Source organism: Primulina tabacum, chromosome 1 (genome assembly GCF_025594145.1).
Source record: "Primulina tabacum isolate GXHZ01 chromosome 1, ASM2559414v2, whole genome shotgun sequence".
NCBI classification, from domain to species: Eukaryota; Viridiplantae; Streptophyta; class Magnoliopsida; order Lamiales; family Gesneriaceae; genus Primulina; species Primulina tabacum.
Window position 1 is genome coordinate 17,313,071 of NC_134550.1, and position 72,089 is coordinate 17,385,159.

The 72,089-nt window shown below is 36.8% G+C and overlaps 1 protein-coding gene and 2 long non-coding RNA genes across 3 annotated transcripts; 2 read left to right on the forward strand and 1 right to left on the reverse strand.

Annotated features, from left to right (window-relative positions):
- Window positions 1-7,661: 7,661 nt before the first annotated feature.
- LOC142518324 (uncharacterized) lies at window positions 7,662-8,355 on the forward strand. Its single transcript, XR_012813524.1, has 4 exons — window positions 7,662-7,846; window positions 7,967-8,083; window positions 8,173-8,217; window positions 8,288-8,355. It is a non-coding gene; the product is annotated as an uncharacterized LOC142518324 (long non-coding RNA).
- A 2,544-nt stretch (window positions 8,356-10,899) lies between these two features.
- On the forward strand, window positions 10,900-11,568 carry LOC142518329 (uncharacterized). Its single transcript, XR_012813525.1, has 3 exons — window positions 10,900-11,144; window positions 11,234-11,302; window positions 11,401-11,568. It is a non-coding gene; the product is annotated as an uncharacterized LOC142518329 (long non-coding RNA).
- A 3,696-nt stretch (window positions 11,569-15,264) lies between these two features.
- LOC142518335 (laccase-7-like) lies at window positions 15,265-19,967 on the reverse strand. Its single transcript, XM_075621098.1, has 5 exons — window positions 19,742-19,967; window positions 18,899-19,050; window positions 16,925-17,169; window positions 16,693-16,821; window positions 15,265-16,594 (listed from the first exon to the last, which is right to left on the reverse strand). Exons 1-5 carry the CDS (start codon window positions 19,838-19,840, stop codon window positions 15,507-15,509), a joined length of 1,713 nt encoding a protein of 570 aa, XP_075477213.1. The 5' UTR covers window positions 19,841-19,967; the 3' UTR covers window positions 15,265-15,506.
- Between the last annotated feature and the right edge of the window lie 52,122 nt (window positions 19,968-72,089).

Sequence of the window (72,089 nt, forward strand, 5' to 3'; positions counted from 1 at the left end):
GGGTTCTATAATTGTGGGTGTCTCTGGAACCTCTTCGAGTTCTATCATCTCCCATTTTCTATCCAATAGAAATTCATTTTCCAAAAAGGTTGCATTCCTAGAAACAAACACATTTTTTTTTTGGAGATGATAGAAATAATATCCAACTGAATTCCTTGGATATCCCACAAAGTAACACAAAATGGATCGACTATCCAATTTATCTCCCACTGCCTGCTTCACATAAGCAGGGCATCCTAATATTCTAAGATAAGAATATTTGGGAGGCTTACTCATCCATATCTCATATGGTGTCTTATCAACTGCCTTTGAATAGGACATTGTTCAACAACAGTGCCGCTGTCTCAAGCGCATATCCCCAAAAGGATGGCGGCAACTCCGTGAACCCCATCATAGACCGAACCATGTCCATCAAAGTCCGGTTACGACGCTCCAAAACACCATTCAACTGTGGTGTAGCAGGCGGAGTCCACTGCGAGAGAATCCCATTCTCCCTAAGATACTCTTGGAACTCGGCACTCAAGTACTCACCACCTCGATCAGATCGAAGTGTATTGATGCTTCGTCCCAACTGTTTCTCTACTTCACTAATGAATTGTTTGAACCTTTCAAAGGCTTCAGATTTGTATTTCATCAAATACACATACTCATATCTCGAAAAGTCATCGGTAAAGGTGATGAAGTAGGCATGTCCATGCTTAGTGGTAATGCTAAGCGGACCGCACACATCGGTATGGATCAAATCCAATAACCTTTTGGCTCGCTCCACGTGGCCCTTAAAGGGAATTTTGGTCATTTTTCCTTTTAGGCAGGATTCACAAGCCGTGAGAGCATTAATATCAGACATATCAAATATGCCCACTCCCATTAGCTTGTTCATCCTTCTTACTGAAATATGTCCTAATCGAGCATGCCACAATTGTGCCGAATTTAGAGTATCTTACTTTCGCTTGTTTGATGTTGTTATTGCTTGGACATTGTTTAGTGGAATATCTTTCGATTTTAAGGTGTAGAGATCGTTTTCAAGTTCTCCAGTACCAATTAAACATTCATTCTTGTAAATATTGCAAACACATTTGCTAAATAAACAAGAAAATCCATCTTTATCAAGCATAGAAATGGAAATAATGTTTTTTTATCAAATCTGGTACAAACAAAACATCTCTCAAAATCAACTTAAAATCATTGTTCAACAATAAGTTAACATCTCCTACGGCCTTGGTAGCAACTCTTGCTCCATTGCCCATCCTCAAGAAGGTCTCACCTTCCCTAAGCCTTCTACTTCTTCCCATCACCTGCAAATCATTACAGAGATGTTAGTCACAGCCGGTATCTAATACCCAAGAAGTAGAGTTAATTGAAATGTTTACTTCAATATAGAACATACCGTTTCCAGAACTCTTCTGGGCAAGATATTCCCTGCAGTTACGCCTCTAATGTTTCAACCCGAACCCGAAGCAACCCGAAAACCTCCAACCCGAACACGAACCCGTATAACCCGACTCAACCCGCCTAACCCGAATTTTATTTATTTATTTTAAATTTTTTTAAAAAAATTAATGAAAAAAATTCAAAAAAATAAAAAATAATATTATTATTTTAATTTAAACACATAATAAAAAAAATTTCGATTTAAATTTGAAAGTTTAATCGTAGAAAATTAATAGTATATTTACTAAATCAAATAAAAAATTGTTAAAAAAATAAAAATATGCAAAATAAATATTAGATGATGAAAATTTATCATATAAATATACAATAAATTTTGTTCAAGCATACAATATATAAAAATATAGGGAATATTTTCAAAAAAAAAATTCGCGTCGGAACCCGCCTAACATGGCACTAACCCGAATCAACCCAATCCGAACACAACCCGAACCTGATTTTTTTCGTGTTGGGTCGTGTCGGTTTGACGGGTCGTGTCGCATTTTGACAACCCTAATCAGATCCATGCCAACGAGCTTGTCCACAAGCCCAATCAACTTTAGGTCATGCTCATGGACCGAGGCCCCATCTGGCATGCGCAAAGTGATCAGCTCCTTGATGGTAGCATGCCTAAGAAGTCGAGTCTGCTCACCAAATAGCTCCTTGAGATGCAAATGAATGTCAGCAGTACTCTTTGCATCCTCAAAACGCCTCTGCAACTCATCATTCATAGAAGCCTGCATATAACACCTGGCTTTCAAGTCATGGTCACACCATTCCTTGTAAGTCTGCAATTCCTTAGGAGTGCAGTCAGTCGGAGCCTCAACAGGGGGCGACTCAGTCAGTGTATATGCTATCCTTTCCGAATTCAAGACGATTTTTAAGTTTCTTAGCCAGTTAAGGTAGTTAGGTCCGGTTAATACGTGTTTGTCGAGTATTGCAGATAGCGGATTGCGAATCGAAGACATTGTCAAAAATTGTACTGAAAAGTAAAACAGATAAATGTTAATGACTATTTTAAAATATTTAGTAAGATATAAAGTATGGACTTTTACTTTATAAATGTTTACTCACACTGTTTTGACATCTTTCACAACCCTCTAGTGAAAACGGGAAACTCCTTTCCTCAGTAGGTACGCAAGGTCCAATTAGCGAATTATGATCCCGAATAATATCAGCCAATTACAATTCCTAAACGGTAGTTTCCAATTGCATCTTCATGCAAACCTCTACGTAAATTTTTGTCTCACGTTTGATTAGGACCTAATAATATGACGTCGTTCATCTTTACGTGTCAAGTCTTACCCATCGATGTTGAACCTTAATGGACGGTCGACAAGAGTTCCCTCAATAATATGAGCCGAAATCATGGGAGTTCCACGTAATTCACATCACCATGTCAATGGATGTCACAACTTTCCGGCATCCAGGGCTCCCCTAATAATATGAGCCGAGCCCCGAGCACGGGTAGCGTTCATCATGCACCCATAGTCGATGGAAGACATGGAAATTATAAACAACTTTATAATTTCCCTTTTCGGGCTTGATATTAATTTTTGAATCATATTCAAAATGATGGTTTTTAATTTTGAAATGTCTCATCATTAATTTTATTTAAAAAAACTCGCCATGTTTGATCATATGTTTGCCGGATTCATGCAACTTTGTTATTATCATAATAATAACGCACATACTCATTATTTATAACATATCATGCATATATTATAAACAGTAAACAAAACAAAGATGATCAATCGCCCCAATACTAATGGCCCGTGTGAGCTAAACACGGGCCTAGGTCTAATCCTAGGAAAATGAATGGGATGCAAATGCAACTATTACATAAGCTTCCAATATTTACATGTATTCGATCTTCATAATCATCAAGGCCACCATCTTCCAATCTTGATCTTCCACTATACTAATATTTACAACTAAATATCCATGGAAAGTAGGAATACATCTCATGGGGTGGGAATGGGCCATAAACCCAGCCCACTTTAAATTTGATAATTATTACAATCATTCAACACAAAATATCCTAGCATACACCTAGCGAATTGGGCTTGGGATTTTGATCGTCCTTCATGCATAATATCACATACCATACACCATCAATTAATTATCACAATAATTAATTTATCCAATATTATATATCTTGATCCAATCACTAACCGCCACGATTATAAACTAAATTAACAAAGTATACAAACTCCTTTGTCTACTTTCTAATTAATTTATTTATAACCGAATTTCTTGTAAATCACAATTTACTATAAATAATTAAAGTCCAACTTCAATTATTTATTTCATGAGAAAAAAATGTAAAACTTTTGTAGATTTAAACTTAAGGGCCAAAAAAAGCATTTTTAACCAAAAAAAATTTTGGCCCATTTAAATTCACAAATTGTATTAGCCATCTAATGGCCCAACAACTTCAAGGCCCATGACACTTTGATATTCTAAAACACTTTTGGAAACCCTAGTCATCATCGCCGTCGTCAGATTCCGGCCAACAAGCAAATTTTTTTTTAATTTTAAGGGGGCTGTTCGGGGAGAAATGGGCCGTAACATGCTGCCCAAAAACACCCCAAAAATCGGCATGAGACAACCAAAACAACAAATCGGCCTTCGATTTGTTGTTTTGGTTGTCACATGCGGTTAGAAAATGACATCAATATAATATCATGTATATGCTACACAAAATAGTATCCATAGCTCTTAATACCACTTGAAAGTGGATCGATTAAGGTGCACGAATGAGCAACGGAAGTTTCAAAATTTGTTTTAAGGGCAAAAAATCGAGTACCCAAATTCTATAATGTGTAGCAAATACGAAAACACCAAGATGTCATACATAGGGTGTTTAGAATTTTTTACCTATCAATCACAAGGATTGATGTTATGGCTCCAACTAAGGTGTAAACACCTTAGCTCTTGAATGGATGACAATCTTCAAGCTCTCCTTTCTTCAAAATTAGGCCCACCACTTGCAAGCTAGAACCCCTCTTATTTTACACTAGAAAAATAAGAGGATTTTTCTTTGAGAAGTATCTTCTTTCCTCAACGATTGAAGTAGAAAAATTTTGGAGAAAAGTAGAGTAAAATTTCGGCCAAGCCTTGTGTGGAGTGAAGGGAGGATGACTTGTCTTGATTGTGCAAAAAGCAAAAGAAAAAAGTTGCATGTGCATGCCATGCCATTAACTCAAAACTTGCATCCAACCCTTCACCTTCAGAATATGCAATTCTATTTGGGCTTGTAACAATTACAAGGCCCATGGACTTTTATTTAAATGTCTCAAACACATCTGAGTCCATTTAAACTTTACTTGATATTACTCAAGTCCACTAGTTTAATAATTATTTCTAATTGGGCTCTACAAGGCTCAATGTTATTTAATTATTCCAACACTTGAATTAATGTAATTATTTGGACTCTACTAGGTCCACTAGTGTTTAATTAATTCAATACTTGAATTAATTTAATTTAGTCCATAATAATGTTTATGAAAATCACAATTTTCAAATACATTATTTGTTTAGCCAACTTTTAATTTAGGAACACTTCCTAAAATTAAAAGTTACATTCTCCTTATAGAAGTCACACTTCTATTTTATTTTCGCTTATAAACTCCTTTATAAGTCGTTCAACACATTGAATTATTTTTTTTCTCAACGAGATCTAGAAAAGCTAGCACTTGTGTGGTCCTCAATGGTTCATTGATACAACTAGCCGTGAGTTCACATCTCCATGTGATTCGGGACTAAACATGCCCTTATTTGAGCATACCCCAATTGCTTCATTCTTAGTTATTAACTCCTTGATAACAAGAACGTTAGAACTCAAGTATGATAGTACCCAACCATTCATGTTAAACGCCTAGCAGCATCGCTTACATGATTCCCTAGATATCAAATAATAGTGCCTGCAAGAACCATTCTATTATGGTTAGCGTACAGTACGGTCCCTTCAACTCATATATCCCGACTGATTCGACAACCATTGGTATATCGAGAGTTGTCAATGAATCCATACTATGTGTCATGTCGTAGTTGCATCGATGGTGTAATCTATGAAACCCCTTTCATAATTACCACCATACTCTGATCAGAGATTTCATACTACATATACATGTGTTCACATAGGATATCCAGACCCGAAGGTAAGCGGTGAATCCCAGACTACAATGCATCGACTCCTATATGTTTCGACAGAACACTCAACCTTGCCACCTGATGACCCTATGAGAGTCGGTAAACAAGTCAAAGTGCAATGCTAGCATATAGAGTCTCAATGCTGTCCCGGGTCATAAGGACTAATGGTGAACAACCGTAAACTAGGACGTTTCCACTCGATAAGTGAGAATCACTTGGAAAGTCCTTTATGGAGGGTTGTTCAGTGCACTCTACCAGGAGCACCTATCTGCATGCTCAGACATCATAATGTCCCCTGTCAATGAAACATGGTACTCACATCGCAGATACTAGTCTCGAACTCGAGCGGCCTATATCCTTCTTAGCGGCGGCTGAATCGACTAGGAACTGTTTAGAATATACAGTATTACAAATATGAGTTTCATGATACTCATCATATGATCATCTCATATTCTTTCTACTATTTGTATATTCAAGGACTTTATCTATGCAACTAGCATGGGTATACAGATAAAGATGTGCCAAAACAATAATTTCAAATATTATTAAAATAAAGATTGTTTATACATAGAGTTTCATTGTGAACATTTGGCCAACACTTGGCTCGACGGGCACCTAATCTAACATTAATTTGTAGTGAACACCGTCAGATTTTGAATTTTACTCATTACGGTCTTCCACCACACCAAATTGAACGTATGCATAGTGAGTCTTTTGCATTTTGGTTTGCCAAACATGTAAGTTTTTTTGTAATTGTCATCAATGTTATATATTATGATTTTTATACATAATTTATCAATTTTTGCTTGTGCGATAGATTGAAAATACAAATCCTTCACAAGATGATCCAGTATCAAATGATTTGAAATCACTTGCCAGAGGCCCAAATTTCATAGGGATACGATATGAAAAATTCATTCCCAATGGATTTAGGTTTCACACAAAGAAGTGGAACGCAAGAGAAAAACTCAGAATTGTGGTATAATTGTTTGGGCTACCACTTCAAGTTATTCGAGTATAAGAGATCAGAATCCAGTATCAAGTTAACTTGATTATTACGGGATTTTGCAAAATGTGGTTGAGTTAGATTATGAGGGAGGTCGAAGAGTTGTTTTATTTGAATGTGATTGGGTCTCCAAAGGCAAACGACTAAAACTATATGATGATGGTTTTATGTTGGCCAATTTTACAAATGTGAAGTGTCACAACGAGCCTTATATATTAGCATCCCAATCCATGCAAGTGTTTTATGTGGAAGGTCCAGTTGATTGTAATTGGCATGTAATTATCACCACCGATGCACGAGCAAAGTATAAAATGCAACCTATGGCAGATGTTGATACATATCTTCAAAGTTGTATTTGTAATCCTAAAGACGAGAATGAACATGAAGAAGTCGTTTGGGTTTGGGATGATGTTGTAGGAGTTGAAATTGATGTTGATGCATGATGAGATTTAGTTAATGATGAGATTTTTTCTAGCATATATAATTTTTTATGTTTATTTAATATGATATAAAGTGAAATTAGTAGAGTGGATTTGCTGGAAACTAGAATAATAATAAGGCAAATACACAATCTCTAATTATGATTGCCAATCACGCAGCTCGAAGTTCAAAAAGAGGTAGCATGTAACTTTATACATCAAGGATCTGTTTGCTGTTTTTGTATTACTCTTATTGGACCTTTTGATTTTGTCTGAATTTTATGTACTTTGTTCAATTTGGTCTTGCAAAACATTGTAGCATGACAGCTAGCGGAAAAGGTTAGCATTTTCTTGTTTATAATTAAAAACTCAACTTACTTATATTTTGGTGGTATCAAAACTTGTGCAGAATTTCAAAACATACAATGTATGTTGAATTTCAAAACATACAAGGCATGTTGAAAAACGAAATGGATGGAGTTTCAAAGCACCAACAAAATGATTTACAAGGTATTAAATATAAAAAGATATGAAACTGATAGTATTTTATTTGAAACGATTAAGTTTGGATATGTATAATGCTTGTTGCATGTTTTATTTATTCTATATAAAATCATTTGTAATTTTTAAACTTTTCTTTTGATAGGAATGACTCGTAAGAGTAAATTTTTCGGAAAATCTTATTTTCAACTTCGAGATGAGGAAGATACACAACCACATATTATATTTGCCAATCATGTAACTCGAATCAATACTTGTGCAGGATGTCAAAACATAGAAGGTATGCTAAATAACCAAATGGATAAAGTTTCAAAACAGCAACACAATGATGTACAAGGTATTTGATATAAAAATGTATGAAACTTAAGAATTTTTATTTCAAAAGATTAAATTTTGATATAATTCGGTATAATGCTTATTAATGCTTTATTTATCTTATATAATTTGCTTTTGATAGGAATGACTCTTAAAAATAATAATGTGGGAAATACTCATTTTCAACTTCAAGATGAGACAAATACTCAACCACTGATTTTGATTGACAATCACACAACTCGAAATTCAAAAGAAAGAGGTAGCATTTTATTATACATAAAAAATATGTCTTGTCATGTGTATAACTCTTATTTGACCTTTTTCTTTTACATGTATATTTTATTCAAGTCTATCATACATGAGAACTTGAGAACGTGGTAACTAGTGGAAAAGGTCAGAAATTTTTCTTATTATAGTTATAAATTCAATTTTCATATATTTTGTTGAAACAATGCTTGTGCAGATTGTCAAAGCATACAAGGTGCATGCAAGAAACAAAATAGATGAAGCTTCAAATCAAAATGACATTGAATTACTAATATCCTTAAAATTAAGATATAGAAAGACATGAAATTATAGTTTTTTAATTCCGATGATTACATTTAGATATAACTTGTTATAATACTTACTTCAACTTTTATTTATCCATATAAAAACATACAGGTTTGACTTCTAGGATCACATTCAACAATAACCCACATGTTGAAAATGATTTTATGGAGGAAGAATATGATCAAGGTAACATATACGAAAAATGTAATAACTCGTTTCACTTTATTTATTCAATCATTTATTTATCCTTTTGGCATCTAGATGTAGATAGCGAAAGTGAATCTCTTGACGCTGAGAAGAAAACTAGAGGCCCTACATTTATGAAAGAAATTTGGGGTAGACCTAGCACGCTGCCACGTATTAAGATTCAATGTGATGATATGGGACTTCCTATTGGAAGAAGAAATAAATTTACTGATTTTTTGGGCACTTTGGCAATAAATGGTAAATTTTGTTCGATTGACGTAGAAGATTGGCATAAAATGCCCCTGCATAGTAAGAAAAAATGCTAGATGTTATAAAGGTAATTGAAATGTTATTGAATAATTTTATTATTAAATAAATTTTTACTATGGGGGTAAATTGTCTAAATACCTTTGTAGAAAAAGTACGACCTTCCTCCTGGAACAGAAAGTTGGACGCTACATTCAATAGCAAAAAAATGGAGAAATTGGAAGTCAGAACTAAAAAAGAAGTATTATGATCCCGAGTTGTCAATGCAAGTTCTTCTGCTAGAAAGAGATAAAAGAGCTTTTGTAGAAAAATATGTGAAACTAGCTAGTTGCTCAGTGGAACTCAGAAAAATCAAAGGTATAAAATATTTTATATGTTTAGAAAAATGTTCATGTAGACTTTTGTCTTGTGTACTAAGTTGAATTTAATGTATCAGGAGAGAAGTGAAAAAAATAAGATTGCTCGGAACCAAAAGATAATGAATTAGACAACTAGAAAAAGATCTTTCGTTCAAGTGCAACAAAAATTGGTAATTTATCTTATTAATCTTATAATTCTACATGCATTAGAATCTACAAACTTTTAATCAATACATATTAGAAAAAAGAAAAAAGGCGACCTCCATCACAAGTTGAATTATTTCATGTCTGTTTCACTCATGCTAATGGAAGTCCCCCCAGGCAACAATGTGGCAGAAAAATTGGTAAGTTGTTTTTATAAATTTCAACTAGATTACTTTCAAAGATATTTGTTTTCATAATCACTATGAATAAATTATGGATTTTGATTTTTTGGTGAAGGATGCAATGAAAGAACTAGAAAATCAACTTCCTGAAGATGAGGATAATCAAATTGGTAAAAATGACGTATTTTCTCAAATCATTGAACCAGATAGACTAGGACGAGTGCGTATGCTTAGTGATGGTGTTAACCCATGTGATTTATGTGGAGAAGTTCCAAGCCGTAGTACATGCAATCGAATAGTGATGGAGCAGAAGACAAAGTTAGAAAAAATGGATGAGCAAATTAGAAAACAAGGCCAACACATTGCAATGATAGAATCAAAGATTTGCAATCAACCAAACCAAAAACTTGGTTCAAATTACAACAATATACAACAGACATCATCCTCTAGTATTCCATTATCTCCCAGGGTAAAGTCCTTTTTCTAGTTTTATTACTTTATTATTATATTGAGTTAGTACTTTATTGTTCAGCATTGGCTTTTTGGTTTAAGAATATACGTTAGATGCGTAAATGGTTTTTCTTTTGTTTATTTTGAAATTATTTATTATTTGATGTTGCATAATGAGTTGGAGTTTGTTTTTTTGTAATCTATGTTTTATGTGAGCTTATAATTATCTCGAGTTAGCCATTTATTGATTTAGATAGTATATTTTGGTTGAGAATATATATTACATGTATAATCGATGTTTTATTATTTATTGTTTGACATGATATAATGATTTAATATTTAACATTATAATGCTACACCAAAAACTCAAAGTTATGTATACATATTTTGCATCTCTCTAGTTATAATGTGTTTGCTTAGACCTGATGGAAGATTAGTCCAATCTTTACGCTTAACCTCCAGACTGTCATTCCTTTCCAAATTTATCTTTTGCTGTGATTGTTGAAGTAATTCTATTTTCTGATTACTTTAAGGAGATCTGAACATCTTATTCTATTAATTTCCCCCTTATTTTTCTACCGTTGAAATTATATTTTCTTGGACCTTTACTTGCATATCTTGCAACTTGTTCTTGTTATAATATTTGTCCGATCAATATTGAATGATCATGCTCATTTCAATCTTGATTGATGTTGGGCTGTGTTTTACTTTTTCAAAGACTTGCACATGTTGACTATTTTTTCTAAATGAAATTTTCTATCTGATGTTTGAACTGTTAAGTAAAATCTCTTGCTTTTTGCTGTCATGAGTTAACTAATTTGAATGATGTTTTTTGTGCTTTTTTGTTTTCTAGCTAGCTTGACATACTCATTAGCATAATGGTTGTTGATGATTGTACTTTATAATTATTTTTATCAAAACCTTCTCTTTTGAACTTTCACGTAGATCGGATGTTGTCTCAATAAAAAGTCTATTTGATCCGACGAAAATTGTGACAAAAGGAGTGGTTCGTAGCATGGATCCAAATACCGAAGTAGGAAGACAGACGTTGGGACCAAATTGGTGTGAAATATAAGTTCTAGTTGTCCTAGAACGGGAAGAGAGTTTGATTAGGCTATATGATCTTTTACAAAAGGTTGGGAATACACTTGGAGGAATGATAGCTTGGCCTTGTCATTTGGTATGATATTCAAATTTTCAATTAACTAGTATTATTGTTATGTCCATCATGTTAATATCTTTTTAAATTAATATCAATTATATTTGCAGTTGACAGTTAATGAGGAAGATTTCTACTAGGTGCATTTGTATAAATAATAATTTTTTAATTTATCATTTGTTATGATATTCACTAGTTTGAATTAAATTTTAATCTATTTATTTTGTGCTTCTTTAATTTTATTTCATTCATACAAATATATGAATTTTTATTGTAGGTGACAAGAATATTGGATTTTGATTAAGATGAGATTGCTGAAGAATGAAGATGCGTTACAAGTTTGCTTATGTTTTGCTTTACAAGACTTAATTGTTTGATAATTCTTAAACTAAATACATTTGGTACATTTGTTGGGGTATAGATATTTTTTCGAGGTAACAAATTTGTCAGTCTTATACACTAATGATTGTAAAATTAATGACAATTATTGATTAGCAATTTAATTTCTATTTTAAAATTTTGTATTTGTATTTATGTTAATTTGTTATATCCGTGAATATTATATCATGAAAATATTGAAAATAGATGACATTTTTATGTCACAATAGAACATTAAATCATGTATATAAAAAAAGTTATTGTAAAACTCATATGGAGACATTTCAAAAAGTCATTATAAACAACTAATAATGATAATTATCAAAGTCCTTATATACTAGTATAAAAGACATTTGTAAGTGCCATTACATATTACATAATGAGACATTTTAAATTAACCTTATAATCTATAATTAGTGACATTTTTTATTGTCACTATAATTAATATACACAGCACTTTTAGTTGTCATTATAAATTATTTTAAATGACATATAAATTTTTCATTATTACTATAATAACAAGACATGTATAAATGTCTTTAAAACATGAGTTTTCCTAACATTTAAAATTGTCATTATATAAATAATTAGTAACACGTATGAAGTTGTCATTAATATCTTATAATGATATTAAAAAATGTCAGGAAGTTTAAGACGACATTGGTATAGAGGGCATATTTTGGAGGTGTCACTAAAACTTAAATGCACTAAATATTGAATATGATGACATTTATGAATGTTACCATAAGTATTTATTCTTGTAGTGACAGGACTAGAGCTCCCCAAAGAGAAGCACTTGGTCTAACTTGCTTCTTGTCCAACAGCTCTTGGAGTTGTTCTTTTAGCTTCTTTAGTTCGACTGTGGCCATTTGGTAGGGTGTATTTGAGATTAGGGCAATACCGGGTATCAAATGAATCTCGAACTCAACTTCGCGATCCTGGATCATCCTATGTAACTCTTCCAAGAAAACGTCCGAAAATTTTTGTATCACTGGAATATCTTCTATCTTGAGCTCGACTTTTTTTTTTCACTTATTATTGCTGGATAGACCTTCTCTCCAAACTTTATGGTTTTCCAATTCGGGAAACAGAAAGTAGAGATTTCTGTTCCTTGACATTCTTCATGGTGAAATTTACTATTGGATGATTCTTGGCTAACCAATTCATTCCAAGAATAACATATTAATCCAACATCATAATTTGAATCAAGTCGGCATTGAATGTAAGTATATTGATACTGATTTTATTCTATCTTGAAGTTATCAAGATTACTATCTTAAAACTTAAAACTCGCATAAAATCTTGGAAGATAAAACAATATAAATATATAACCTACTGACTAAAATCCGAAAAAAAATAACTTAGTTATTATAAGATAAAATTAAATTCAACATTGTACAAAAGAATCTAATATCAATTTATTAATTTTTTTTTGCTAAATCTTACTTTCATCAATATCTTGAGCTTAGATTGCTCTAACACAAACGAGTTTCATCGAATGTCTTTCTCTTTGAACTATTCTTAGTACCACAAGAAGTGTAAAAACTTATTATGTTACACTTTTCTCGATTCCCACCCATATCTCATAACTTATTTTATTTACATACGGTCATAAATTATTTATTATCTCAAAAGATATAAATTTCTCAACCTGAAGGAAGATATTGTTTCTCAAATTCATTCCAAACAAACATTCTAAGGTCTTACATATTTAAAATTAGCATTTAACATTTTTAAAAACTCAAATTTAATGTTCACACAATTAACTATTGACACAAAAATCAACTTTTATACTGGAATACACAAAAACTTAGTATATAATTCTTATACCATATAATTGTTTTCTTCTTATGTAATACAATTCCATAAAATTCTACAAGTATACAATATATGCGCTGGACAAAAAATTTTGAGAAATTTTCCAAAATGAAATCAACGGATAACTCAAACAGCTTTTATTGATTTGGAAAAGAAAATATATACTATCAATATTTGAACAATTCTAAAAGAAATGGTTTGAACATCCTTATTATAATCGATAATCAAGACAAACAGAATGGTTTAGAACAATCCAAAATGATAATGCTAAGTTGAATATACTGAAAGTAGCATCAATCAAGCAGTTTCAAGTACTTCAGTGAAATACAAGGGTCAAACGAGATTTTTCGAGAAATTTCCAAAAACAAAAAGTTTAGAGGTTTTCATATGGATGGAAAGTTATGAGTTCTACAAGATTTTCAAAAATTTGGAGCGCAACATAGGCGAAGAGGCGCCTAGTAGGTGGAGCCAATGCCACATATTTCTTGCACTAAGGTACCTCCTGGTGGTCCTGAGACGCCCGTTCCTCGAATTTCTGGCACTGAGGCACCTATAGCTCGAATTTCTAGAGGTTGCACCTGATCTACGCATTTTCACAAAATGACGAAAGCCTAGGCGCCCAGTGCTCAAATTATAGGCGTTGTAGAGCCTGTTTTGTGCAAATTTTCCCAAATTTCCCCAACAGGATTATGAACCTGGCAAGCTCTGATACCACTTAATTATCATGTCACGAAACTGAGGTCAGTCAATATCAGCGTTGTAAACAACAAGTTTCATAGTAATCAAATATCATAAACCATTCTATTTCATTAAAATAGATTATTGTCTTTACAATGCGATTAAAAACAAAATATGGAAGCGAGTTATAAATTTAACAAAATCGAATTATTAATTATTATTGATTTTGAACTAGTTCTTTATCACCAGCCCCAAAACATAGTTTGCTCATCCTCATCTAATTGCTCCTCATTCTTATTTGGGGAAGGAGAGTAAGAGTAAACACTCAGCAAGTAGGTGCCGATCGTACATAATAAATAACAAAGATACATATACATATACAAAATCAAAGTGTTCAATTATATGCATGTTGAATCTAATATGAATAAAATAAAAAAAATAGCATTGAAAATATCTCATTTTTCCATGGTCTACGTACTTATCAGTCCTCTATATGTTACTCCTCTAAGGGGCGATGTCAAATAAATGGTTATTATATCTCACCGCATCAGGGCCATATCAAATCAAACATCGAAATCAACTTTGTCATTTCCAACTCGAATCACTACAGCGCATTTCAAATAATTCAAACATACTTTCGAATATCATATCTAATTTTGGATAACAAATGGATTCAAAGATATCATATTAAATAGAAACAAATAGGTCAAGCCGATTTTCTCAAAAACATACGTGATTGATTTTATAAAAACTTCAAGTCACTTAAAAAAAAATAAGTTTGCACTCTTAATACAAAAACTCACTTACCTGATTGTTCTTTATATGAAACATGAAAGAATATAGCTCGAAAGTGACTAAAACTTTGCTCGAATTCGGATAATGCTTGGACAGAATTTCGACTCGTTATTCTAGGCAGCACTTGCTCGAAAAAGTTATAGAATTTCATCTCCTTGGCAACTGGTGAAGTTCAAAAAATTATGAAATGTTTGATGTATTATTGTGTGAACTTTGTCTACCTTAAGGCTTCTATTTATAGAACTACTAAGTTGAGCTGAAAGGTCATCCATTTATTCCATTTAAATGTCATTTTTTTGCTCTTATAGAGTTGTTACTGGTCCATGTGTATTCAGCTGAATACGTCCCTCGGAATTCTTGTGCTTAATTACGCCATCACTTGGAATTCTTGTACTTAATTGTACCATCATTTTTCAGGTCTTCACAATTTCGTTCAAATAATTATTCAGTTTTGTTCTATCAAAACATCCAATAAACCAAATAAAAAATCGCAAAATTTTACTCCCACGAATGATAAAATTACAGCTGAGTTGTTTGTGAGACTTCATAATAATACACTCCGAATAATTATTCAAATACAGGACCCAAAATAGTTTCCCAACAAAATACAGTGCGTATATTTTTATTATAAATAAATATAGTACTAGCGATTAAATGGCGACTCATGATATAACAACAGCAACAATGTGAATCATATTTTGGAATGAAATTAAATTAGCATTTGGGGAGATCAGGAGGTGGCGGAGGCAGCCTACTCGAAGGGGTCGGCCCGTTTTCGACCACAAAAGCCATGGCTAAACCCCACGACACGTGCGCATCCAGATGGCAATGCATCAACCAAACCCCTGGATTATTGGCTCGGAACCTAATCACTGCCCACCCTCCAACCGGAACCGGTATATTGTTAAGCTCTTGGGGGTTGACAAGATTGAACTTTTTGCTATCGCTTGCAGGGTCAAAGTTGCCGAATCCTTGAGCCAACACAAAGAAGTTAAGCCCATGGAGGTGCATTGGGTGATTCTCTGACCCGACCAAGACAGTGTTTTGCAGCACAATCTCTACTGTTGCATTGAACTTCAGTTTCTTGAGTTTGGTGGATTTTGAAGTCATTATGAGCGCTGGATTGAGGCTGTTATTCATGTTGGTGTAGTCGAATGGCAATGGCGGATTGTCGGGAAAATCTGTGGTGTATATCCCCCCAACATTTCCGTAGAAGGCCTCGAGCATTGATAATTTGGAAGGGAACTCTAAGGATACGTTATTCATGCTTGAAGCAACTCTTTGACCCAACGGGCCCAAGCAGGACGCACCACGGGGGGGCTCGCAAGGGACCAGGCCCAATCCAACTGTTACGAACATGCGTTCGTCCACCTTGTCAGGGACCCCACTCCAAAAGGGCCCCGTGACAAGCCCAGTTTGGTTGGAGAAAAATCTATGGGCTGTGGGTGTATCGTTGTATACAGGAAGAATTGGCATAATAGGCTTAGATTGTTTGGACCCTTTGTACTCAATGATACCCCTTGTGACCGTGTCGGAGAACCTCACGTTAGTGGCACTCACGTAAGGACTTGCGGCCATATAGTATCGTCCGGGAGTCTGATCTGCGATTAGCAGCACGTCCGCCGTCTGACCTTGTGCTAGCACGACCACGTCAGTCACGTAAGGGTTCGTGTATGACGCATCAATGGCCACGACCTCCATCTTATGGTTGGCTATCTTGAAGAACAGTATGGTATTGAGTGCGGCATTGATGATACGTAGAAGATATCTTTTCCCTTTCTCCACCTTTAACTTGAACATGCCTAAAAAATATTTAACATTACAATAAATTAAATCTACAATGAAAATACTAAAACAAAAACGCAAATACTACGCTAGCAATTTCGTGTGTGACACTTACGGTCCGCGGAGCACAGGTAAAAATCACCGGGACGGCCATTTATCATATATGCATCGGATATATTCGGCCCGCCCCCGTTGGCTAATGTTTCATCTTCCACGTCTAGAATATTTGCATTCCACCATTCTCCTACAATTAGTATTAAGTAAATATTTGCCTTTAACTTCGGAAAACAAAAGCATATATAAACAACCAAAATTTGGCACAAAAGGCATATTCATTCTAAGCTTACCAAGAATTATTGGGACTTCCCTATGTGGCTTAGGGAATGGATATGATCGACCGGCTCTAGGCTTGATGATTAGGGCTCCATGAACCGTGGCTCGAAGCCATTTAATGTGTGCGTGCCACCATAGAGTACCCTCTTGGCCGGTAATGGTGAACCGTTGGGTGTACCTGTGGCCGGGCTGGATCGGGCACTGGGTTGTATATTCAGGTCCATCCGCCCAACCGCTCAATAACTGGAAAACCCCATGCCTACAACACATTAAATGGATACCAATTACTAATTCAATACATATTTCCTCCTTCAAGTCATGATAACCATAAAAATTTTTATGATGATGAAATCATAAACAGCTATTGTTCGGTGTACAATAAGTAAACTCAAGGGTAAAATAGTAATATGTAAACTACGTTAGTCTAATAAATCCCATTGAATTATAAGACTTTATTACTTCTATCAATAGATAGTCTTCATTTGTATGAGGTAGTTGTTTAGTTATTATTATATTATTTAAATATAGTTATTCTAGAAATAATGGGGTCGTTAGAGTAGTTGACCAAAAATCGCATGCCAATTGGTTCAAACTTCTTGACCAGACTTTTTGAACAAATTGTTATACATTATTACATATTATCTTTGTCGGACTTTAACATTGTCAATCATATAGTTCCATACTTTTTTGGGATGTAAATTCTTAATTAATTGCATTCATTTTTTAGGTTTGTTTTGAATTGAAAAATTCTTTTCAATCATGGATTTGAAAGTTTGGAATTTTGAATTATTCTAATGGATACGAATTTGAAATGCCTTGGTTTTCTAACAAAATGCCATAAAATCGATCGAAAGATGAGGAATCCAAAATACATAGGTTTGAAAAGTTAGCAAGACAATTTGAGTGGATTTTGCATTAAGAATCTGAAATTTTAAATCTAAAGTGGGAGATGATTGTCCAAATTGATATAAGACATCTAACATTTTTTTACATCTATGAACTACTGAAGTATGAAGTTTACAAGATACTTAGTGAGAGGCTCGTAAAAGCAGTCCAACACATAACGATGAGTAGACTCTCATACCATATTAAGATCATATACTTGAGTCTAACTCCACACAAAATCTATCTCAGGAACTTAATCATGTCACTGTGGCACTTATCTAGCACATTGTTTCATTTTCTTCCACCCAAATATTATGCCGGAAAATTCGGGGTAATAACTTTTGTTCAAGCTTCATTTTTAAAAAGTAATTAATTAACTTTCCACAAGTATATTTGAGTGTTATTTTTTTATTAAAAAAAATTTACAAATTGGCCAAGGGTTATTCAAACTACGAGTCTATCTCAAGTAGGTGTCAGAGTTGGTGGAGTGGATGAGAGTTTGATCAATGTTCATGACTTTCCCAGTGTGATTACTTAGCTATCGTAATTTATAGGCTATTACGTAAGCTCAAAAATTTAATCAGTGCACACCGAATGATGGTGACTACGAATTCTCACGTCATTGGAAAAAAAACGTAATAAAAACAAGGGCATGAGTTTTTTAAATTTATAGCTTACTTTCCACACATTTTAAAAACTTGGCCTCTATTTGATTAAAAGTAACATGATCACACGTTTAGAATCATGACTATTATATCACACGGATGATATTTTAAAAAAAAAACATAAAAATAAAACATAAAAAGTCGAATGGAGGTTTGTTTTTTTAAAAAAAAAAGATATGCTATAAATTCAAATCTTTCCAAGGCACAATAGCTATAAATTATTCATATTTACAAAATATTTTAATTCCAATTTTTTTTATGGAATTCGACGCTATTTTTGCTTATAAGAAAGGTGTATTTCGAGTAACGCGAAAATCGCAAATTTAATCCTTCACGTTCATAACTAAATAATCCTTAAACATATATATTTTATCATTTCATATTTAATAATTCATATACTTACTAATGATTATTTAATTAATTAATTTCATAACGCACCAATGAATGGTAAGATTATAGGGTGATTTATTGAAGACGTGGACCACTAGAGTGTCACCCTCTTTCACCCGAACAGTAGGCCCCGGAAGACTTCCATTTACCGCAGTAATTACATTACTTTGGCAGAGTTTATCGATGGTTAAATTTTGTACCTACAAACAATAATAAATTTTGTGAAAATTTAGCACCAAAATTTGGTAAACCTGACTTTTTTTATTTTTAAGGTAAAGTCAAATCAAGATTCAGTCCTATTCCAGATGGGTCATACTAGGCTTTAAAGTCTTAGTTAGAATTATCCAATTAAACAAGATGGGAGGTCAAAAATATATTCTTCTTCTACTCTTGAGTTTCAAATATCGCCATCATACTTACCATAGAAACTTGAAATTCAAATAATAGCACTTGGTTGAGGTTGTTGGGTGACTCTTGATGTTTTTCACGGTTTAAAATATTGGTATTTTATTGTTTTCATTTACTATAATTTTTAGTAAATCGTCAAGCACTTGATCTTATAACCGATATCAGAGTCAAATCATTCTTAATCCACTCTCATGATTTGCAAATAATGTAATTATTGAAATAAATATTGTTTAAGGACAATAATTGTCTTTATAGGAAAACAGTTAACACATGACCGTTGAACTTTTGTATGATTTAAAACTTGAATTCATACATTTATGATTAGACGTAATTTTTGGTAAAATGAGATACACCAACTTAAGTTATCTCTTTTAACTTAAGAAACATGTTAATTAGCAGCAAATAAAAATATTTTCTTTTTTAAACAAGAAATCATCAATATTGCAGCTGTATTATATGTAAAAGTAAGTCAAGAAACTTTACGTGGAAAGAATGCTCGACCAAAGCTGCCGAAGCAAATGAAGAGGACGAAGCTGCCAGTGAAGCCAAAGCGCAAGCAAGCACGAACACAAGATTCGCCATCGATATAATTTACATATAAATTTCAACACAAATTTCTGCAAATAAAGTTCCCGCGGTTGCTGAGAAAGAATAATCTGAATAACTTATATATATATAAGATGGGAGAACATACGAATTGCAGAGTCAAAGTAAATTTCCTGAAAAAGTAAAAGTTCTAGAATTAAATTTTCTGTGGTTTTATATGACTTTTTTTTTTGGAAAGCGTGTATACAAATGTATTCCATAGTAAACATTCTATGTGGTTTCTATGTGCTAACATATTTTAATTATTTGAAGAAAAAATTGAAAGAGAAAAAAACCATGTAAATTTTGGGATAAAATAATGAAAAGTTGGAGAAAAAACGAGAAGAAAATAGAGTAAGATATAAAGATTTTATTAATAAGTTCATGTTAACAAATAATGTTAAAAAAAATTGAAAATAAATTTTGGTGTCACGTGGATATACCAAAATGATGATTATGAGACAGTCACATATTATATAATAATAAAGATATATATTATATAGACGCCATGTTAGAGTTTTAGTTTGTTGAGAAAATGTCAAAAGTGTTAGGAACCTACTAGTGTGGATAACAAAAATACGAGTGACGAAAATTTGTAGCTAAATTTCAACAAATAATAAAGTATATATCTATCTTGGAGTCAAAACAGTTGAACAATTACTTTTCTATTTCTTCAAGATCAAGAACCATTACATCTCTCAATGTTAAAGAAATGAAATGATTTATAATGATTTGGTTAACATTGAATTTATGCCCACCTCTCCACTTGTCTTCACAAAGTATTTGTGATATTGAATGTGAAGTTGTAGATTTTTTTAGGATTTGTGAATCTTATTATTTGATTTACAATGTTTGATTTTTATGTCTTTGTTTTTTTTGGCTTTTATTGCTTAAGTTTTTTGTATTTGCATTATTCATCAATGAAATTATTGTTCTCTCTAAAATTACTCACATAGATTTCTTTTAAGTAGTAATGATAATTTCTGATATAGGTATTGATGAGTTATAGCCCAATTTATATAATTTTATTAAACTAGGCTCATAACCCTCTATAAATAGCTCAAACATTTCATTTACAGAAGTATGGTCTCATTTTCACTACTAAACCTTTCTTTGTCTTTGCACCCTTTTGGGTAGTTTCTAACTTGAGCATCCAATGGTTTACAACAAACATTTCCGGACATCTTTAACATTTTGTTCGTGACTGTTGGAACATTTAACGTTTTAGTTATGTACTCGCTTTAAGGAATTATTTCAATATTACTAAAATTTAGGACATCAAAAAATCTCATTCACTACAAGAAAAATGCTTTTCCGCAGCACGTCATCAACAGCGTGCATTAAAAGCATGCTACGAATATTACTTTTAACGGCGTCCACAATATGTGAGCTGTTAATATTGTTGCACTTCACAGAAATAACGACGTGCATTAAAAGTACGCTGCGGAGAGTAATATCCGCAGCGTGTATTTATGTGTGCTGTTAATATTATATGCTATCTGCAACGTGCATTTATGTGTGTTGTTAATAACATATGTATTAACGGCGCGCATGAAAAGCACGCTGCGAAAAGTAATATTATATACTATCCGCAGCGTGCATTTATGTGCGCTGTTAATACCCTATGCATTCACGGCATGCATTAAAAGCACGCTGCGGATAGAAATATTATATACTATCCGCAGCATGCTTTTATGTGCGCTGTTAATACCCTATGCAATTATATTACCAAACACTATACGAGAGAGAGTGAAACTCCAAATCTCTTAACCCTTTCACTCCTCCCGTCGGTGTTGTGCGTCCCGACTCCAACCACCATTGTGTGTTGTCCGGCCACTGGAGATTGGAGCGCAGTAGCCAGCAACCTTTTTCCCCTAACCTTGCGCCTCCTTCCCTTCCTGAGATTGGAAGAACTAGCACGAGTGGGAGCACTATTTCAGTCTTTTTCCTTGCGCGAGTTTTCCTCCGTTTTCGGTGAGTGTTTCTCTCGATTTCTTTGTTATTTAGTGGTTTGTTGTTGAGAAGTTGAAGCCCTAATTTTTTTCCCTGTTATCCCTGCAATTTCCAGCCACTTTTAGCTCTGTCCAGTCACGATTCCGGCGAGTTTTCCTGCGAGATACAACCTTTGCACCATCTTGAGACCACCACTGCCCGTTCAACTTCGATTCTTGGTTCATTTTAGCTTGAATTCCACTCTATATTTCAGGTATACAAGCTGTCCAGATTCGAGTTTTTTTCCAATCCGATTTAATTTGTTTTCTAATCCTCATTTTTTTCAATCCGATTTAATTGGTCAATTCATTCAACTTGTGGGAATGCTACTTGAGTATCATATATAACCACATGGAGGTGGAATATCAGTCTTGGGATTCTTCACATGGAGTTGGATTTTCGCCCTCTGTTTTAACCATATGTTTTCATCTCCGGTATTCCTTGGAACCTTAATTCTTTTAGGAGCATCACTTACGACTTGTACATATACAACACAGATCCTCATTGTGAAGTTAGCACAAAGGTCTGATTTTGATGACTGTTGGTTTTTGCCATCTGGATAGCCTTTAATATGCTCGTATTTGGTAATGCTATACGTGGTTTGCAGGTGGTCTTTGCTCTATATTGCTTTCTTAGTATGTTGCACATACATCGTATTTTTTTAGCAGTTATTGCTTCATGTTACATGTGTTATTCCTGATATAAGTTGAATGATTTAATTTCATTGAGTAATTTTTCGTGAAAGTAATAGTTTTAGCATAAAAAATCACTTAAAACCAAAATTGGGTGTTTTTTTTTCGTTAAGTCATATTGTAGCCCAAGATTCAAGATACATTCATATTCGATGATCGTAGCACCACCATCGACACCAAAGATTTAAATATATATCGTTCCGCAAAAATTCTAGACGAGATTAAGGATCAAAGATAGTTACATATTTCGCTATAAACAGGTATACTGAGAAAATGTTTCAATTTTACATATTTTAGTTGCTAGAATATTGATTCGATTCTATTTTATATCAGTTATTCCATTTTTTATTAAACCTCCATCCAATAATTACCACCGATGTTTTTATTAAGCGTGCCTATGCATGCCGCGGATAAGAGTATCCGCAGCCGCGGAAAAAAGTATCCGCAGCGTGCATATGCGCGCCGCGGATAACAGTATTTGCGTCGCTCACCCGCACGCCGCAGATAACAGTATCTGCAGCGTGCATATGCGTGCCGCGGATAATAGTATTCGTACACACCACGGATAATCTTGAACTTTCAACAGCTTGCAGTTGTGCAGCGTGCAATATGCGCCGCGGAAAGGGAATTTGCGCACAGCGAAAAGTCATTTTTGTTGTAGTGATTAAACGAGAAGTTTAACAGAATCCTTAGCTCTAATCAAGGCCTACCAAACTCTTCAGTGATTATTTCCGAGGCTATTGACATTGTCAACAATCATTTATGATATCAGATTCATTATTGTATTGATTGAAGCATTGATTCAGCAAATAAGATACTTGGGGACGCTGTTTATAGAAATTATTCTGAAGACTGTGCCAAGCATTAATTATCGTCTTATATTTTTGAAAAATCTTGACCGAGACTTGATAAAATTGTACGATTTCATTTATGCCCCCAGTACGAGTCATTTATAATCATTAAATCCGAATCAATTAAAATCACGAGAGCAAATATTGCAGTAGCCATTTTAGATGACATGTGTTACGTTATCACTTACGAACCAATTAAAATCATGAAGGTCAATATTGCAGTAGCCATTTTAGACTGTGTATCAAAGATGATCGAGAAGCATAAATTATAATGGACCACTGATGTCAAGAAGAAGGCAAACTGTATAATGTGGAAAATGACATATTATATAAAACTCTCGACAATAATACATTTATAACTGAGCATTTAATAGATAGAACTAACTGATCAAGAATACTGATAGAAACTGATCTAAAATATGCAAACTATCGGTTGCTCATAACTGAAGATTAGTACGCAGATTTTCAAAGGCAACTGGACTAGTAAACTGAACTACGCAGACAACTGACGATCAGTTACTACAAACAGAACTACACAGACAACTGACTGATCAGTTGGAACTGATCAGTTACTACAAACAGTTGTGAGCTTATCAGCTACATCATATCAGCTGATCTTTCAGTAGTACACGTCATCAGTTAAAGAAAAGGATGTTCAACCGACAACTACACAAAAGGTGACAACAACAAGTAGTGGGATCACCGCATTTCAGAAAAACTGCAGTGTAGGACTGTCAGAAGAATGTTGACGTGGCGAAAAACGGATAGAAAGTTTCAAATCGGATTCAATACTACCGTTGCAGGCAAAGTCTATAAATAGCAAAGAAGAGCAACTGAGAAGAGCAGCAAGAAAATCAGAATCAACCCGATCGATATATTATCCTACCAACAAGCTGTTACACTGCTGAAATATTTACATATTTCAAATCTCACGATTATTGAATGCATTCATAGCATTCAAGGCTATACTTCGAGCTTACAAACACAAACTTTTATCATTCTAATACTTGATCCTGAAGAGATCAGTTCTGCTAAATTATTTCAGTTTTTTGAGTACTGTGAACTAGTTCGTAACTAAGAGTTTCAGTTTGGCACTGATAAGTCTAAAACTAAAGTGGGTCTGTACAACTCTTTGTATTGATCAAAGTCTTTTAGTGAATATCATATCTTTATGATAGAAGGGGTGACGTAAGAGTGTTTGAAATCTCCGAACATCCATAAAATGTCGTGTCTTCTTGTTTCAGTTTTATTCTATCTAACAGTCAGTTTATTTCCGCACTTTTATTGTTAACTTATTGATATCGACTTACAAGATTCTCGAGTATCAGTTTATCACTAAATTGACTCATAAACAAAGAAAAGGTTGTGAAAATTTTTAGTGTTTATTCAACCACCCCTGCTAAACATTCTTTCACCTTTACCCGATCCTATCAAGTGGTATTAGAGCAGTTGAATCTTGTTAATGAATATTAAAATATACAAACTGATTACCATGTCTTCATTCAACAAATTCCAATGTTCTCCAGAGAGGATTTTGATGATTGGAAAATCATAATGCAGGCTCATCTAGCTGTACAAGACGATGACATGTGGTACGTTATTACAGACGGACCCTTGAAAATATCTAAGGCAAACACTGTTGTTGCCATAACTGATGGGGCACCCACACCGCATTGAAAAATCCCGAGATGAATGGACAGCTGAAGACAAGATAAAAGCCAATTTGGACAACGTGGCTAAAGATATTTTGTATAAAACGCTGGATAAAGTCACTTTCAGCAAAATAAAAATGTGCAAAACTGCTAAGGAAATATGGGAGAAACTGATTCAGCTGTGCGAAGGCAATGAGCAAACCAAGGAGAGTAAACTATCTGTTGCTGTTCAAAAATTCGACAATATCAAGATGAAGATTGGAGAATCCATGCAGGAATATGATGAAAGAATCAGTAGCATAGTGAACGAATTAAATGCACTCGGAAATGTGTATTCAAATAAAGAGGTAGCACTTAAAGTAGTTAGGGGTCTTCCCAAGGAATGAGATGTTAAGACCATGGCAATGCAAGAATCAAAGGACCTGAACAAAGTCGAACTTCATGATTTATTTGCTGATTTAAAAGCCTACGAGTTTGAGTTGCAAACCAGAGAATGAGAACCTTCTACACCAGCTGCTACAATTGCCCTAACTGCCGTCAAACTAGAATAAATTGGTTCAGTTGACAAATCTGCTGATTAGTTAAGTAATGACGCTATTTCATTATTTGTCAAAAAGTTTGGAAGATTTATGAGAAGAAATCAAAGAAACTTTCAAAGACAATATCAGAGAAATAACTTCAAGGAAGAACCTAATGCTTGTTACAACTGTGGCAAAGTTGGTCCCTTTATTGCTGACTGTCCTAAGCCAAAGAAGGACAGTCGAGGCTCAACTGAAAAGGGAAAGAAATCTTACGAGCACAAGAGAAGAACTAAGGATGATAAGAAATCATACATAAAGAAATATGAGGTGCTTCTAGCAGAGGAAAGCAAGTCAAAATGAGCAGAATCTGACAGTACTGATTCAGAACTTGAGAGCTTGAGCTGCTCCAATCATGATGATGAGGAGGTCAAGTGTCTGATGGCTAATGGCACAGAACTGGAGTCAACCAGTCAACAAGTATTCGACTTTAGTTCAACTGATTTCACACGAAATGAACTTATTTCTACACTTCTTGACATGGTCAATGAGTATCACAAGCTTGCCCTATCTTTTGAGAAGGCCAGAGCAAAGCAAACTGATCCCAAAGACGATAAAACTGAAACTGATGAATTAGTTGATCTGTTGAGTCTTAAACGGGAGATTGCTGAGCTGAATGCTGAAAGAAGCAAGAATCAATCTATGATTCAGTAGTTAATGCTTGAGAATTCAAAGCAAACTGAGATTATTAAGGCATATAATAAATCATATGTTGCACTAGCTGAAATACCAGATAAGAAAAAATCAGTTACTGATAAAACTGGTTTAGGGTTTAGCAACCAAGATGAAACTTTCACCATTGATACTCAACAAAAACTGATCATGTGCAAAGGGAAATATATTCACTTTGTAAAATCAGTTGTGGTACAAGAACAATCTGAGCCGAGTAAACCAGTTGTACAGCATGTTGGAAACTAAATTCCGGCGTTTGACAAAATATGAACCAACTGAAAATACGAACCAACTGATCGAATAAACTGAACTCAGCAACTGGACTTAACAACTGAAATCAGCTGATCTAATAAAGAAGACTGATCAATTGGAAACTGATCAGTTGATATATTCAGCCATATGCTAAGCACCCTTCAACTGAACATGCCTCGGGAAAGAACATTCAACCGTCAAGAGACATAGAAGATTGCAACGCCGCACTTCAATCAATACAGCTTAGAAAAATGCATTTCGGCGAAAGCAATTAAGACGCCGCATCACAATAAATGAAGCAAACAATGTACAAGGAATAATCAAGTAGAAATCAACGGATACAAAGATTCGAATTCATCTCAAGTTACCGTTGGAGAAAAGAAGCTTATATATATGACAGAAGAACAACCAAAAAAAAAAGAAGAAAAAAAGAGGGAGAAAACACTATTCAAAAGCTTGCTGTTACTCTGTCAAGATCTTAGCTCACTCTTACTTGATATATTTGTAGCAGTTAAGGCTACAATTTGAGCTCACTAGCAAGTTGTAATAATCGTTGAAATTCGATTGTGCTAAGATCAGTTACGCAATGAGAACATTCTGTTAAACTAAGAGTTTCAATTTTTGGCAGTGTTAAGTCCAAACTGAAGTTGGTCAGTACAATTCTTGTATTTGTTCAAAGTCTTTTAGTGGATATCCTATCCTTGAGATAGAAGGGGTGACGTAGGAGTAATTAAATTCTCCGAACATCCAGAAACAACCTTTGCCTACTTTATTTCAGTTTCGTATTCTATCTTTCAGTCAGTTATTTTCCGCAACTGCTTTAGTTTAACTGATTATCATTGACAAACAAGATTCCGAGAATCAGTTTGTCACCAAACTGAACTCAAAATTAGAAAAGACCAGTTTTAACTGTGAGTATTTATTCAACCCCCCTTCTAAACACTCTTGATACGTTAATCGATCCTATCACAGCATATTGAAAATAAGAACAAGGCTAAAAGATATGGTATTGGTTATAGCCCAAAAATTTCAAATGACCCATAAAGTCAGTCAACAAAAAGGTTCAGCAATGAATACCTGAACTATTCAAATGACTACTCAAATTACTATAAAAGTAAGCCAGTTCAGAAAAGATATTGGTTGAACAAGGCCAAAACTCATATTGATTCATCTGCACACTACACATCAAACACAAACAAGCCGAGAAAAACTATTTGGAACACATCAACTTGAAAGTCAGTTAGACTGGTCCAAGTTTGGGTTCCTAAAGGACAAATCAGTTTAGGACCCAAATAGATGTGGGTACCAAGATTATTTATTGTGTGTGATTGCAGGTGACAGGTACAAACAAAGAATCAACCTGGTATCTAGACAGTGGATGCTCGCTTCAGAAGAATGTTGACGTGGCAAACAACGGATAGAAAGTTTCAAATCGCATTTAATATTACCGTTGGAGGTAAAGCCTATAAATAACAGAGAAGAGCAGCTGAGAAGAGTAGAAAGAAAATCAGAATCAACCCGATTGATATATTATCCTTACAACTAAGCTGTTACACTGCTGAAATATTTACATATTTCAAAACTCACGATTATTGTATACATTCATAGCATTCAAGGCTATATTTAGAGCTTACAAGCTCAACGGTTATCATTCTAATACTTGACCTTGAAGAGATCTGTTGTGCTAAATTATTTCAGTTCTTTTGAGTACTGTAAACTAGTTCGTAACTAAGAGTTTCAGTTTGGCATTGTTAAGTCCAAAACTGAAGTGTGTCTGTACAATTCTTTGTATTGATCAAAGTCTTTTAGTGAATATCCTATCTTTGTGATAGAAAGGGTGACGTAGGAGTGTTTGAAATCTCCGAACATCCATAAAATCTTTCGTCTTATTATTTCAGTTTTATTCTATCTATCAGTCAGTTTATTTCCATATTTTTATTGTTAACTGATTGATATCGACTTACAAGATTCCCGAGTATCATTTTATCACTAAACTGTCTTATAGAGAAAGAAAAGGTTGTAAAATTTGTTAGTGTTTATTCAACCCCCTTCTAAATTCTCTTTCACCTTTACCCGATCCTATCAAAGATGAAGCCAGGAAAATCTCTGAATGATTTTTATGAGAGATTCAACACGTTATCATAGAGTAAGAAGCTTTTGGAAAAGAGTATATGATAGGATCGGGTTTGGGGGAAAATCGTTGAACTACAATAGCTCGGTTCTTGAAATATGAACACCGATGAATTAAATCGAGTTTTGTTTTCAAATCAATCAAGATACACTAGAAATAATCCTTCGTATAAACTGATTAAATATTTTGTAAAGAATTTAAAATATATTCAAGTTGAATGAGTAAAAATATTTTGGTTGAAACATTTTATCAATTACTTGGTATGAAATATTTTGATATTTGAAGAACACATAAAATCCTTCAACAATTCATATTTAAAATAATGGAAATAATAAGTAAATTCAATAAACAAATAGACATGAATTTGTTTATGAACGTTCAGAAAGTTAAAATGCTCCTATGTCACCTCTTCTTCCCCATGGGAAGGGAAGGATCCATTGGAAGATTTTGATTTATACAACACCTTGTACAAACCCACTCTACAAACACAATCATTAATGTCTTTATGTGAAGACTCAAGAAACTAATCTTTTGAGTTCAATTCTTTTGTATATGTGTGAGTGATTGTGTGTGAGGAATTTATCATTTATAATGTATATCTCAAATGTTTACTCACACAAGGGTTTGTGTTATCAACTAGCAGATTTCTTGCTAACTGGCCATACATTGAATCCCCTTCAAAAGCACTTGTTTGGTTTTCAAGATGTTGTATTTATAGGCTCCAACAATGATATATACGTTAGATATAAGAATATGACCGCTTGGAAAGTTTTTGTATTGTTTTTGAAATTACAACAGTCAAATTGGCCTTGCTGGATATTTTTTTGAGCTTGAAATGGTCAACTGGTCCGGTTCAGTTCAATTCTGATATGCTCAATTGTTCCAGTTAAGTTTTTGTCTGCTCAACTGGTCAGCTGGTTCAATTAAATTCAATTGGTCAGCTGCTCAACCGGTTCAGTTTCAGCTGTGTGCTGAATTTAGCCTTGCTGATTTAAGTTTGTACATAACCAGTAGTTTCATCATCATTTATCAGTATCTTAAGCTTCGATTCCGTCTTTGATTTCTGAAAATGATTTGTAAATCATCATCTTATCTTTCCACGCATACTGAATAGATTCATTTCAGTAACCGATCTGAGAGATATGGATAAAATACCACAACTACTCATACCCAACTGTTTGCTTTTTTCATGCAATCAGTTCGGTCATTCAGCGATCAGTTTGACCTAGATAACATCCGATTTTTCCCAACTAACGTGAAATACAACTTGTTCCAAATTGAGTTTTCTGATCAGTCAAGTTGGTGGATTTTTATTTAAATCATCCAGATGAGATATATCATTAAACTGAAGCACGCCATAAATTCAGTTTGGCAGAATTCAGTTTCAGTTTGCTTCTTGTGTTTGCAACTTTACATGTGAGTAAATATGTTAGAAATACAATAACAAGTTTTGTTAATATCAAAATCAAGATTGCGAACATGAAATGTTCCAACAATCTCCCACTTTTTTATGATCACAAAACATGGATACATAATCGATTCAACTAACATATTTCTCCTCTTTTTTGTGTGAATCAAAAAATCATATTTTCAAAAATTTTATTCACAATTTTCTCCCCCTCAATCTATAAAAATAACATCTTCATTGAAATTATAATGACTTCTCCCCCGATATTTTTGAAAGTTTGAAATTTATAAAACTAGAGGAGTGACTAATCAATTTTCTTCATAGCTCATTTTCTGCTGCAGTACATATGCTCTGCCTTCAACGAATAAACTAATTTTTCTCGGGGATAAATAGGCTGAAATTCCATACCAATTTAATCTTCTATAAGTCTACTTTGCAACTCAAAAAGCGGTTCATAATTTGTGTTAGGATTGATTTGGAAAAAAATCGTCGAGCTACAATAGCTCGGTTCTTGAAATATTTAACACCGATGAATTAAATTGAGTTTGATTTTCAAACAAAGCAGAAGACACTCAAAATAATCCTTCGTAGAACCCGATTAAATATTTTATAAAGCATTTAAAATATATGCAAGTTGAATGAGTAAAAATATTTTGGTTAAAGTATTTTATCAAACACTTAGTATGCAATATTATGGAATTTGAAAAACACATAAAATACTTCAACAATGCCTCTTTAAAACTATTAAAATGATAAGTAAATGCAACAAATAAATAGACACGAATTTGTTTATGGATGTTCGGTGACTTCAAATGCTCCTATGTCACCCCTTCTTCCCCTTGAAAAGGATCCACTAGAAGACTTTGATTTATACAACTCTTTGTACAAACCGACTCCGGAAGGGCAGCACCCAACTAGAACTCCTAGCACTCAAGATTTCAGGCAGCACCTCACAATCAACATATTGTCTATGTCTCATATGAAAAAACTACAAACACATTGTTTTACGTCTTTGTGTGAAGACTCACTCAACTAATATTTGAAGTTCAACTCTCTTGTATATGTGTGAGTGATTGTGTGTGAGGAATTTATCCTTTGCAGTGTACGTATCAAATGTATCCTCACACAAGGGCTTGTGCTCTCAACTAGCTGATTTCTTTATGCTAAGTGCCAATGCTTTGAATCTTCTTCAAAAGCTCTTGTTTGATCTTCAATATGTTGTATTTATAGGCTCCAACAATGATGTATACTTTAGATACAAGAATATGACCGCTCAGAATGTTTTTGTTCTGTTTCTGAAATTGCAACGGTCAAATTTGTGTTGCTGGAGATTTTCCCGAGTGGTCAACTCCGGTCAACTGGTTCAGTTCAACTGGCCTGGTTCAGTTTCAGCTGGTTCAGTTCAACTGGTCTGGTTCAGTTCAACTGGTTCGGTTCAGTTTCAGCTGGTCTGGTTCATTTCAACTAGTTCAGTTTCAGTTGATCAGCAACTGGTTCAGTTTCGTTGGTCAGCTGCTGGTTCGGTTCAGTTCATTTCATTTGGTAGCTACTGGTTCATTTCATTTAAGTTGGTCAGCAATAGCTGGTTCAGTTCAGTTCAGCTGGTGTGCTTAAATCAGCTAGGCTGATTTCAGTTTGTAGAGAACCAGTAGCTTCATCGTCATTTATCAGCATCTTAAGCTACGATTCAGACTTTGACTTCTGAATATGATTTGTAGATCATCATCTTATATTTCCAACGCATATTGAATCGCTTCATTCCAATAACCGAGCTAAAGATACGACCAAAATACCGCAACTACTCATACCCAACTGATTGTTGTTTTCGTGCAACCAGTTTGGTAATTCAGCGATCAGTTAGACCTTGATAACATCCAAATTTTCCCAGCTGACGTGTAATACGACTTGTTCCAAATTGAGTTTTCTGATCAATTAAGTTGGCGGATTGTCATTTGAATGATCGAGTTGAGAGATATTATCAAAACGCCAAAGCTTGCCAGAAATTCAGTTGGTGGAGAATTCAGTTTCAGTTTGCTTCTTGTTTTAATAACTTCACACTTGAGTAAATATGTCAGAAACACAATAACAAGTTTTGTTAACATCAAAATCAAGATTGCGAACATGAAATGTTCCAACAATCTCTCCATTTTTTATGATCACAAAAATTGGATAAATAATCGATTCAACTAACATATTTCTCCCCCTTTTGTGTGAATCAAAAAATCATATTTTAAAACATTTTAAGCACAAAATTTTCTCCCCATTAATATTAAAAAATAATATTTCCATTAAAATTATAATGAGTTCTCCCCCTATATTTTTGAAAGTTTTGAAATTTATAAAAGAAGAGAGATAACTAACCAATTTTCTCCATGACTCATTTTCTGCCACAGCACATATGCTCTGCCTTCAACGAATAAACTGATTTTTCTCGAGCATAAATAGACTGCAAATTTTATACCTTTGTAAACCTCTATGAGTCTAGTTTGCAACGCAAAAAGTGGTTTGTCATTTGGACACTCGAGCAAGGAGATATTTAATTTTTCCCACGGTCGCTGCAAGCTACACGAAAATTTAGTTTTTCATATATATGTTAAAAAATCTGAAATTTTCTAATTTTAAAACATCAAAATTAGTTTCAATGTTCTTTCGAGAACAACTAGCTCTGATACCACTTGTTAGGATCGATTTGGGGAAAAATCGTTGAGCTACAACAACTCGGTTTTGGAAATATTGAACATCGATGAATTAAATTGAGTTTGGTTTTCAAATCAAACGGAAGACACTCGAAATAATTCTTCGTTGAAACTGATTAAATATTTTATAAATCTTTCAAAATATATGCAAGTTGAATAAGTAAAAATATTTTGGTTTAAGCATTTTATCAAATACTTGGTATGTTTTATTTTGGTATTTGAAGAACACATAAAATACTTCAACAATACATATTTAAACCTATGAAAATAATAAGTAAATGAAATAAATAAATAGACACGAATTTGTTTATGGATGTTCAGAAACTTCAAATGCTCCTACGTCAGCCATTCTTCCCCATGGGAAGGATCCACTAGGAGAGTTTGATTTATACAACTCTTAGTACAAACCCACTCCGGAAGGGCAACACCAAACTAGAACTCCTAGCACTCAAGATTGCATACAACACCTCACAATCAACATATTGTTTAACGTCTCATATGCAAAGATTACGAACACATTGTTTTACGTCTTTGTGTGAAGACTCACTCAACTAATATTTGAAGTTCAATTCTCTTGTATATGTGTGAGTGATTGTGTGTGAGGAATTTATCCTTTGCAGTGTACATATCAAATGTATCCTCACACAATGGCTTGTGCTCTCAACTAGCTGATATCTTCTTGCTAACTGCCCATGCTTTGAGTCCTCTTCAAAAGCTCTTGTTTGATCTTCAATATTTTGAATTTTACGTTCTAACAATGATATATACGTTAGATACAAGAATATGACCATTTGAAATATTTCTGTACTGTTTTTAAAATTTCAATGGTCAAATTCGCCTTGATGGACATTTTTCCGAGTGGTCATCTCTAGTCAACTGGTCAACTGATTCAGTTCAACTAGTATAGTTCAGTTTCAGCTGGTTCAGTTCAACTGGTTTGGTTCAGTTCAACTGGTTCGGTTCAGTTTCAGCTGGTCTAGTTCAGTTTCAGTTGGGAGCAACTAGTTCAGTTTCAGTTGGTCAGCAACTAGTTCAGTTCAGTTGGTTAGCTGCAGCTGGTTCAGTTTGTACAGAACCAGTAGCTTCATCGTCATTTATCAACATCTTAAGCTTCTATTCATGTAGAGCCCAAATTCAGTACACGTAAACCCATGCATCTATTTAGTTTTTAAATTATTTAATTAAGTTTAAAATGATTTTTATAGATGCATGATTTATTCAAGTGCATTATTTTAAATTAATTATGCTTTTGTGATGCACGTTAAAATATTTTCTTGAGTTTATGTTCCAGGCGATTATTCGATACATGATCGAGGAAAAGAGATCGGCGACGATTTTTGGCAATTTTAAAGTGTGCATTTTATTTTAAATTAAGAGATTTTATTAGAGATGAGTAAGGAATTTGTATTTTAATTACCTCGTTAATTATGAAATTAAACAATTTTTTATTCTCCCTAATTACCTAAACTCATGCATACACACACTTTTACACACACCCATACACGACCCACACACACACTTCATTTGGTTTGTTCCACTTCATTCTTTGAGAGAAAAGTTTAGGGTTCTTGAGGTTATCAGCAGCCGCCCCCTTTCCCTTCATTTTTCCAGCAATTCTCGTTCGTTTTCTTCAAAGAATATCGTGCCACGTTCATCCCGCATCAACCCTCGCATCTTCCCGCTTCGGTGTCGTCCTTTCGGTAACTTTAAAAATAAAAAGGCATGTATAATATTTTGTTTCTGCATCGATCTTGTTATATTATATGTTCTTATATTTATTATGTGTAAAAATTCATGTATGTTGTGCAAAGTTTGAGCAAAAATGGTTGGATCGCTTTTGAAATGATTTTTGGATCTCAAAACTCAAAATCTGTTGTCATTTTAAATACTGCGACTTTTCGGTCGCTTTTCTGGAAAAACTTTCAACATATAAAACGTATTAATTTTTGATACCTTCGATTTGACAGTAAATTTGGAAATTATGGACAAGGAACATGTGAGTTACGATCATTTTCGTGGGACTGCTCAGACTGAAACTTTCTGAAAATATGTTCTTGATGAATTCTTGAAGTTTATTTGTTGTAGGATTCGTTGGGAACCATTGGGTGATCGCTGCTGCGTTTAAGTATTGTGAGTATGATATTTGGATGATTTTTGGTGCTTCGTTTCGTGTCGATAGGCACTTGGTTGCATTAGAAGTCGTATGAAATATTTTGGTGTTGAAATGTCGTGTTCACAGTTTGAGTTGTGTTGTATGGTTTGCATTGTTGTTTTGAGGCGTCATGTGAGTTTGAATCATGGTCATAGCATCCTAGGATGGGTCTCGAGGTGTTGGTTCACGGTCCGTATGAATGAGTTTGGAGGATTAAGCCATAAGTATAGTGATTCCCGTTGGTACACATATTCAGAGCCTACACGGACATTAGCGGGACCCTGACACGGGGTCTGTGCCTTTGTTATTTCCATAGGTTAAGTTTCCAGAGTCTACACGGACCCCTATCCGGACCCTGACACGTGGTCCGTGCCTTTGTGAATTCCGTAAGTTAAGTTGTAGAGTCTACACGGACCCCGACACTGATGTCTACACGGGGTCCGTGTCTTCCATGTTTGGTGAAACAAATTTAAGGATTGTTTTGGGGTTCGGTGTCATGATTTAGTACGATGATTAAATGAGGTCGAGTCCCGAGAGATTTAGAACATCATAAGGAAATTTGTCATTTTGGGTGTGAGCATGACTAATACGTCTAAGTTATGAAAGATAAGTGTTTGAACTCATATTAGTATGTGCAGCAGTGGCCCCAAGCGAGATCCAACGAATCCCTCAAACGCCAAGTAAGTATGTTCGACATGCAAAAGAAAATATTTTATGTTTTTGAGATATGCTAAATGTTTTGTGACCAATTATGAACGGGTTTGGAAGTCGGTGAACGTGACCGAAGACCTCTTCACCCCGGTAAAGCATGACTGGTTTCGATCAGAATTGGAAAGCGGTAAAGCATAACCAGGGACCAATCCACCCGGTAACGCATGACCGGGGATCTCATGTATGTGGTAGTGGATTTTCCGTGCCAGTCCAGTACTGTGGTTTAGTCCTATCAGGCATATTTATGTATGGGTCACTTGCTTTGAAAGATATCTCTATGCAAAATGATGAAGTTATGCATGTTCATGTATGTATGAAAATATGTTTATGAAAAGTTTTATAATGATGGCACGTCTATGTTTATGTAATTACGTTCAAGTTTCAAGTATGTATGTACTACTTTAAAGATGCATGTGGTTTTATTATGTAGTACTTGTTATCTCCAGTTTATACGTGTCGAGTCTTTAGACTCACTAGACTTGATCGATGCATGTGAGGACAACTTGGAGGAGACGAGGGGTGGGGACCAATGAGCCGGCTTGGACTGCGCAGGAGGCTAAACCCGATGACCGCCCATGTTTTAAGATTTTTATGCATGTTTCAAATACTCTCGATTTTTGAGGGGATTGTTTACGATGTTTATCGATTACTTTAGCAAACATTATTTGTCATCTTTTGTCGCAAATATTTTGGATGAACAATATATTTTTAGTTTTCCGCAAATTTTAAAATAGTTTGAAAAGTACGGTACGTTACAGTTGGTATCAGAGCGTTGTTCTTGTAAAGGGTTATGCCTACTACCAGTTGCGAGAATCTTACGAAGTCATACCTCAAGTCTGTAAGTTTTAAAGTTTTAAATTCATTCATCTAATATGTATCCACTCATGATTTGAGCATGTTCATGTTTGAGTTCAATTTACGTGCATCTTATGATATTAGTATTATGTTCATGCATGTTGGGTTTACGTGTTGGGTAAATGTTGGAACAGTATGCCTCTCAGACGTAGGATTGTGCGTGAAGCAGGCGATCAGAATAGGGAAGCCTAGGATGGGGAGAGGGTCACTCCTCCTCGTCCACCCCCAGATATGCAGGCCCAGATTCTTGCATGAATGACTCAGTTCTTTGCACAGTTTGCGGAGAACCAAGCTACTATGGATACAGGGGCGAGGCCTAGACCAGAGGAAATTTACGAGAGGTTTAGGCGGATGGATCCGAAGGAGTTCTCGGGGACTACCGACCCGATGATAGCGGAAGGATGGATTAAGTCCATCGAGGTGATTTTCGCTTTCATGGAGCTGTAGGATGCAGACAGAGTTAGATGTGCCATCTTTTTGTTGACAAGGGATGTCAGGCTATGGTGGTAGAGCGCGTATGTGTCGGTGAATCTGCAGACTCTGTCATGGGATGGCTTTAAAGAGGTCTTTTACTGCAAGTACTTCACTGAGGAAGTATGATCCAGACTTAGTAAGGAGTTTATGACGTTGCGTCAGGGAGATAGCAGTGTAGCTGAGTTCGTGAGGAAGTTCGAGAGGGGGTGTCACTTTGTACCCTTGATCGCGAATGATGATCGGGAGAAGCTGAGGCATTTTATTGATGGGTTACGACCGATCTTGCATCGTGATGTGAGAGTTGTTGTTCCTACGACTTATGCGGTTGCCGTGTTGTGAGCTTTGGCGGCAGAGCAGGACTAGAGGGACATTGAGTTCAATAGGCAAGGCAAGAGGCCCTATCAGGCACCTCAGCAGCAGCAGTGACCCTAGTTCAAGAGGTCTTTCCAGGGGCAACAGGGAAAGAGGTCATTTCAGGGACCGCCGAAAGGCAAGGGTCCTATTTCTCATCAGAAGGTTCCACAGAAGCAGAGTGAATACCAATGTGCCCGAAGTGCCACCGCAAGCATCCAGGATAGTGTTTAATCGGATCGGGCAAATGCTTCAAATGCGGAGCCAGCGATCATATGTTGAAGGAGTGCCCACAGTGGAGGCAGCCGACCCAGGGGAGAGTGTTCGTCATGCAGGCAGAGGAGGCGAACCCAGACACGATCCTGTTGACTGGTAACTTATTTAATTCGGCACCGCATTATTTTTTCTATGCATGTTTAGAATTTTATTTGAGATTATTAGTGTGCTAGTAGTATTTTTAGTGTCTTGTGTAGAGATTTTTCTACTGTGTGCATGAGGTTAAGATTAGAACTTTTGGGATATAAGTTTTTGTGTTGTACCAACGTCTCTCAAGAAATATTTTCATAAAGAGAGTAGCCACGAAGACCTTGATAGATTCAAGGGCCACTCACTCTTTTATTTTGGAGACGTTCGCTAATCATCTGGACGTCAAGTCTATTGAACTCGACGTGAGCTATTCACTGACAGTCCCATAATGGGAAGAATTTTCAGCTACTAGCGTGGTCAGCGACATCGATCTCAAACTCCAATGCCACCTAGTGTATGCCGATCTAATCATGTTGCTGACGCCAGAATTTGATATTATCTTGGGAATGGACTGGTTGACGATGAACAAAGTTCTCATTGATTTCCAGAGAAGGTTAGTGTTGGTAAGACCTTTGGGCATGGAGCCGTTTCTCTTTGAGCTATATAGATGGAGGAGTTTCCCTCGCATGATCTCTTGTATGCATGCACGAAGACTTATTCATAAGGGATGTCGAGCTTTCTTGGCCAGCATTATTTCCGCACCTGATGTGCCCACTCCATCTATATTGGATGTACCAGTAGTTAGAGATTTTCCTTACGTCTTTCCAGATGACGTCTCAGGCATTCCACCAGATAGAGAGGTGGAGTTTTTCATTGACCTTGTGCCAGGCACTGTGCCCATCTCAAAGGCACCATACCGTTTAACTCCAACTGAGATGTTAGAGCTCAAACAACTGATTCAGGAGCTCCTAGATAAAAAATTTATCCGCCCTAGTTTCTCACCATGGGGCGCATCAGTGCTCTTCGTAAAGAAGAAGGATGGGAGCATGAGGTTGTGTATCGATTACCGGGGACTGAACAAGGTAACGATCAAGAATAAATACCCACTACTAAGGATCGAGGACTTCTTTGATCAGTTGCAGGGAACCATGGTGTTCTCTAAGATAGATCTACGATCTGGTATCATCAACTGAAGGTAAAGGATGCAGAAGTTCATAAGACAGCCTTCAGAACCAGGTATGGGCAGTACGAGTTCTTAGTAATGCATTTGGACTGACGAATGCTCTAGCGATATTTATGGACCTCATGAATCGAGTATTTCAGCACTACCTAGATCAGTTCGTCATAGTATTCATTGACGACATTCTTATCTACTCGAAGAGCCAAAAGGAGTACAGTCAGCACTTGGGTACAGTTTTGCAGGCCTTGCAGAGTCGCAAGTTGTTTTCAAAATTCAGTAAGTGTGAATTCTGGTTGGAGAAAGTAGCATTTTTGGGGCATATAATATCTAGCAGTGGTGTCGAGGTGGATCCAGCCAAAGTGGCAGCAGTTAAGGAATGGGTTGAGCCGAAGAATGCGTCAGAGATCCGCAGTTTCCTAGGCTTAGCAGGCTACTACCGAAAGTTCATCCAGGGATTTTCTTTGTTAGCAGTGCCACTCACTTCATTGACAAAGAATAATGCTAAATTCATTTGGAGTGATGAATGCCAGAAGAGCTTTGATACTTTGAATCAAGCTCTTATTTCAGCGCCAGTGTTAGCCATGCCAATAGGGTAAGGCAATTTTGTGCTATACACCGATGCATCTAAGCTCGGTCTAGGCGCAGTTTTGATGCAGCATGGTCGTGTCATGGCTTATGCCTCCAGACAGTTTAAGGTGCACGAGAAGAAGTACCCGACTCATGATCTTGAGTTAGCTGCCGTTTTCTTTGCGTTGAAGATATGGAGACATTATTTTTTATGGCGAGAAATGCCAAATATTTGTTGATCACAAGAGTCTCAAATACTTCTTCACGCAGAAAGAGCTGAATATGGGACAAAGATGGTGGTTAGAGTTAGTGAAAGACTACGATTGTGAAATTAGCTATCACCCGGGGAAAGCTAATGTTGTGGCAGATGCCTTGAGCAGGAAAGTTTCAGTCGTAGCACAGCTGTCAGTGCAGAGATCTCTTCAGTCAGAAATTCAGAGATTTGGTTTAGAGGTTTATCCTAAGGGCAGGGCTCCTAAGCTGTCTAATATGACATTCCAGTCTTCTTTGCTAGACCGAATCCGTAGAGGTCAGCCGTCGGATGAGCAACTATAGAAATGGAGACTGAAAGATGAAGCCAAGGGCAGTGTACTCTACAATGTGTCTGATTGTATTGTGAAGTACAAAGGAAGGATATGGGTGCCTAGTGTTGATTCGATTAGAGAGGATATTCTGACAGAGGCACATACATCTCCGTATTCCATTCATCCAGGAGGTACCAAGATGTACAAAGATTTGCAGATCCTGTATTGGTGGCCATGTATGAAGCGAGACATCCGTCAATTTGTGTATGAATGCCTCACTTGTCAACAAGTGAAAACAGAGCATAAGAGGCCAGTAGGAATGCTTAAATCACTCCTTATTCCCGAGTGTAAATGGGATAATATCACCATGGACTTCGTTGTTTGTTTAACGAGGTTAGTCAGAGGATCAAATGCCATTTGGGTTATAGTTGATCGACTTACTAAGTCAGCGCACTTCTTACCGGTGAAGACGACTTTTTGCATGACACAGTATGTGGAGCTATATATCAAGGAGATAGTTCGATTGCACGGAATCCTAGTTTCTATCCTGTCTAACAGGGACCCGAGATTGACATCGTCCTTCTGGAAGAGTTTACATGCAGCCATGGGGACGAAGTTGCAATTCAGTACTGCATTTCACTCTCAGACAGATGGTCAGTCTGAGCGAGTGATTCAGATTTTGGATGTTTGTTGAGAGCTTGTGTGATCGTTTTCCACGGGAGTTGGGAATCGAAGCTACCTCTAGTGGAGTTTACCTACAACAATAGTTTCTAATCGTCTATAGGTATGGCTCCCTATGAGGCACTGTATGGGAGGAAGTCCAGATCGTCGATTCATTGGGATGAGGTCGGTGAGAGATTAGAACTTGGTCAAGAGATTGTTCAGCAGACTGCAGATGTGGTGGTCAAGATCCGAGTCAGGATGAAGACCTCCAAAGTCGTCAAAAGAGTTATGCTGACAAGAGGAGAAGGGACCTTGAGTTTGCCGTAGGAGATCAAGTTTCGTAAAGATAGCACTTATGAAGGGTGTTATGAGGTTTGTGAAGAGAGGAAAACTTAGTCCGAGGTTTATTGGACCGTTCGAGATTCTTGACAGAGTTGAGACACTAGCTTATCGTGTAGCCCTACCGCCGAATCTGGCCGGTGTACACAATGTGTTCCACGTCTCAATGCAAAGGAAGTACATAGCGAATCCTTCGCATGTGTTGAGTTTTTAACCGTTTAGTTGGCTCCAAATTTGTTGTATGAGGAAAGACCTGTCCAAATCCTAGACCGACAGGAACGGAGACTTCGGAACAAAGTGACCAAGCTGGTCAAAGTCCGGTGGCTGAATCAAGCAGTGGAGGAGGCCACTTGGGAGACCGAAGCAGATATGAGAAATCGCTACCTGGAGTTGTTTGGTAAGACTTAATTTCGAGGACGAAATTTATTTAAGTGGGGGAGGAACTGTAGAGCCCAAATTCAGTACACGTAAAATCCATGCATTTATTTAATTGTTAAATTATTTAATTAAGTTTAAAATGATTTTTATAGATGCATGATTTATTCATGCATTATTTTAAATTAATTATGTTTTTGTGATGCACGTTAAAATATTTTCTTGAGTTTATGTTCCAGGCGATTATTCGATACATGATCGAGGAAAAGAGATCGGCGACGATTTTTGGCAATTTTAAAGTGTGCATTTTATTTTAAATTAAGAGATTTTATTAGAGATGAGTAGGGAGTTAGTATTTTAATTACCTTGTTAATTATGTAATTAATCAATTTTTTATTCTATATAATTACCTAAACTCACGCACACACACTTTTACACACACCCATACACGACCCACACACACACACTTCATTTGATTTGTTCCACTTCATTCTTTGAGAGCAAAGTTTAGGGTTCTTAAGGTTATCAGCAGCACCCCCCCCCCCCCCCCCTCCCTTTCCCTTCATTTTTCCAGCAATTTTCGTTCGTTTTCTTCAAAGAAAATTGTGCCACGTTTGTCCTGGATCAATCGTCGTATCCTTCCCGCTTCAGTGTCGTCATTTTGGTAACTTTAAAAATCAAAAGACATGTATAATCTTTTGTTTCTACATAGATCTTGTTATATTATATGTTTTTATGTTTATTATGTGTAAAAATTAATATATGTTGTGCAAAGTTTGAGCAAAAATGGTTGGATCGCATTTGAAAGGATTTTTGGATCTCAAAACTCGAAATTTGCTGTCATTTTAAATACTGCGAATTTTCGGTCGCTTTTTTGGAAAAACTTTCAACATATACTTTTTGATATCTTCTATTTGACATTAAATTTAGAAATTATGGATAATAAACGTGTGAGTTATGATCATTTTTGTGGGACTTCTCAAACTGAAATTTTCTGAAAATATATTCTTGATGAATTATTGAATTTTATTTGTTGCAGTCTTCGTTGGGAACCATTGGGCGATCACTGCTGCATTTACGTATTGTGAGTATGAAATCGGGATGATTTTTGGTGCTTCGTTTTGTGTCGATAGGAACTTGGTTGCATTAGAAGTCGTAGGAAACATTTTGGTGTTGAAATGTCGTGTTCTCAGTTTGAGTTTCTTTGTATGGTTTGCACCGTTGTTTTGAGGCGTCATGTAAGTTTGAATCATGGTCATTGCATCCTAGGATGGGTTTCGAGGTGTTGGTTCACGGTCCGTATGATTGAGTTAGGAGTATTAAGCCATAAGTGTAGTGATTCCCATTGGTACACATATTCAGAGCCTACACGGACACTTAGCCGGACCCTGACACGAGGTCCGTTCCTTTGTTATTTCCATAGGTGTAGTTTCTAGAGTCTACTCGGACCCTTAGCCGGACCCTGACACGGGGTCCGTGCCTTTGTGAATTCCGTAAGTTAAGTTGCAGAGTCTACACGGACCCCGACCCGGATGTCTACACGGGGTCCATGTCTTCCATGTTTGGGGAAACAAATGTAGGGATTGTTTTGGGGTTTGATGTCATGATTTAGTACGATGATTAAATGAGGTCGAGTCCTGAGAGATTTAGAACGTCATAAGGAAATTTGTCATTTTTGGGTATGAGCATGACTAATACGTCTAAGTTATGAAAAATAAGTGTTTGACCTCGTGTAAGTATGTGTAGCAGTGGGACCAAGCGAGATCCAGCGAATCCCTCAAACGCCAAGTAAGTATGTTCGACGTGCAAAGGAAAATATTTTATGTTTTGAGGTATGCTAAATGTCTTTTGACCAATTATGAACGGGTTTGGAAGTCGGTTGACATGGTCGAGGACCTCTCCACCTCAGTAAAACATGACTGAGTTTCGATCAGAACTGGAAAGCGGGAAAGCATGACAAGGGACCAATCCATCCGGTAAAGCATGACCGGAGATATCATGTATGTGGTAGTGGATTTTCCCTTCCAGCCCACTACTGTGGTTTAGTCTTATTAGGCACATTTATGTATGGGTCACTTGCTTTGAAACATATATCTACACAAAATGATGAAGTTATGCATGTTCATGTATGTATGATGCAAGTATGTTTATGAAAAGTTTTATGATGATGGCACGTCTAAGTTTATGTAATTACGTTCACGTTTCAAGTATGTACGCACTACTTTAAAGATGTATGTGGTTTTATTATGTAGTACTTGTTATCTCCAGTTTATACGTGTTGAGTCTTTAGACTCACTAGACTTGAACGATGCAGGTGAGGATGACTTTGAGGAGACGGGGGGTGGGGACCAATGAGCCAGCTTGGACTGCGCAGGAGGCTAAATCCGAGGACCGCCCATGTTTTAAGATTTTTATGCATGTTTCAAATACTCTGGATTTTTGAGGGGAATTGTTTACGATGTTTATTGATTACTTTAGCAAACTTTATTTGTCATCTTTTGTCGCAAATATTTTGGATGAACAATTTATTTTATCGAAATTTGAAGGTTGATTACTCATTTAAGAAAATTTTTATTTTTCCGCAAACTTTAAAATAGTTCAAAAAGTACGGTACATTACAATTCAAACTTTGACTTCTGAACATGATTTGTAGATCATTGTCTTAGCTTTTCAACGCCTACTTAATCGCTTAATTTCAATAACCGAGCTGACAAATATGACCAAAGCACTGTAACTTCTCATACCCAAATTATTGCAGTTCGGTAATTCAGCGATCAGTTAGACCTTGATGACATCCGAATTATCCCAACTGATGTGAAATGCAACTTGTTCAAAATTGAATTTTCTGATCAATAAAGTTGGCGAATTGTCATTTGAATGATTGTGTTGAGAGATATCATCAAAATACCAAAGCTTGCCAGAAATTCAGTTTGTGCAGAATTCAGTTTCAGTTTGTTTCTTGTTTTAATAACTTCACACTTGATTAAATATGTTAGAAACACAATAACAAATTTTGTTAACATCAAAATCAAGATTGAAAACATGAAATTTTCCAACAATTTGGACATTCGAGCAAGGAGATAGGTCATTTTTCCCACGGTCGCTGCAAGGTGCACGAAAATTCCGTTTTCCACATATATGTTTTAAAAATCTTAAATTTTCGAATTTTTAACATCTAAATCAGTTTCAATATTTTTTCAAAAAACAACCCGGCTATGATACCACTTGATATGATCGGGTTTGGGAGAAAATCGTTGAGCTATAATAGCTCGGTTCTTGAAATGTTGAACATCGATGAACTAAATTGAGTTTGGGTTTATAATCAAGAGGAAGACACTCGAAATAAATATTTTGTAAAGAATTTAAAATATATTCAAGTTCAATGAGTAAAAATATTTTGGTTGAAACATTTTATCAAACACTTGGTGTGCAATATTTTTATATTTGAAGAACACATAAAATTCTTCGACAATGCATCTTTAAAATAATGGAAATGATAAGTAAATCCAATAAACAAATAGACACGAATTTGTTTATGGATGTTCGGAGACTTCAAATACTCATACGTCACTTTTTCACCCCCTTGAGAAGTAGCTACTAGAAGACTTTGATTTATACAACACCTTCTACAAACCCACTCTAGAAGGGCATCACCCAAGTAGAACTCCTAGCACTCAAGATTTTAGGCTCAACATATTGTTTAATGTCTCATACACAAAGACTATAAACACAATCTTTAATGTCTTTGTGTGAAGACTCACTCAACTAATATTTGAAGTTCAATTCTCTTGTATATGTGTGAGTGATTGTGTGTTAGGAATTTATCATTTAACGTGTATATCTCAAATGTATTCTCAAACAAGGGCTTGTGCTCTCAACTAGGAGATTTCTTCATGCTAACAACCCATGCTTTGAATCCCCTTCAAAAGCTGTAAGATCCAAAAGTCAACTCACGTAAACAGCATGCATGTAAATTATTTAAATTGCTTTATTTAATTGATTTTAAATGCTTAATTGATACATAGTATATGATTGAAGGTCTAACTGCATGATTTAATGAAAATTAAAGGTTTTTTCCAAATATTCGATAATAGGATGGAGAAAAGAGACATAGAACGAACAAGATAAAAATATTTTTCGATTAATGTTTTTAAGGCTCGATAGTATGATCAATAATTAATTTTTTTTAAAAATGTTAGAGTCCAAATTACTTTATGAGACGAGCTTGATTTTATCCAGGATGTCGGTTTTAGTTAAACGAATGATTTTTAAAGGCCAAAAAAGTATTATTTTTGAAATCAAATTTTATACTTTCATTTTTCGATTAAATAGGTCTAAATGGGTCAAAATTACCTAAGATTTATGGACCTAATTATTCCTAAACTTGGAAGCCCAAAATCATAACCTTTAAACACCTAAATTTCGAAATTTAAAAAAAAAAAACTATGGTTCTTGAGTCCCCAAAGCAGCCGAATTACAACACAAAACACACACAAGATTTTGAAATTTTGAGAGCAAATTTCAAGGTGATTAGTCGTCCGATCGTCCTTCTTTGCAATCCACGCCAATGATCGAATATTCGAGCTTTTTAAATGCAAAGGAACACTACTAAACCTTTCTTTTGCACCATTCAGTCCATATTATGCATGATATAAGATTTTAAACATGAAAAATTATGTAGATCAAACTATTCAATGTGTAAGGGTTTGTTTTCAACGTTCTTAATGATTTTCCGTATGTTTGAGACACTTTATGATTTCCAAGGACACGTTGTCAATAGGAGCCATTTATGGATTGTAAAAAGAGTCGTTTAACGGAAGCATGTAGGTTGTAAATGAGAAAAACTAAGGGGAAGATGAACCTAGGGTTTTTATGAGTTTTGGGGGACATGCTCGTGGTTAGGGTTCAGCTAAGGGGTGAGGCAGCACCCAGGGCTTGGTTCAGGCCATGTATCGGCTGGAGACGTGTGGTGGAAGGGTACTAGGAGGCTAGGATGGCTCGACAGCTTGTGAACAGCCGCGAGCCGAAGAGTGCTATGGTGCGTACAGATAAGGGACAGTAGAGAGGGACCGTGCACGATTCAGTCAGGGCTAAGGGTGTGATTCCTTTGTCCCACATCTTAAAAGTTAAATATTTAAAATGAGTTTATAAAGGGCTTACAATGGACTTTTGTAACAATTTGGGTTAATCATTTTCGTAAAGCGAGGACGAATACGTAGAAGTTGCTATAGAGGCCCATAGTGCAGTCATGCAGCGCGGGCTTGGGCTCGGGGCATGACAGAATGGTATCAGAGAAAGTCACCAGCAAGGAACACCGGGAAATAAGCGCTATGCAAGGCAAAGTGCTACATGCATAGGAGCCACCTCTTGAACCTGTGGGGAAAAGTGTTATATGACGGGAGACACCTCTTGAACCTCTAGGAGCCACCTCTAGATTCTCGACGCTGGTGGATCGAGTGGTCAAGTTGCGACGAGGATGTCACGTTCTGAACACATCTTAAAAATTAAAGATTTATAATTTGTTTATAATGGGCTTAAAATAGACTTCTATAGCAACTTGAGTTAATCATTTTTATAAAGCGAGGACGAATACGAAGTAGTTGCTATATGGGCCCATTGTGCCGTCATGCAAGTGCGGTCCCGGGCTCAGGGATTGACAAGGGGGTTCCAAGATTGTAAAATTGGCGCTGGTCTGGGTCGGGATTCAGGCTTGAGACGGGCAGGCGTGGTTAGGGGAGCGGCCGCAGGGAGACTTGCGGAGGAGGGGAGATGCAACTTTGGTTGGGGAGAGTTTAGGAGGAGGGCATGCGTGAAGGGTAAGTTATCGCATCTAGGCAGGGTTCAGGGGTCCGAGACGGTTCAGGAGCATGGGATGGTGGTCTTGTGTGAAGATGGCTCGAGGATGGTTCGGTGCAGTGGTGGCCGAGGAGTTCTAGGAAGCTATAGGGCTCGGATTGGGTAAAAGAAAAGCATGAGCTCGAGCCGTGGTCCACGGGCGATCTATTCATGGTTCATGAGGGTAGTTTAGGTATGAAAAGTTTATGTTTAAACTTTAGTAAGAAAATATTAAGTTTGGAATTATCTCAAGATTAAAACGCTTCGCGGTTTAATTAATAAATAAATCAATCAAAAGGCTCGGGTTTACATATAAGAAAAATATTGTCAGTCGAATTTAAGCTTATATGATGATTTTGGAATAGGCTCAAGTCAATAAAAGTAAGAAAAAGTCAAAATCGAGAATTTTAGAGTCCAATGGAAAAATTGTCATTTTACGTCCCGGGTAGTATGAAAGGTCTGGCAGTGTCCCGAACGATCATAATGCATGTTAAATTATTTTTAAAGCATTTATGATGAAAAAATGTAATTTTATGATATATGCTAAAGATGTACGATTTTTCCTGTTAAATGCTATTTTACCATGCTGAATGACACAATATGTTATGAATGAAAATGAAAGAAATTTTTTGAAGGATGTGAATTTACTATGACAAACATGATATGATATGATTGGAAATATTGCGAGGGAAAAGGCCCAGAGGGAGCCCGTTTACGGGAGAAAGGGAGCCGGACGATCGTATTTTCACTTTTGACGATGCCCAACGCCTGTCTTCATGTACAATGGTGAGCTAAGACTGATCAGTCGACCACATGATGATACGATTACAGCTAGCCACTTTCAAGGATCAAAATTCACCTAAAATGATATACGATGATGGATAGTTTTACGATTTAGTGATTTACGATTTATATACGTTTACAAGTTTATGCTAGCTTATTTTAAATAAAAGTATGATTTTGATGTATGTTCCTATATATGTATTATTTATCACGTATGGATAGAACGTTCTGAGTCATTGACTCATTAGGATTGGATGGTTGCAAGTGAGGATGAAAGAGGCGCTGATGCTTGAGTGGATCGAGTACGGCAGTACACTCCCGATGGACAATTATTTTACGCACTTAATATTTAAAATATTTTACGTAAAGACTTTGAGGATTATTGACTTAGAGTTTTCATGCTTTATTTTGAAGTCTAGTTTGGATTACTTTAAAAGTTGACATATGATTTTGAAGGTTGACAATTTATGGATTTTTATGTATTTAAGACTTTTAAAATGCTGAGTTATTTTATTGTGGATGATTGGAATTTATAAAAAAAATTAGTAGGATTTTAAAGTTAAAAAATAAGAAACGTTTCAATAGCTCTTGTTTGATCTTCAAGATGTGGTGTTTATAGGCTCCAACAATGATATATACGTTATATACAAGAATATAACCGTTTGGAATGTTTTTGTACTGTTTCTGAAATTTCAACAGTCAAATTTGCCTTGCTGGACATTTTTTTGTGCTTAAACTGAGCAACTGGTCAATTGGTTCAGCTTCAGCTGGTCCGATCCAGTTCAGTTCTGATCTGCTCAAGTGGTCTAGTTCAGTCCTGGTCTGCTCAAACTGGTCAGCTGGTTCGGTTCAATTCAGTTGGTCACCTGCTCAACTAGTTCAGTCTCAACTGGTGTGCTGAAATTAGCCTTCCTGATTTCAGTTTGTGCAGAATTAGTACTTTCATCATCATTTATCAACATCTTAATCTTCTATTCTGAAACGTCTCCCCTTTTTATTGCTTAAAAAGTACTAGAAAATTTTTTTTAAACACTCAATTTTTCGGCCATGTACCTTTCCCCCATTAAAATATTTTGATAAAAATATTTTCAATTTTAAAATAAAACACCAGCCAACTAGCATTTTTTAAAATCAGGTGCAATAGTCATAAAATGAAATCGTCAACTGTTTTACCCAACCTAAAAAGCAATAAGTTTGAAAAGTACAGCCCATACTAAGCCTCTCAAAAATCTCTCATAAAACATAAATAAATAGTCTTAAAAGCTTTAACATAAATCATGAGTCAAAAGTCGTAAATGCGGAAAAAGTAGAAGTGCTGATCCTCGGGTTGTGTGCGCCTTCAGTCCAGTCAAATCATTCGTCAAGACCTCCCTCAATCTCATCTGCATCCATCACACCTAGTGAGTCTAAAGACTCAACACACTATAATCTTTATAACAAATAATACGTAATACAATCAACATATAACAGTGAAAAATACTTGTACTTAAAATATCGTTATGCATAAACTTCAAACATGAACATTTTCGTAAACCTTTTTATGATGCATGAACTTTATATAGAAACATTTTCATAATGATTCATCAACTTTAAGCATAAACATTTTCATGACATGCATAACATAAACCTTAACCTTTTCTTTTTTTTTTCCTCAACATGACATAACATAAAACCTTTTTCATGATCATAAAAATTTTTCCTTTTCCTTTCCCTTTTCCTTTTGTTGAATTCAGATCGTTAATTGTGACTTTCTTCAAACCTTAAAAAGTCGATGGATCCATCTACATGAAACCGCAGTACTGGACGACGGGGGACACCAGCAACACTCTCACCGATCAATTGGGCCCTGGCCTATCCTCTTTCGAATAGAAATACGATCGTCGGCGTTCCCTCTGGGGCCTTTTCCCATAAATGGACTCCCTCTGGGGCCTTTTTTCCTCACGATATTCCCATTCTTACCGTTACCACATATTCGTAATGATGGAAATACAATCGTCGGGCTCCCACTGGGACCGTCACCCTCACGATATCCCCAACATTATCGAATTAGTCACAATTACTTCACTTCCTTCAATGTTTACATTCTCATCACTTTATAAAATCATGCATAACATAATATTTTTTTTTTGAAACCAAGCATGCAACATGTCTTTTAAATGTCTTCCTTAATTCATAAAAATCCGTAGACATTTAAAAATCATAATTTAATCATGAACATTTCATAAACATTTTAAATGACATTTTAACCTCAAACATTTAAAATAACATTTTGACATATTAAATCATAAACATATAAAATTCCTTAAACATTTAAAATATCATTTTAACATATAAAATCCCATACACATTTAAAATATCATTTTAACATAAAAAATTCCATAAACATCCATAACTATAGAAAACAATCATATTAGCACATAAAACAGCATTCAGGGCACTGCCATGATGTTTACTAATTTTAGGTGTAAAAAGATCGTTTTACCCCTGGACGTAAAATTTCCCGTTTCTGACATTTTCTTGAATTCATTGACTCTAACATGTTCCAAATAATTATTTAAGCCTAAATTAATTTTCTCATATTTTTATTTGGCATAAATCGATGACTTTTAATTTAATCTTTAAATGTGACGTATTAATGCGTTTTAATCCTGAATTAAACCAAACCTTAATATAAAATTCCCAAATTAAAAACTTAGACTTCTAATAATTATTTGAGCTTAAATTTAATTTTTCATAATTTTATTAAACTTAAATCTAGGCGTTTTCCTATTCGTTTTTAAACTTAGACGTACTTCCCAGTTTTGACTCGTATGGACTCGAAACTTAACCAAACTTGAACCAAAGCTTAATAACACATAACTAACCCATATACAACAAAATTCCAGCCCATTATGTCCCTTGAATATGCCTAGGAAGCTACTGAATTTTTCTGCACAAGAGTCCTAGTCCTAATATGATTCGAACCTAGGCTAGCTTAAACTCCAGCCCTTAACCACCATGTCCAGCCTCTTCCCATCCCTCCTATGCAGCCCAATTAAGAATAGTGGACCCTCCCTAACCGCATCTAGCAGCCGTTACCCTCAAAGACTCCTAGTCGAAGAGTCTTTTCCCTTAAGGAGTCTATTTTCATTTTCATTCCTTCCCTATTTTTTCAGCCTTTAAACATACACCTAGGAACCCTTAAACATGTGGAAAAACATCCCTTCAAGTACCCCTACCATGGCAGCCCCTTTGTGCATCATTATGAAGAGTTTTAAAAAAGAAAAACTGTGAGGTCCGGGGCCGAAGAGGGCGGGGTGTGATCGCCGGTGCCATCAGTTGCACGGACAATGAGCGGCTCCTGGCAGGATTCTAGGTGAAGGGAACATGAATGAACCGATCCCACACGGGAATGAGAGGGATTCCGAGACTGTTCAATGTAATGGACTGTACAGTTGAAGAAGGTTTAAAAAGATTTGACTGGTACTACTCATATCACGAAGGTGCATCTTCTTTTCGATAGCTCATCACATAAGAACTCCAAAGTTAAGTGTGCTTGACTTGGGGCAATTTTGTGATGGGTGACCTCCTGGGAAGTTTCCCAGGGTGCGTGTGAGTGAGGAGATAAGCACGCTGGAAAGACTCGTCTTGATACAGTGAGGACAGTCGTCGAATCTGGGGCTCTACAGTTGGTATCAGAGCCGACCTCTCTTAGTACGGTGTGGTTCGGGGACAAACCAAGCGGAAGCTGGTGGGCATGTGAGGTCCGGGGCTGAAGAGGGCGGGGGGTGATCGCCGGTGCCATCAGTTGCACGGACAATGAGCGGCTCCTGGCATGCTTCTAGGTAAGGGGAACATGAATGAACCGATCCCACACGGAAATGAGAGGGATTCCGAGACTGTTCAATGTAATGGACTGTACAGTTGAAGAAGGCTTAAAAAGATTTGATTGGTACTAATCATATCACGAAGGTGCATCTTTTTTTCGGTAGCTCATCACATAAGAACTCCAAAGTTAAGTGTGCTTGACTTGGGGCAATTTTGGGATGGGTGACCTCCTGAGAACTTTCCCAGGGTGCGTGTGAGTGAGGACATAAGCACGCTGGAAAAACTCGTCTTGATACAGTGAGGACAGTCGTCGAATCTGGGGCGTTACAAAAACTCTTGTTTTATGCATGTATAACGATAAAAACGAAAATATAAAAATTGTATCATGTTTTTCATGGAATCATGTATCAAACACATAATATGGTGTGAAAGATGAGAAAAAGGAGATTAAGGCGTGCCTTTGCGTTTTAAACGCACGAATAAACGTTGACGATGAAGAACGATGACGCGGAGGACCAAGGCTTGCCAACCCTTGAAGCTTACGATTTTTTTCTTCTCAAACTTGGTGGTGTGTATCGTGTATGATGAAGGGAGAATTTGTGTGTGCCGAAATTCTGAATTGGCGTGACTTGTGAAAAGGGTTTGGGGGTGTTATCATATTTTATATTTAATTATCTTGCTAATCAAGGCTCTAGGCCTATTAAGCATAATTTAGGCCAATTAAAGCTTGATTAGGATTTAATTAAATTATTAAAATAGTTTTGATAAAATAAGTTTGTGAATTTATTAGCCGATTTGCCAAAAAATTCGTAGTTTTGTTGAAAAATCAACACCGATAAAATTTACGTCCTGGCGTATAAAATCACCTCAAAACGCAATATTTCAAAAATAATAAAAAGCATCACCCTTAATTTAAATAATTAAAAACAATTAACCAATAAAAACATTTTCTATTTTTCAGCAATCTGTCTCCGTTTCTCGATCGCAACTTGAATAACCTTTAAAAATACATTTTAACGCAACCATGTAGAAAAATATAATTTAAACATGCAAATGCACAACATAATTAATTAATGCAATTAAAACATTTAATTAAAATACAAAGGAATTTAATAATTGCATGCATGTGGTGGACCTTCAAATTTTCGGGGCGTTACAATCTTCCCCCCTTAAATTTAATTTCGTCCTCGAAATTCGCTTATCTTTAATAATCAAAATTTTAGACTTAGATCTAGTATCCCAAAAATCCACGCTTCCGCTGTGCTACTCTGATAAAACTTAAACTTTATACGTATCCTTGATCCCAATTAAATTTTCTTTCTAAATCCTTATTTGCAAATTGCAAGTTAAAAAAGACCCATAATGACTTTGTGTTGTTGCTATTATAACCTCGAATTTCAACTTTTCTTAAAATTCCCTATAATAAAAGATGGATCACCATACTTATCGTATATTATTTTCCTTATTTTATACCCAAAATTCTCATGAATTTATCAGATTTCAATCTTAAAATCCCAAACGCGTCCGCTAACGCTTAGATTTTCAAGCCTAATATTGTTTCATCCTTAAAAACCCTTGATTAGCATTCCTTACAATGTTATAACCAAATTATCCCAAGGTTTAAAATATTCTTAAAATGTCTAAATCCTCAAAATTCTTATCATTTAACCCATTCAATTATCGCTTATTGCTAAACTAATCTCCAAATTCCTTAGCAATTGCAAAATAAACTCTTAGTTTCCTCAAAAAATATCTTAATTGGTCCTTAATTTCAAAAATCCTACGATTAAACCATAAGTTTTTGGCATTCTTAATTTCCTGCTACGAGTTTCCCATAACATAATTTCGAAAATTTAAACTTACTTACCCAAAAATCAATTCCTATAGCCAAATCTTATCTTTTATCCAAACTTAAAATCTCAATTTATATATTTCTATACTCCCAAAGTCGTTACAAATCCTGGATTCATTATTACTTATGAGTAATTCTCAAAAATTAATTCAACTATTAACCACGAATCATAAATATTTTCTTAAAAAATCTATGTGTCTTAAAGCATTCATAATATTCACGATTAACTTATAGCCCAAAAAGTAAAACGTCCATACTAAAACCCAAAAAGTCAACATAGTCCAATTCCACCACAAAACCAACATGCGTTGAAATCAAATAATTTCTTATTTCATATCATATCACGTATAAAAATTCTAGAGCATATAAAACATTTATCATCATAATGCTATTAAAATGTGACGTGAACATATAAACCATGTACTTACGCAGGTAACATCATAAAATCATATAAAACATGTAAACTTACAAATTGAGGCTTGACGACTAATCTTTCTGGCGCTGATGGTGGCATAACCCTTTACAGGACCTTTGCTCTTATACCAACTGAAACGTCTCCCATTTTTAGTACTTAGAAAGTACTAGAAAATTTTTTTTAAACACTTAATTTTTGGGCCATGTACCTTTCTCCCATGAAAATATTTTGATAAAATATTTTACCATTTAAAATAAAACACCAGCCAACTAGCATTTTTAAAAATCAAGTACAATAGTATAAAATGAAATCGTCAACTGTTTTACCTAACCTAAAAAGCAATAAGTTTGAAAAGTATAGCCCATACTAAACCTCTCAAAAATCTCTCAAAAAGCATAAATAAATAGTCTTAAAAGCTTTAACATAAATCATGAGTCATAAGTCGTAAATGCGGAAAAAGTAGAAGCGCTGGTCCTCGGGTTGTGTGCGTCTTCAGTCCAGTGAAATCATCTGTCAAGACCTCCCTCAACCTCACTTGCATCCATCACACCTAGTGAGTCTAAAGACTCAACACACCATAATCTTTATAACAAATAATACGTAATACAGTCAACATATAACAGTGAAAAATACTTGTACTTAAAATATCGTTTTCATTAATATGCATAAACTTCAAACATGAACATTTTCGTAAACCTTTTTATGATGCATGAACTTTATATAGATACATTTTCAAAATGATTCATCAACTTTAAGCATAAACATTTTCATGACATGCATAACATAAACTTTAGCTTTTTCCTTTCTTTTTCCTCATTATGACATAATATAATACCTTTTTCATGATCATAAACATTTTTCTTTTTCCTTTTCCTTTTCCTTTTGTTGAATTCAGATCGTTAATTTTGACTTTTCTCAAACCTTAAAAAGTCGATGGATCCATCTACATGAAACCGCAGTACTGGGCGGCGGGGGACACCAGCAACACTCTCACCGGTCAACTGGGCCCTGGCCTATCCTCTTTCGAATAGAAATACGATCGTCGGCGTTCCCTCTGGGGCCTTTTCCCATAAATGGGCTCCCTTTGGGGCCTTTTCCCCTCACAATATTCTCGTTCTTTACCGTTACCACATATTCGTAATGATGAAAATACGATCGTCGGGCTCCCACTGGGACCGTCACCCTCACGATATCCCCAACATTATCGATTTAGTCACAATTACTTCACTTTCTTCAAGGTTTACATTCTCATCACTTTAAAAAAATCATGCATAACATATCAATTTTTTTTTTTTTAAAACCAAGCATGCATCATGTCTTTTAAATGTCTTCCTTAATTCACAAAAATCCCATAGACATTTAAAAATCATAATTTAATCATAAACATTTCATAAACATTTTAAATGACATTTTAACCTCAAACATTTCAAATAAAATTTTGACATATTAAATCATAAACATATAAAATTCATTAAACATTTAAAATATCATTTTAACATATAAAATCCCAGACATTTAAAATATCATTTTAACATAAAAAATTCCATAAACATCAATAACTATAGAAAACAATCATATTAGCACATAAAACAGCATTCAGGGTACTGCCATGACGTTTATTAATTTAAGGTGTAAAAAGACCGTTTTACCCCTAGACGTAAAATTTTCCGTTTTTGACATTTTCTTGAATTCATTGACTCTAAAATGTCCCAAATAATTATTTAAGCCTAAATTAATTTTCTCATATTTTTATTTGGCTTAAATCGTTGACTTTTAATTTAATCTTTAAATGTGACGTATTAATGCGTTTTAATCCCGAATTAAACTAAACCTTAATATAAAATTCAAAAATTAAAAACTAAGACTTCTAATAATTATTTGAGCTTAAATATAATTTTTCATAATTTTATTCAGCATAAATCTAGGCGTTTCCCTTTTCGTTAAACTAAGACGTACTTCCCAGTTTTGATTTTGACTCGTATGGACTCGAAACTTAACCAAACTTGAACCAAAGCTTAATAACACCTAACTAACCCATATAAAACCAAATTCCAGCCCATTAAGTCCTTTGAATATGCCTAGGAAGCTACTGAATTTTTCTGCACAAGAGTCCTAGTCCTAATATAATTCGAACCTAGGCTAGCTTCGCCTCCAGCCCTTAACCACCATGTCCTGCCTCTACCCATCCCTCCTGTGCAGCCCAATTAAGTCTAGTGGACCCTCACTAACCGCATCTAGCAGCCGTGACCCTCAAAGACTCCTAGTCGAATAGTCTTTTCCCTTAAGGAGTCTATTTTCGTTTTTATTATTTCCTTATTTTTTTCAGCCTTTAAACATACACCTAGGGACCCTTAAACATGTGGAAAAACATCCCTTCAAGTACCCCTACCATGGCAGCCCCTTTGTGCATCGTTATGAAGAGTTTTAAAAAAGAAAAACTCTTGTTTTGTGCATGTATAACCATAAAAACGAAAATATAAAAGTTGTATCATGTTTTTCATGCAATCATGTATCAAACACATAATATGGTGTGAAAGATGAGAAAAAGGAGATTAAGGCGTGACTTTGCGTTTTAAACGCACGAATAAGCGTTGACGATGAAGAACGATGACGCGGAGGACCAACGCTTGCCAACCCTTGAAGCTTACGATTTTTTTCTTCTCAAACTTGGCGGTGTGTATCGTGTATCATGAAGAGAGAATTTGTGTGTGCCGAAATTCTGAATTGGCGTGACTTGTGAAAAGGGTTTGGGGGTGTTATCATATTTTATATTTAAATATCTTGCTAATCAAGGCTTTAGGCGTATTAAGCATAATTTAGGCCCATTAAAGCTTGATTAGGATTTAATTAAATTATTAAAATATTTTTGATAAAATAAGTTTGTGAATTTACTAGCCGAGTTGCCAAAAAGTTCGTAGTTTTGTTGAAAAACCAACACCGATAAAATTTACGTCCCGGCATATAAAATCACCTCAAAACCCAATATTTCAAAAATAATAAAAAGCATCACCCTTAATTTATATAATTAAAAGCAATTAACCAATAAAAACATTTTCTATTTTTCAGCCATCTGTCTCCGTTACTCGATCGCAACTTGAATAACCTTTAAAAATACATTTTAATGCAACTATGTAGAAAAATATAATTTAAACATACAAATATGTACAACATAATTAATTAATTCAATTAAAATATTTAATTAAAATACAAAGGAATTTAATAATTGCATGTATGTGGTGGACCTTCAAATTTTCGGGGCGTTACATATTCAGTCTTCGATCTCTGAAGATTATTTGTAGATTATTTTCTTATCTTTTCAACTCATACCGAGTCGCTTCATTCCAGTAATCGAGCTGAGAGATATGGACTAAATACTGTAAATGCTCATATCCAACTTATTGCTGATTTCATGCAATCAGATTGGTCATTCAGAAATGGGTTTGACCTAGATAATATCCGGTTTTGGCCAACTGACTTAAATACAACTTGTTCCTAATTGAGTTTTCTGAGCCGTCATTTTGGCGGATTGTCATTTGAATCATCCAGCTGGGAGATATAAATAAAACAATGAAGCTTGCCTTAAATCCAATTTGGTAGAATTCAATTTTAGTTTTTTTTTTGTGTTTGCAACTTCAATGTGAGTAAATATGCAGGAAATTGTGAGGCCCGGGGCCGAAGAGGGCGGGGGGTGATCGCCGGTGCCATCAGTTGCAGGGACAATGAGCGGCTCCTGGCAGGCTTCTAGGTGGAGGGAACATGAATGAACCGACCCACATGGGAATGAGATGGATTCTGAGACTGTTCAATGTAATGGACTGTACAGTTGAAGATGGCTTTAAAGATTTTATTTGTACTACTCATATCACGAAGGTGCATCTTCTTTTCGGTAGCTCATCACATAAGAACTCAAAAGTTAAGCGTGCTTGACTTGGGGCAATTTTGGGATGGGTGACCTCCTGGGAAGTTTCTCAGGGTGCGTGTGAGTGAGGACATAAGCACGCTGGAAAGAATCGTCTTGGTACAGTGAGGACATATGTCGAATCTGGGGCGTTACAGTTGGTATCAGAGCCGACCTCTCTTAGTACGGTGTGGTTCGGGGACGAACCAAGCGGAAGCTGTTGGGCATGTGAGGCCCGGGGCCGAAGAGGGCGGGGGGGTGATCGCCGGTGCCATCAGTTGCACGGAAAATGAGCGGCTCCTGGCAGGCTTCTAGGTGGAGGGAACATGAATGAACCGACCCACACGGGAATGAGATGGATTCTGAGACTATTCAATGTTAATGGACTGTACAGTTGAAGAGGGCTTAAAAGATTTGATTGGTACTATTCATATCACGAAGGTGCATCTTTTTTTCAGTAGCTTATCACATAAGAACTCCAAAGTTAAGCGTGCTTGACTTGGGGTAATTTTGGGATGGGTGATCTCCTGGGTAGTTTCCCAGGGTGCATGTGAGTGAGGACATAAGCACGCTGGAAAGACTCGTCTTGGTACAGTGAGGACAGTCGTCGAATCTGGGGCGTTATTGTGAGGGGCCATAAACTCCATTCTTGAAAATTTGCGGAAAATTAAGAATTTTTTTTTTTTTTAAAAGAACTTAAATGGCCTCATTCATAAAATCACTGGTGAATCAAGTTTAATATTTAAAATAATAGCAGCGGAAGAAAATAAAGTTTGCCAAAAATCACAATTTAAAAATATCCAACAACTGATAAAATTGTTTGCGGAAAAACATAACAACTGCTGCACTGAGGTCCTCGGGTGCCACTACTGCCGACCCAAGCTGGCTCACTGGTCCCCGCCCTCGGCCCTGGCCTCATCAGTACCTACAACAATCAAGTCTAGTGAGCCTAAAGACTCAGCATGCATGTATCACAGGTAACGAGTAAAAATCTGAATTAAAATATACATGAGTTAACATATCCTGTCCTGAAAATAATCAGTACGGAGCAATTATAATACGTGCATAACTGAACTGGAAATCACTGTAAAAATATTTGCTCCTTGGAGCCTGTACTGAAATATCTGGTAAAATTTTCTGTTGAGATTATGTTTTACGCCTGTGGCCACTGCACTAAGCTGAACTGATCGGTAACTGGCTACCGGGGAGGCTGAAACTGAACTGAGCTGGCCGGTCACTGGCGACCGGGTGGTACCATACTGAACTGATCGGTCACTGGCGACCGTATAAAATAACACTCCCACATAGTGAATGAACCACAAGCCATATCGCATAAATCTCAAAAATAATCATTTTCTATTTAATGCACGTAAAATAATTAACTGGCATAATGAAAATTCCTGTAATTTTACCAACTGGATTGGATTGGATCGTTCCCAGGCTCGCTGCAACCTAACTGTGCCATGAAAAATATGCAATAGCTTAAACATGACCAACTATGCAATTTACGTTCAAAAGATGCGACTATGACGCCTAATGACTTCGCATTTAATCATGACTCCGAGCCAACCTGAACCGACACTAAACCGACGTACAGTCATGATTAAAATACGCTGAAAAATCATAAAATAATGTTCCTAAAATGATAGGGTCGAAATCTAGGTGAAATGGAGGCCAAAACACGAAACGCTCTTTCGAGAGTCAATTTGGCACATTGCACCGTAAATTCTCGTACGACCTCAAAAATGATCCAAATGACAAACGGTCAAAAACATGACCTTCCTAACTCAATGAGGCACTGTCCAGTCCAAGGCCATGGGCTAAAAGCCAACCAAGAACTCAAACGACGCTTCTGAACAGCAGCATACTTGCTGTCAAAAAATACAGCAGCTGCGCACTACAAGACTTGCATTGGTTTCGAGACTATCGGCCATTAGGGGCGTGAACCACCGACCAGGGACTCTTACCAACATCCCAAAGAATGATTTGAACCATGGCTAAGGGCCCTAGGCCAGCCACAATCCGCATCACACCAAATCTTAACCGAAGGGTCCAACCGAGAGCAACGTGCATGCGTGTGTAGTGTTTATGCTATGATCGATGTCTTGCGTCGTTCCAGTGGCCATTTGATTGACCATGGCACGATCTAGACATCTAGGAGCATGATATGAACCGTGGCTAAGGGCCATAGGCCAACCAAGATCCATACCAAGCAACAAAAGAACGAAATCAAAAGCTGAACAAATGAAGAAGCCGAATGGGGAAAGGGGCTGTTCTTGTTGATTATTTAAAAACCGATGAGCCATGGACCAAGCCACCAAAAGGGCAACTTAGTCACGTCTTAGACATGCTAGGGGAGTGATCCAACCATGGCTATAGGCCCTTGGGGCAGCCAAGATCAGATCCTTCCTCCTTGACATCCAAACTGAATTTTCGAATCACATTTCTGCACCTATGGGGAACTTGCTGTCATTTCGGTTTTCCAGCAAGCATGGGGATGGTTTGGATGGACCAACATGGTCCTAATGCATCCTACTACATGTATACAAGCCGCCTTGGGAGCCTGGAGTCGATCCAATACCTGAAACTCACAAACCAAAAGAAATCGTGAAGCTTGCCATGAAGAGCCGAAATTCTGCATGTGTGTTCCAAAATATTTTGACATGTATCTCGGTTTTTGCTTGCTAAAACATGATCATGTACTGAAAAATAAATGATAAATGGATTTTCTTGCCTACCCTCTAGCTAAGACTCACGATTTTTCTACACTGAAAATGGATCTGAATGGTGCTGAATTCGGTGGTGAGGGAGGGAGAAAATGGTTGGGGAGTGAGATAAGATGGGTGCAAAATATAAGGAAGGATCAAGACCAAGTCCACTCCCTTTTGAATTTGAATTTTGAATTATGGTTTGATATCAAATGAGTTGGTGGATGCTTCTAGGAGGTGGTGGCCGAAATTTATCTTGATTCTAGACTAGGATATGTCCATTTATTTAATTAAATTGTGCTCCCAAAAATCCTAGAATTATCCTACTAATTACATGCAAAGAATTGGTCAAAGTTGATGAGTTGGAAAATGAATCTTCTAGCACTAAGGGTGGCCGAAAAATGCATGATAAAATAAAGGGAAATGTTGATTATCTAGTCAACTAATAATCCTTGAAAGCCTTACTAATCCTTTAAATAATTTAGTGAGCTAACCCCTTAATTTAATAACTTAAATGAATTCATTTCTTAATCACCTCAAATAATTAAATTAAATCCTCAAACCTCCCTTTCTAACTTAAATGAACTTGGTTGCTAGCTAAATTAACTTCTGGAAATATTTCTCGAATCTTAAATTCTATCTCAAAACTCCAACTCCGGTCCGGCCTCACTGAAAATACTGAAATGCTAAAAATCAAACTACTGAACTGAAATAATAAATAATTAACTTCAAATAAATGCATTTAAAATAATCATGCAATGAAGTCAATTAAATTTAAAAATCTAGAATTATGCATGACTTATACGTCTACTGATTTACGGGTTCTACAATCCTCCCCCCCTTAAATAAATTTCGTCCTCGAAATTAGAATTCACCGAATAACTCGGGGTATCGACTTCTCATCTCCGGCTCAGACTCCCACGTAGCTTCCTCCTCTGAATGGTTGAGCCATTTGACTTTGACTCGCTTAACCAACTTGTTCCGAAGTTTCTTCTCCTGACTGTCTAGGATCTGCACGGGTCTCTCCTCATAAGATAAGTTCGGAGTAAGCTGCAACGGCTCGAAATTCAGCACATGCGAAGGATTTGCCATATACTTCCTCAGCATGGAGACGTGAAAGACATTGTGTACTCCGGCCAGATTCGGCGGAAGAGCCACACGATACGCTAGCGTCCCAACTCTGTCGAGGATCTCAAACGGTCCAATGAATCTCGGACTGAGCTTCCCTTTCTTGCCAAATCTCATGACACCCTTCATAGGTGCCACTTTCACGAAGACATGATCGCCCACTGCAAACTCTAAGTCTCTCCTCCGCTGATCGGCATAACTCTTCTGTCGACTCTGAGCAGTCCTCATTCTATCACGGATCTTGACTACTACGTCTGCTGCCTGCTGAACAATCTCTGGACCCAACTCTGCTCTCTCTCCTACTTCATCCCAATGAACAGGAGATCTACACTTGCGACCATACAGCGCTTCATACGGAGCCATACCTATGGACGACTGGAAACTGTTGTTATAGGTGAACTCTACCAATGGTAAGTTCGACTCCCAACTCCCAGAGAAATCAATGACGCAAGCACGGAGAAGATCCTCTAAGATCTGAATAACTCGCTCCGACTGTCCATCTGTCTGCGGATGGAAAGCTGTGCTAAAAAGCAACTTCGTACCCAAAGTCGAATGCAAACTCTTCCAAAACGAGGAAGTGAATCTGGGATCTCTGTCGGATACGATCGAAACTGGAGTACCATGGAGTCGGACTATCTCTCGGATATACAGCTCTGCATACTGAACCATGGTGAAAGTCGTCTTAATAGGCAAGAAGTGCGCTGATTTGGTAAGACGATCTACAATCACCCAGATAGCATTCGATCCTCTGGCTGACCTCGGCAATCCGGTCACAAAGTCCATGGTAATGTTCTCCCACTTCCACTCGGGAATAGGAAGAGGCTTGAGCAAACCTGCTGGTCTCTGATGCTCGGCCTTCACTAACTGGCAAGTCAGGCACTCGGATACAAAACGCCTGATGTCCTTCTTCATTCCTGGCCACCAATACAATAGCTGCAAATCTTTGTACATCTTCGTACTCCCAGGGTGAATGGAGTACGGGGACGTATGGGCCTCTGATAAGATGTCTGCTCGGATAGAATCACTGCTAGGAACCCATATCCTATCTCGGTATCTCACAATACCGTCGCTGACTGAATACAAAACACTGCCCTTGGCTTCATCTCTCTTCTTCCACTGTGCCAACTGGTCATCTGATGCCTGACCGCTGCGAATACGGTCAATAAGAGAGGACTGGATAGTCAAGGTAGATAAACGAGGAACTCTACCTCGAGGATAAGTCTCAAGATCAAACCTCTGCATCTCAATCTGAAGAGGTTTCTGCATCGTCAAATGAGCCATCACTGCGACTTTCCTGCTCAAAGCATCCGCAACTACATTAGCTTTACCCGGGTGGTAGCTAATGTCACAATCGTAGTCTTTCACAAGCTCCAACCAACGCCTCTGACGCATGTTCAGCTCCTTCTGCGTAAAGAAATACTTGAGGCTCTTATGGTCGGTAAAGATCTGGCACTTCTCTCCATACAGATAGTGCCTCCAAATCTTCAAAGCAAAAACTACGGCCGCTAACTCCAGATCATGGGTAGGGTAATTCTTCTCGTGGATTTTCAGCTGTCGAGAAGCATACGCTATCACTCTCCCATGCTGCATCAAAACTGCACCTAAACCAAGCTTCGAAGCATCGGTATAAAGGACAAACTCGCCGGATCCTGACGGTACAGCCAAAACTGGTGCTGAGATAAGAGCTTGCTTCAAAGTATCGAAGCTCTTCTGACACTCCTCGCTCCACACAAACTTCACATTTTTCTTGGTCAGTGCTGTGAGTGGAACGGCGATGGATGAGAATCCCTGAATGAACTTCCTGTAATATCCTGCTAGCCCAAGAAAACTGCGGATCTCTGATGCATTCTGAGGCACAACCCAATCTCTGACTGCTACAACTTTTGCGGGGTCTACCTCAATACCACTGCTAGAAACAATGTGGCCCAAGAACGCCACCTTCTCTAACCAGAATTCGCACTTACTGAACTTTGCGAATAATTTGTGCTTCTGCAATGTCTGCAACACTGTGGTCAGATGTTGGCTGTGCTCCTCCCGATTCTTGGAGTAGACGAGGATGTCATCTATGAACACTATCACAAACTGGTCGAGGTACGGCTGAAATACGCGATTCATGAGATCCATGAAGATCGCTGGCGCATTCGTCAGACCGAACGGCATCACAAGGAACTCGTAGTGACCATAACGAGTCCTGAAAGCTGTCTTCGAAACATCAGCACCTCTCACCCTCAACTGGTGATAACCCGAACGCAGATCTATCTTGGAGAAAATCGAAGCTCCCTGCAACTGGTCAAACAGATCCTCAATCCTCGGCAGTGGGTATTTATTCTTCACTGTAACCCTGTTCAACTCCCGGTAGTCAATGCAAAGCCTCATCGAGCCATCCTTGTTTTTCACAAATAAGACTGGCGCGCCCCATGGAGAAAAGCTCGGGCGAATGAACTCCTTGTCGAGAAGTTCCTGGATCTGCTTCTTAAGCTCTGCCATCTCTGTCGGTGCTAGACGGTACGGCGCTTTGGATATCGGAGCCGTACCTGGCATAAGCTCAACGGAAAACTCCACCTCTCTCTCTGGTGGCATACCAGAGACGTCTTCGGGAAAAACGTCTAAGAAATATCTAACAATCGGAACATCTGAGGCTGACTGGCTGGGTTCCTCGGGGACAGATAAAAAGGTTGCTAGAAATGCCCGACACCCTCTATGCATGAGCTTCCTAGCCTGAACATAAGGAATAATGCGCGGTAAGGAAAAGTACCTGTCCGGCTCAAATAAGAACTGCTCCATTCCAGGCGGTCGGACAAGAACGGATCTCCGCTGGAAGTCTATCAACACTCTGTTCTTCAATAGCCAGTCCATCCCTAGGATGATGTCAAATTCCGGCATCGGTAACACGATCAGATCCGCATAAACAAGATTACCGTGCAGCTCAAGGTCTATATCTCGGATAACATTGGTAGCGGCCATCTCCTCGCCTGATGGCAACACTACTGAAAAGGCTGTATCTAGCCCAATGGTCTGGATCTTGAGAAAGTTTGCAAAGACCTCCGAAATAAACGAGTGAGTGGCACCTGAATCTATCAAGGCCTTGGTAGCGGAACCAGATATAAAAATTCTCCCTGAAAGATCGGAACTCTAAGTTGAATCCCCCTACAAGATCTAAACTTATAGACATGCAAAGGTCAAGGTTCCTCTAGCTTAATTTCCCTGAAATAAATCTGAGTAGAGCATGCAATCCTATAACAGTTCTAAGTTCAAAATCTAAATCTCGATTCCCAAAACACGAAAATTCAAATAATAGCTTAAAGTTTAAAAGTACCTGTCAACAACATAGTCTCCGGGTTGGTTTCCGCGGCATGGAGAGCAAAAACTCTGCCTTGGGTAGGCAGATTCCTCTGAGGACACTGCAGCAACATGTGGTCTGGACTGCCACACTTAAAACACTTTCCTGAGCCAGCCATACATGCTCCAGGATGGCGACATGAGCACCTGGGACAGACTGGGTGCTCTTGAGTCCTCGGGGCTGGGCGTCCCCGCTGCTGCTGCTGCTGCTGGCCTCGGTTCTTGGGCGGTCCATAAAAAGGCCTCTTGTTCTGCTGCTGATGCTGATGAGGAGGAGGGCGGTGCGGTGCCTGGACTGGGCGCTTGCCCTGGCGATCCCTCTCGATATCCCGCAGATCCTGCTCTGCGGCTAAGGCCTTGGAGACGGCAATCTCATAAGTAGCAGGGTCAGATACCCTAACATCCCGGCGCAAGATCGGCCGTAAACCCACCAGGAAGTGCATCAGCTTGGCTCTGGCATCATTCGCTATCAGGGGCACAAAGTGACAGCCCCTCTCGAACTTACGGATAAACTCCGTAACCGACATATCCCCCTGTCTCAGACTCATGAACTCGGTGGTCAGCCTGGTGCGAACCTCCTCAGCAAAATACTTGGAGTAGAAAACCTCTGTAAAGCGGGTCCAAGAAAGTGTAGCCAATGTCAGGGCTACCGAAGCTCCTTCCCACCATAAGCGGGCGTCTCCAGTGAACAAGTAGGTGGCACATCGGACTCGGTCTGCGTCTCCCAGCTCCATAAAATCGAAGATAACCTCGAGGGATTTGATCCATCCCTCGGCAACCATGGGGTCAGATGTCCCAGAGAATTCCTTCGGGCGCATCTTCATGAATCGCTCATAAACAGCCTCGGGCCCTGTCGGCCTGGCTGCGGCTGCGGCTACGGCTGCGGCATTGCCCCCCGCAAACTGTGCGAAGAACTGTGCCATCCCAGCTAACATCTGGGCACTCATGTCCGGTGGTGGCGGTGGAGGAGGTGGTAGGTCTCCCTCCGGTCTATGCTCCTCTCTGTCCTCTCGGCGAGGCTCCACCTCTCTGTTGCGCTCTAAAATGCGTCTAGGGGGCATACTGTTCCAACATAACCCATACGTAACTAACATGCATAATTCCATAATTTATTTTAAATGAACACTGAAGTACTGAAAAATCTGGAAGCATGCTGACAAACTAATTCATGCTTTAACTAAAATGCTGAACAAAATGCTGAACTGAAAAACTTACAGACCGAAGACGTGGCTTCGTAAGCTTCTCGCGGTCAGTAGTAGTGAAACCCTATACAGAACCACCGCTCTGATACCAACTGTGAGGGGCCATAAACTCCATTCTTGAAAATTTGCGGAAAATTAAGAATTTTTTTTTTTTTTAAAAGAACTTAAATGGCCTCATTCATAAAATCACTGGTGAATCAAGTTCAATATTTAAAATAATAGCAGCGGAAGAAAATAAAGTTTGCCAAAAATCACAATTTAAAAATATCCAACAACTGATAAAATTGTTTGCGGAAAAACATAACAACTGCTGCACTGAGGTCCTCGGGTGCCACTACTGCCGACCCAAGCTGGCTCACTGGTCCCCGCCCTCGGCCCTGGCCTCATCAGTACCTACAACAATCAAGTCTAGTGAGCCTAAAGACTCAGCATGCATGTATCACAGGTAACGAGTAAAAATCTGAATTAAAATATACATGAGTTAACATATCCTGTCCTGAAAATAATCTGTACTGAGCAATTATAATACGTGCATAACTGAACTGGAAATCACTGTAAAAATATTTGCTCCTTGGAGCCTGTACTGAAATATCTGGTAAAATTTTCTGTTGAGATTATGTTTTACGCCTGTGGCCACTGCACTAAGCTGAACTGATCGGTAACTGGCTACCGGGGAGGCTGAAACTGAACTGAGCTGGCCGGTCACTGGCGACCGGGTGGTACCATACTGAACTGATCGGTCACTGGCGACCGTATAAAATAACACTCCCACATAGTGAATGAACCACAAGCCATATCGCATAAATCTCAAAAATAATCATTTTCTATTTAATGCACGTAAAATAATTAACTGGCATAATGAAAATTCCTGTAATTTTATCAACTGGATTGGATTGGATCGTTCCCAGGCTCGCTGCAACCTAACTGTGCCATGAAAAATATGCAATAGCTTAAACATGACCAACTATGCAATTTACGTTCAAAAGATGCGACTATGACGCCTAATGACTTCGCATTTAATCATGACTCCGAGCCAACCTGAACCGACACTGAACCGACGTACAGTCATGATTAAAATACGCTGAAAAATCATAAAATAATGTTCCTAAAATGATAGGGTCGAAATCTAGGTGAAATGGAGGCCAAAACACGAAACGCTCTTTCGAGAGTCAATTTGGCACATTGCACCGTAAATTCTCGTACGACCTCAAAAATGATCCAAATGACGAACGGTCAAAAACATGACCTTCCTAACTCAATGAGGCACTGTCCAGTCCAAGGCCATGGGCTAAAAGCCAACCAAGAACTCAAACGACGCTTCTGAACAGAAGCATACTTGCTGTCAAAAAATACAGCAGCTGCGCACTACAAGACTTGCATTGGTTTCGAGACTATCGGCCATTAGGGGCGTGAACCACCGACCAGGGACTCTTACCAACATCCCAAAGAATGATTTGAACCATGGCTAAGGGCCCTAGGCCAGCCACAATCCGCATCACACCAAATCTTAACCGAAGGGTCCAACCGAGAGCAACGTGCATGCGTGTGTAGTGTTTATGCTATGATCGATGTCTTGCGTCGTTCTAGTGGCCATTTGATTGACCATGGCATGATCTAGACATCTAGGAGCATGATATGAACCGTGGCTAAGGGCCATAGGCCAACCAAGATCCATACCAAGCAACAAAAGAACGAAATCAAAAGCTGAACAAATGAAGAAGCCGAATGGGGAAAGGGGTTGTTCTTGTTGATTATTTAAAAACCGATGAGCCATGGACCAAGCCACCAAAAGGGCAACTTAGTCACGTCTTAGACATGCTAGGAGAGTGATCCAACCATGGCTATAGGCCCTTGGGGCAGCCAAGATCAGATCCTTCCTCCTTGACATCCAAACTGAATTTTCGAATCACATTTCTGCACCTATGGGGAACTTGCTGTCATTTCGGTTTTCCAGCAAGCATGGGGATGGTTTGGATGGACCAACATGGTCCTAATGCATCCTACTACATGTATACAAGCCGCCTTGGGAGCCTGGAGTCGATCCAATACCTGAAACTCACAAACCAAAAGAAATCGTTAAGCTTGCCATGAAGAGCCGAAATTCTGCATGTGTGTTCCAAAATATTTTGACATGTATCTCGGTTTTTGCTTGCTAAAACATGATCATGTACTGAAAAATAAATGATAATATGACTTGATTGAGGTTTGAAAGAAATCTAGACATGCCTGGTTTCGTTTTGAAAGAAAACGAACGAAACAACGACGACGCGGCACGGAGGAGGTGGAGCGCTTCTTGTCTACCTTTCTTGAACTCGATTTTCTTGCCTTCCCTCTATCTAAGACTCACGATTTTTCTACACTGAAAATGGATCTGAATGGTGCTGAATTCGGTGGTGAGGGAGGGAGAAAATGGTTGGGGAGTGAGATAAGATGGGTGCAAAATATAAGGAAGGATCAAGACCAAGTCCACTCCCTTTTGAATTTGAATTTTGAATTATGGTTTGATATCAAATGAGTTGGTGGATGCTTCTAGGAGGTGGTGGCCGAAATTTATCTTGATTCTAGACTAGGATATGTCCATTTATTTAATTAAATTGTGCTCCCAAAAATCCTAGAATTATCCTACTAATTACATGCAAAGAATTGGTCAAAGTTGATGAGTTGGAAAATGAATCTTCTAGCACTAAGGGTGGCCGAAAAATGCATGATAAAATAAAGGGAAATGTTGATTATCTAGTCAACTAATAATCCTTGAAAGCCTTACTAATCCTTTAAATAATTTAGTGAGCTAACCCCTTAATTTAATAACTTAAATGAATTCATTTCTTAATCACCTCAAATAATTAAATTAAATCCTCAAACCTCCCTTTCTAACTTAAATGAACTTGGTTGCTAGCTAAATTAACTTCTGGAAATATTTCTCGAATCTTAAATTCTATCTCAAAACTCCAACTCCGGTCCGGCCTCACTGAAAATACTGAAATGCTAAAAATCAAACTACTGAACTGAAATAATAAATAATTAACTTCAAATAAATGCATTTAAAATAATCATGCAATGAAGTCAATTAAATTTAAAAATCTAGAATTATGCATGGCTTATACGTCTACTGATTTACGGGTTCTACAGTTATAGAAATAAAATAACAAGTTTTGTTAACATCAAAATCAAGATTGTGAACATGAAATATTCCAATATACAAATCGAGAAGTAGCATTGAAATTTACGAGAGCCCTTCCAAGGGAATGTGACGTGAAAACAATTGTTATGAGAGAATCAAAGGATCTGAACAAATTGGAATTGCATGACTTGTTTGCTGATCTAAAGGCATATGAGTTGGAGTTGGAAACCAGAAGCGGAGATGAATCTACCTCTCATCATCCAACCAAAGCCCTTGATGTCACCACTACTGAACTCGTCCAGGAGAAGACTTCTGAACAACTAAGTAATGATGCTATGTGATTATTTGTTAAGAATTTCTCCAAATTATTGAGAACGAACCAAAAAATTTACCAGAACCCCAACTGGAACTGCAAGAATGAGTCTCTGTCTAGTTACATGACATGCTTCAACTATGAGAAGATTGTTCATTTCATTGTTGATTGTGCAAAGCCAAAGAAAAATGATTACAATAAAAAATAGCACAAGAGAAATGACAAGAACTTTCGCAAGGCATGTAAGAAGATGATTGCTGAAGAAAACAAAAAGTAAGTAAGCAGATTCCAGTTATAAGTTTTACGACTCAAAAAGCCAATTCAATGATAGTGATGCTAAACAAGTTCAGTGTCTCATGGCTGATGTTTATTTGGACACAACCACAGAAGAGTGATACAAGAGCTCTACTGATTTCATTAAAATCAACATGGTATTTGGATAGTGGATGCTCAAAATATATGACTGGTTAAATAAAAATTATATCATAAAATATCAAATGCAACAGACCAAAGATTACTTTTGGTGACAACTCAAGGTAGAACCGTGGGTAAACGTAAGATATCCATGAGAATATTGTCTTTAATAATGTATTATTGGTTGAAAATCAGTTCTATAATCTGAATAACATTAGTCAATTATGTGATATTGGTTATCTAATAGAATTTCAAAAGCACACATGCACAATTAAGGATATTGATTCTAATGTTTTGTTGCAAGGTATTAGAAATGGAACCACCTATAATATTAATCAGGAATATGTTCAACTTGTTAAGCTTAATTGTTTTGTTTCATCATCCATTGATAGACAGAGGCTATGACATAAATGGCTAAATCATTTAAATTTCAGGTCGATTAATAATCTGTGTAAAATTAATCTGGTTGATGGATTTCTTGATATATAATTTGTTAAGAATAATGTATGTTCAGCATGTCAACTAGGTAAATAAGTAAGATCTAACTTTAAGAATAAAAACAATTTATTAAAGGTGGTAAATTGACTTTTACATGCATATAATTATTACACATGGATTTGTTTGGATCTATACCCGCAATGAGTTTAAAGGAAATGAAGTACACATTGGTCATTATTGGTGATTTTTCTAGACTAACATGGGTAATATTTCTAAGTGGTAAAAGTTATATATGTTTTCAATTGATTGAATTCCTCAAACGCATGCAAAATGAAAAATATGTTTCAGCAGTTAAGATCAGAAGTGAACTCGACACTGAATTAAGTAATATATCTTTTGAGATTGTTAGTGAAGGATCGTGTGATGGGCACCTTCGAGGTGCTCAAACACAATATTCTCCAAGAGCCGCAATAGCTCGTGTTCTAAGAATATTGACACTGACGAATTAAATTGAGTTTGATTTTAAATCAAACGAAATACACTCGAAGTAATCATTCGTTAAGAAAACTGATATATTTTAAAGCCTTTTAGCTTGTGTATATTGATCGACTGAAATGCGGGAAATCAGTTCTAGCTTATTGCATTTCAGTTATGGTGAGAACTGAACTAATATCAGCTGAACTGATAAATCAGTTTAAAACACAGTAAAGTAGTTAGTACACAAGATATGTTTATGGATGTTCGGAGACTTCACTGCTCCTACGTCACCCCTTCTACCACCTCGAGTAGGATCCACTAGAAGACTTTGATTTATACAACTATTTGTACAAACTCACTCAGCTTAGGGCTTACTCTACTGCCTAACTGAACCCATAGTCTAGACTGAAGATAATATCTTTCAGCCAACAATTGTTTAACGTCTGTGTCATACACAAGTTTTATGTCTTTGTACAAGATCACTCACCTGATCTTTAAGTTCTACTCTCTGTATTTTTGAGTGATAGTGTGTGTCTGTGTGAGAACTGAACAATGAATACAACACAAAAGTGTTCTCGCACACTGAGGGAAAAATGGCTTCTATACTAAGCTGATAACACATTAAAGTGTTCCCTTACAATTGGGCTGATTGCTTCTCTCTTAAGCTGATATAAGTTAAGTGTGCCCTTCTTCTTTACACACTCTTATTTTTCATCTGCTCACTTCTCACTGATCTTCATCTTCTATTTATAAGCGAGAATCTTAAACGTATAGTGAGACTCAATTATTGTATCCATTGCTTTTGAATCTGTTCCTCGAAATTTGTCTCGTACTTCCCGCAACCATTATGGATCATTTTGGCTTTGAGCCCTGCTACAACGTTCATTATTTTCCTTTGACTGGACAATTGCTTTGTACCTTTGTGCAGAGCTGGATTCCTTAATGTAAGCTTGTCGGCAATTGCAAACTAGTTTACTCCTAACTGAAGTTCTGAACTGGTCTTGTTTTGATGAGATGAAATCAGTTGGCTCGTCAGCTGAACTGGTTTCACTGATTCAGTTGAACTGGTTAGCTGGACTCTTCATCAGTTGAACTCTTCATCAGCTGGTCAGGCTTCTGAAGATCTTCTGCTAAGTTACCAATCAGTTGAACTGT

Bases quoted from the DNA above. Each gene is read 5' to 3' on its own strand.
- LOC142518335 (XM_075621098.1), bottom strand. From the start codon at position 19,840: ATGGCGAATCTTGTGTTCGTGCTTGCTTGCGCTTTGGCTTCACTGGCA. The intron at 17,170-18,898 runs GTGCGTTATGAA...AATGTGTTGTAG, and splicing joins TATAATCTTACCATTCATTG to GCATGGGGTTTTCCAGTTAT. The intron at 16,822-16,924 runs GTAAGCTTAGAA...TACTAATTGTAG, and splicing joins GGAAGTCCCAATAATTCTTG to GAGAATGGTGGAATGCAAAT.